Genomic DNA, 72,089 nt, shown 5'->3' with positions numbered 1-72,089 from the left:
ATCTAGAATTCTACAGCATGGAAGGACTATTCTAGTATCATTACCTGAGAACATCTACATTTGCTTCTCTGAGAAAGTCATTCTTTTGGCCCGGATCGCCGCCTTGTTTCACTTGGTACTGGTGGTAACTGACTAACTGCGCTCTGGGCTCTGCTTAACAGAACCAGTGTCAGTGCTCTGTTGTACAGGTATATGGGGGTTAGGCATAATTCTACATTGGCAATGACGGACTTCTCTAAGGGCCTAGCATATTATAAGGTAAGGGGGATTCAAACTACCTGTACATTTTCTTTTTTACAGAGTTTTATATAGCGCAAACATGACCCGGTATCGGAGTGCTTTACATCGCACCCGTTGCGTTACATGAGGACACATTCATAATTTTGGGGAGATTAAGTGATTTGCCCAGAATCACAGGATGTTCAGCGTCATTGCCAAGACTCGAACCCGGTTCCCCAGATTCGAGGTCGACCGCCCTAGCCGTTAGGCCAACTCCTCTTCCAAGTCCCTAGTATATAATAGAGCAGGGAGGTTTAAAGGCCTAGTATATTTCCTGCACTGGAGTTTGCACTGTTGTCTTGCCTGCTGTCATTTCAAAGGCAGCCCTGCTTTGCAGACTGCCTTTAAAATTCAATCATGTGCAAATTCAGCTTTGGCACTAAAGTTACTTCCAAAGTAGTAATGTACCTTATTTCTTACACATAAGTCATCCCTAAGGTCTCCTCTTGGTGCCCCAGGGGTAGGATGCCATGGTACTATAAGCAAGGACAATAATAACATATATTTTTTAATCCCTGGTGAGGGACAAACTGCCAATTAAAATTTTCCCCATTATAGATAATAAGCTCCATAGGCTAACATCAGAATATTTTATTTAAGTAAAAATATCTACAGGAGCGAAATAAAATATAATGCAAGGTATCAAGATGTTAGTTATGATATACCCAACAACTTGCCACTGTATTTTCTGTCAGCCAAAGCCCAGCCTTTCAGCTGCCCTCTCCTGATTGGCTAGTCTCTGCCAGGCTGAGTCAAGCTGTCTTAATGAGGTGTGAATTATCCTGCTAGAGAGACAATGGATTTTCTGTAGGAGGAGAACTGCAGCTGCAGAAGCTACAGGCAGGGAGGAGTGTGGAGTGGCATAACTGGTCTTCAAAGGGAGAAGGACACTTTAGGTCAGCACAGGCTCACCCCCACATTTTGCAACCCCAGTCACACAGGAGGCCCTGTATTTACATTATTGAGAGGGCTGGAAGGGGAATGTTAGGGAATCCTACCCACACCAGTGGGTTGGCTTAACCTGATCTAATCTCCAGAGGCTTTCTCCATCTTAGATTTTGAGAGAATAGTGCTTTGTGAGTCAAAAATAGGCTACACTGTGGAGGAAGTGGTCAGACCTGAGAGTGGCACTATGCTTCCTATTGGTCAGGGGTGCCCCCTTGCTTGATGCCCAGGAACACTGCATAAATATGGAAGAATTGCCAAGCGACTCAGCTACACATACTGGGACTACAACCCTAAAGACTTTGCCTGTCTTCAAAAAGGATTAAGGTGTGGTATCCCTGCAAGCTACAGGTTAACTAAGCCCACCTGCATCATCTCCACCAGGAAGCCTCCGTCCTGAAGTGTGTCCAGTTGACTTTTAAGTATTTGGCCACGTGCATTGTGGGAAAAAGAGTACCGACATCCCAAAGCCCTTCTCAGATATTCTAGTCCCCTGGATTGGTGTTGCCAACACTTTGAATCCTCAAGGAGACTTTCTGAAAGAAGATCAAGAAGTTTGGTGAAGATTGGGAACTTTTTGGTAAAAAGCTCCATAAGGCGAACAACTGACATCGAGAGTCAAGCTGCCAACTTTCAATTGTGACCTGTCCTTGATTTCATAATTGTCCTGCTGAAAGCTCCAGGGCTACAGACTTATAGGATTTGATCGGGGCCTCGCAGAAAACCAAGCCGACAAGGTTGACGTGAATCCTGCCTGAAGAGGAGCCTTGCTTGATGTCGAAAGAAAAAGCTCCAGAAAAACAATTTAGGGGGAAATTTACTAAAAATTCATGCAAGGCAGTGCGGCACCCCACGAGGCTGCGCTGCATTAGCACGACAGGGAGGGAGCAGGATAGAGCCATATTTTTAAAGATACAGATCTCTCTTCCCCTTCCCCTTGCGCCGGTATTGATTTTAGCTGCTGTGCACCATGCACACACCTTAGCGCCATCACGCTAGGGTGTGTTCATGAGTATAGCATAGGTTTTGTATAGGAAGGGTACCCTTCCCGCACACAATACTATGCTTGGCACGATGCAAAACTTTTCCCACTTTGCATACGTGCTGCACAGTGCAGCACACATGCAAAGTCAGAAAAGGACGGAGAAATGAAAGCATTTACCCTTCCTTGCGCCTAGTTGAAAAGAGCGCAGTTTTCTCACACTAAACCCAATCTACTGTTTTTAGTCAATTGTGTTTAGCCTGAGAATCTTTGGGTGGCTGCATGGTAATGCCCATGCACCATCCCTGCTACGCCCCCATGGCGCAAAGTAATGCAAAGCAGTGCAATGCGCTGCTTCACATTACTTTTACGTTATTTCCTAGCACTGGAAAGTTAATTATGAAAAAAAGATTTTGCATCGTTTTGCATCACTTTTGTGAAGCAAACACAGCACCAAATCTTAGTAAATCTACCCCTAAGTGCGAAGGTAACATTTTGACCAAGGCCTCCAGCTTAGTGTATCCGACCAGAGATTCATTGCTGTCAGCCTCAAACTTTGACTTTGTCCTAGTCAAGCACAACCAGATGTCTCACTTTGGCACTATATGCTGTAAAGCACTGGAAAGTGTTTATTCTTTAAAAATTATTCGGTTCCCTACATTGGATTTTTGTCATTTTGGTGTCTATGTGTTGATAAAAAAATAGCCTATTTTTATAAATTGTAGTTGGATTTTTATTTTGTGTTGGTTTTCACTTATTTAATGTCTTGGTGTTTTTAAGTGCTTTACACACCTAAGTTATGCCTGCCTGCACGTTTCCAGCTACCAAGGGTTGAGTAAGGGAATCATTTATTGAGACCTTGACTGACCCTTTTATTATGATTGCGGTCCTATTACTAGTGGTAAGTCACTACTTAATATTACTAATAAACTACTTTCCAACAGCCTCATTGAAGGAGTATTGAAGTCCTCTAAGACCTAAGCAAGAGTGACATTGTGAGTTTGGGCCTGGTTCACAAAGGTATTTGGGAATGTAGGTGTAGCCCTTTTTAAGAATGTAAAACCACTTCTGTAATTCATAAGCGTTACTCTTACATTTCAACAGGATGTGCTTAAGGGGGAGAGCAAGAACGGGTATTCCATGGCTGCAATGCAGGGAAACCTGTGGACACTACCAATTAATCTTTTTTTAGTAATTAGAATATTGGAATATTGACAGCTCCATTGAAGACAGTGGAGTGTCTCAGGGCCAATATTAGCTTGTGTAGACCTTCTGCTCCGACATTCTATTGTTTGCCTTTCTCTTTCTCCCTTTTTATTTTATAGCAGTAGACCCTCAGTGGGTGAAATGTTCTAATAGTATTAAATGCCCTCTGCCTTCATCTATACTGGTTTTAAATGAACTTCACCTTTATTATATGCCCTTGGCCGTAACTCACACCTATAACTCAGGTTCAGTGCCGTTAATGACTGGTATCGCCTTTTTTTAGCAGGCTATCATGATATACGTGAAGGTTCTCTCGATCCTATTCCAACCAGTGCTAAATTTGTAAAAATATAAGTGCCAGTCGACCATTGGATCGTGCACCAGCACTTCCAAAGACAGCACCAATACAACTTCTACTAACACACCCCTACAATTGTGTCAATTCAAAACATTCCAGGCCTCCAAACCTATAAGAATGGCTTGGGCGGCAGGCATTAGTCATTTTTAATATTTGTTGAATTAAAAAAACAACTGTTTTTCTGCTTATCTCTAATCAGACTAACAGCGCCGCAATGTGGCAGACTGTCATAAGTGCAGGTGTAATCAATTAACTGCTGGTGCTGAGCACAGGAAACCACCGGCTCAAATTAAGCATTGATTCCTACACTCAACAGGTTGGAGACTTACTTCTGTCAAGGGGCAAGAAGAAAGTGCACCTCCAGTACTGATGTGGTGAGGAGAAGGGCTTACTCCATAGGAAAAACGTTTTTACTCACTGAAGGATGTCTTTAAACAAAATGGCATGGCCTGTCCACATGCACATTTCTATACCATGGCCTATAGTTCCTATCATTCACACTAGGGAGCACTGTGTAAAAAAGTTCTGATCTTTACAATGGATTAACAATTGTGCAGTGCCAAATTTACAAAGGTTGGCACATCGATAAGATCGTCTTTGGGGCTAGCACAAAAAGCCTGTCTGCGTGATGCCCAGCTTTGCATACTGGTGCAAAGGCGAGCTAGTGGTCTCCTTGGCAATTTGTTACCAACGTACACCCTCCAGTACAAATGATGCTGATTGACTGACATCCACACAAGTTTAAAATATGTAGAATGTATGAATCACATTTTATTTGTATATCAGGTGATACACCATTTGCCTCGTTGTTTGAGCTTGGCTCAGCTTGGCATAGGGATCTGAGGCAAAACCAGGTAACGCTATTTTAGTTGATCTGGCTTTTCATCAAATCCAAGTGCTCTTTGTCTTTGTGAACAAAGATCTGCCGCACATCCATACATTTATGTGATGTTGGTTCTTTGTGGAGCAATGAGAGTTTGTAGTTTCTTGACAGGTAGAATTTCATAACTAAAAACATTTAGCACAGGAAGCCGATCACGGCCGGACTGGCCAGACGGGCAAGTGCGCAAACCCCCGGGAGGCTGGACCCTTGTAGGCCGGTTTCGGTCCCCAGGAGGCCGGTTTCACTCCACAGAAGTTGTGGTGCAGTTACTCAGCCCTGCAGCAACTTGCTATGTTGCCAGTTTGACATTTTTTAGAGCTCGTTTTAAGGTGAATGCACACATCATGCACACATCTGTACTTCCGACCAAATAACAGCCACATTGGCGCCTGCCAACATTAACATATTGCGCACATCAGACATCAACAAAGAGGTCGGAGAAGCACATGCAAGGCAGTTAACCCCTTGGCTGCGGCAGGAATTCCGCCGCAGCGCTGGGGGGTGTTTGGGGGCACTACGGTGGCGCCGTGCTCATGACGGAACCACTCCGTTATGAGTCACGGTTGAGCTGTGCTCATGACGGAGTGGTTCTGTCATGACTCCGCCCACTGCAAAAACAACAATTGATGGACAGAATGCAGAACAATGTCATACATTCACCCCAGTACAGAGATCTGGGCCCAAATCCATCGTTTTTTTGCTCACCATGCCATTCCAGTTTGAACCCAGCCATATGCAAATCAGTCTTGACCCTGTGCCCCATGGGAACAGTCCAGCCCGAACTGCCAAGCTAGGTCCTCCCTGGACTGGAAACAAGCATCCTAGGACCGGTTTCGGGCTTTCAGCTCTCGTCAGCCAGGATAGCTTGATTCCAGTGGCATGGAGAGCAAGGGACTCACGTCTGAGCATACCCTTCCCACTCGGGGTGACAAATGCAAAAACAACAATTGATGGACAGAATGCAGAACAATGTCATACATTCACCCCAGTACAGAGATCTGGGCCCAAATCCATCGTTTTTTTGCTCACCATGCCATTCCAGTTTGAACCCAGCCATATGCAAATCAGTCTTGACCCTGTGCCCCATGGGAACAGTCCAGCCCGAACTGCCAAGCTAGGTCCTCCTTGGACTGGAAACAAGCATCCTAGGACCGGTTTCGGGCTTTCAGCTCTCGTCAGCCAGGATAGCTTGATTCCAGTGGCATGGAGAGCAAGGGACTCACGTCTGAGCATACCCTTCCCACTCGGGGTGACAAATGCAAAAACAACAATTGATGGACAGAATGCAGAACAATGTCATACATTCACCCCAGTACAGAGATCTGGGCCCAAATCCATCGTTTTTTTGCTCACCATGCCATTCCAGTTTGAACCCAGCCATATGCAAATCAGTCTTGACCCTGTGCCCCATGGGAACAGTCCAGCCCGAACTGCCAAGCTAGGTCCTCCCTGGACTGGAAACAAGCATCCTAGGACCGGTTTCGGGCTTTCAGCTCTCGTCAGCCAGGATAGCTTGATTCCAGTGGCATGGAGAGCAAGGGACTCACGTCTGAGCATACCCTTCCCACTCGGGGTGACAAATGCAAAAACAACAATTGATGGACAGAATGCAGAACAATGTCATACATTCACCCCAGTACAGAGATCTGGGCCAAAATCCATCGTTTTTTTGCTCACCATGCCATTCCAGTTTGAACCCAGCCATATGCAAATCAGTCTTGACCCTGTGCCCCATGGGAACAGTCCAGCCCGAACTGCCAAGCTAGGTCCTCCCTGGACTGGAAACAAGCATCCTAGGACCGGTTTCGGGCTTTCAGCTCTCGTCAGCCAGGATAGCTTGATTCCAGTGGCATGGAGAGCAAGGGACTCACGTCTGAGCATACCCTTCCCACTCGGGGTGACAAATGCAAAAACAACAATTGATGGACAGAATGCAGAACAATGTCATACATTCACCCCAGTACAGAGATCTGGGCCCAAATCCATCGTTTTTTTGCTCACCATGCCATTCCAGTTTGAACCCAGCCATATGCAAATCAGTCTTGACCCTGTGCCCCATGGGAACAGTCCTGCCCGAACTGCCAAGCTAGGTCCTCCCTGGACTGGAAACAAGCATCCTAGGACCGGTTTCGGGCTTTCAGCTCTCGTCAGCCAGGATAGCTTGATTCCAGTGGCATGGAGAGCAAGGGACTCACGTCTGAGCATACCCTTCCCACTCGGGGTGACAAATGCAAAAACAACAATTGATGGACAGAATGCAGAACAATGTCATACATTCACCCCAGTACAGAGATCTGGGCCCAAATCCATCGTTTTTTTGCTCACCATGCCATTCCAGTTTGAACCCAGCCATATGCAAATCAGTCTTGACCCTGTGCCCCATGGGAACAGTCCAGCCCGAACTGCCAAGCTAGGTCCTCCCTGGACTGGAAACAAGCATCCTAGGACCGGTTTCGGGCTTTCAGCTCTCGTCAGCCAGGATAGCTTGATTCCAGTGGCATGGAGAGCAAGGGACTCACGTCTGAGCATACCCTTCCCACTCGGGGTGACAAATGCAAAAACAACAATTGATGGACAGAATGCAGAACAATGTCATACATTCACCCCAGTACAGAGATCTGGGCCCAAATCCATCGTTTTTTTGCTCACCATGCCATTCCAGTTTGAACCCAGCCATATGCAAATCAGTCTTGACCCTGTGCCCCATGGGAACAGTCCAGCCCGAACTGCCAAGCTAGGTCCTCCCTGGACTGGAAACAAGCATCCTAGGACCGGTTTCGGGCTTTCAGCTCTCGTCAGCCAGGATAGCTTGATTCCAGTGGCATGGAGAGCAAGGGACTCACGTCTGAGCATACCCTTCCCACTCGGGGTGACAAATGCAAAAACAACAATTGATGGACAGAATGCAGAACAATGTCATACATTCACCCCAGTACAGAGATCTGGGCCCAAATCCATCGTTTTTTTGCTCACCATGCCATTCCAGTTTGAACCCAGCCATATGCAAATCAGTCTTGACCCTGTGCCCCATGGGAACAGTCCAGCCCGAACTGCCAAGCTAGGTCCTCCCTGGACTGGAAACAAGCATCCTAGGACCGGTTTCGGGCTTTCAGCTCTCGTCAGCCAGGATAGCTTGATTCCAGTGGCATGGAGAGCAAGGGACTCACGTCTGAGCATACCCTTCCCACTCGGGGTGACAAATGCAAAAACAACAATTGATGGACAGAATGCAGAACAATGTCATACATTCACCCCAGTACAGAGATCTGGGCCCAAATCCATCGTTTTTTTGCTCGCCATTCCAGTTTGAACCCAGCCATATGCAAATCAGTCTTGACCCTGTGCCCCATGGGAACAGTCCAGCCCGAACTGCCAAGCTAGGTCCTCCCTGGACTGGAAACAAGCATCCTAGGACCGGTTTCGGGCTTTCAGCTCTCGTCAGCCAGGATAGCTTGATTCCAGTGGCATGGAGAGCAAGGGACTCACGTCTGAGCATACCCTTCCCACTCGGGGTGACAAATGCAAAAACAACAATTGATGGACAGAATGCAGAACAATGTCATACATTCACCCCAGTACAGAGATCTGGGCCCAAATCCATCGTTTTTTTGCTCACCATGCCATTCCAGTTTGAACCCAGCCATATGCAAATCAGTCTTGACCCTGTGCCCCATGGGAACAGTCCAGCCCGAACTGCCAAGCTAGGTCCTCCCTGGACTGGAAACAAGCATCCTAGGACCGGTTTCGGGCTTTCAGCTCTCGTCAGCCAGAATAGCTTGATTCCAGTGGCATGGAGAGCAAGGGACTCACGTCTGAGCATACCCTTCCCACTCGGGGTGACAAATGCAAAAACAACAATTGATGGACAGAATGCAGAACAATGTCATACATTCACCCCAGTACAGAGATCTGGGCCCAAATCCATCGTTTTTTTGCTCACCATGCCATTCCAGTTTGAACCCAGCCATATGCAAATCAGTCTTGACCCTGTGCCCCATGGGAACAGTCCAGCCCGAACTGCCAAGCTAGGTCCTCCCTGGACTGGAAACAAGCATCCTAGGACCGGTTTCGGGCTTTCAGCTCTCATCAGCCAGGATAGCTTGATTCCAGTGGCATGGAGAGCAAGGGACTCACGTCTGAGCATACCCTTCCCACTCGGGGTGACAAATGCAAAAACAACAATTGATAGACAGAATGCAGAACAATGTCATACATTCACCCCAGTACAGAGATCTGGGCCCAAATCCATCGTTTTTTTGCTCACCATGCCATTCCACTTTGAACCCAGCCATATGCAAATCAGTCTTGACCCTGTGCCCCATGGGAACAGTCCAGCCCGAACTGCCAAGCTAGGTCCTCCCTGGACTGGAAACAAGCATCCTAGGACCGGTTTCGGGCTTTTAGCTCTCGTCAGCCAGGATAGCTTGATTCCAGTGGCATGGAGAGCAAGGGACTCACGTCTGAGCATACCCTTCCCACTCGGGGTGACAAATGCAAAAACAACAATTGATGGACAGAATGCAGAACAATGTCATACATTCACCCCAGTACAGAGATCTGGGCCCAAATCCATCGTTTTTTTGCTCACCATGCCATTCCAGTTTGAACCCAGCCATATGCAAATCAGTCTTGACCCTGTGCCCCATGGGAACAGTCCAGCCCGAACTGCCAAGCTAGGTCCTCCCTGGACTGGAAACAAGCATCCTAGGACCGGTTTCGGGCTTTCAGCTCTCGTCAGCCAGGATAGCTTGATTCCAGTGGCATGGAGAGCAAGGGACTCACGTCTGAGCATACCCTTCCCACTCGGGGTGACAAATGCAAAAACAACAATTGATGGACAGAATGCAGAACAATGTCATACATTCACCCCAGTACAGGGATCTGGGCCCAAATCCATCGTTTTTTTGCTCACCATGCCATTCCAGTTTGAACCCAGCCATATGCAAATCAGTCTTGACCCTGTGCCCCATGGGAACAGTCCAGCCCGAACTGCCAAGCTAGGTCCTCCCTGGACTGGAAACAAGCATCCTAGGACCGGTTTCGGGCTTTCAGCTCTCGTCAGCCAGGATAGCTTGATTCCAGTGGCATGGAGAGCAAGGGACTCACGTCTGAGCATACCCTTCCCACTCGGGGTGACAAATGCAAAAACAACAATTGATGGACAGAATGCAGAACAATGTCATACATTCACCCCAGTACAGAGATCTGGGCCCAAATCCATCGTTTTTTTGCTCACCATGCCATTCCAGTTTGAACCCAGCCATATGCAAATCAGTCTTGACCCTGTGCCCCATGGGAACAGTCCAGCCCGAACTGCCAAGCTAGGTCCTCCCTGGACTGGAAACAAGCATCCTAGGACCGGTTTCGGGCTTTCAGCTCTCGTCAGCCAGGATAGCTTGATTCCAGTGGCATGGAGAGCAAGGGACTCACGTCTGAGCATACCCTTCCCACTCGGGGTGACAAATGCAAAAACAACAATTGATGGACAGAATGCAGAACAATGTCATACATTCACCCCAGTACAGAGATCTGGGCCCAAATCCATCGTTTTTTTGCTCACCATGCCATTCCAGTTTGAACCCAGCCATATGCAAATCAGTCTTGACCCTGTGCCCCATGGGAACAGTCCAGCCCGAACTGCCAAGCTAGGTCCTCCCTGGACTGGAAACAAGCATCCTAGGACCGGTTTCGGGCTTTCAGCTCTCGTCAGCCAGGATGTACCGCTTTGTCCGCCATAAGTTGGCAGGGTATGCTCAGACGTGAGTCCCTTGCTCACTTTGCCACTGGATTCAAGCAAGCCTGGCTGAAGACGGCTGAAATGCCAGAAACCGGTCCTAGGAAGCTTGTTTCCGGTCCAGGGAAGGCATGGCTTGACAGTTTGGGCTGGACTGTTCCCATGAGGCACAGGGTCAGACTGATTTGCATATGGCCATGTCTGAACTGGGGTGGCAAAGTGGGCTAAAGAACGGTGATGGATCAAACCCAGATCTGTTGACTGGGTGTGAGTGTTTGATTGGTTCTGATGCTCCGTCCATCACCACCCCCTTTTGTACCGCTTTGTCCGCCATAAGTTGGCAGGGTATGCTCAGACGTGAGTCCCTTGCTCACTTTGCCACTGGATTCAAGCAAGCCTGGCTGAAGACGGCTGAAATGCCAGAAACCGGTCCTAGGAAGCTTGTTTCCGGTCCAGGGAAGGCATGGCTTGGCAGTTTGGGCTGGACTGTTCCCATGAGGCACAGGGCCAGACTGATTTGCATATGGCCATGCCTGAACTGGGGTGGCAGAGTGGGCTAAAGAACGGTGATGGATCAAACCCAGATCTGTTGACTGGGTGTGAGTGTTTGATTGGTTCTGATGCTCCGTCCATCACCACCCCCTTTTGTAACGCTTTGTCCGCCATAAGTTGGCAGGGTATGCTCAGACGTGAGTCCCTTGCTCACTTTGCCACTGGATTCAAGCAAGCCTGGCTGAAGACGGCTGAAATGCCAGAAACCGGTCCTAGGAAGCTTGTTTCCGGTCCAGGGAAGGCATGGCTTGGCAGTTTGGGCTGGACTGTTCCCATGAGGCACAGGGTCAGACTGATTTGCATATGGCCATGTCAGAACTGGGGTGGCAGAGTGGGCTAAAGAACGGTGATGGATCAAACCCAGATCTGTTGACTGGGTGTGAGTGTTTGATTGGTTCTGATGCTCCGTCCATCACCACCCCCTTTTGTACCGCTTTGTCCGCCATAAGTTGGCAGGGTATGCTCAGACGTGAGTCCCTTGCTCACTTTGCCACTGGATTCAAGCAAGCCTGGCTGAAGACGGCTGAAATGCCAGAAACCGGTCCTAGGAAGCTTGTTTCCGGTCCAGGGAAGGCATGGCTTGGCAGTTTGGGCTGGACTGTTCCCATGAGGCACAGGGTCAGACTGATTTGCATATGGCCATGTCTGAACTGGGGTGGCAGAGTGGGCTAAAGAACGGTGATGGATCAAACCCAGATCTGTTGACTGGGTGTGAGTGTTTGATTGGTTCTGATGCTCCGTCCATCACCACCCCCTTTTGTACCGCTTTGTCCGCCATAAGTTGGCAGGGTATGCTCAGACGTGAGTCCCTTGCTCACTTTGCCACTGGATTCAAGCAAGCCTGGCTGAAGACGGCTGAAATGCCAGAAACCGGTCCTAGGAAGCTTGTTTCCGGTCCAGGGAAGGCATGGCTTGGCAGTTTGGGCTGGACTGTTCCCATGAGGCACAGGGTCAGACTGATTTGCATATGGCCATGTCTGAACTGGGGTGGCAGAGTGGGCTAAAGAACGGTGATGGATCAAACCCAGATCTGTTGACTGGGTGTGAGTGTTTGATTGGTTCTGATGCTCCGTCCATCACCACCCCCTTTTGTACCGCTTTGTCCGCCATAAGTTGGCAGGGTATGCTCAGACGTGAGTCCCTTGCTCACTTTGCCACTGGATTCAAGCAAGCCTGGCTGAAGACGGCTGAAATGCCAGAAACCGGTCCTAGGAAGCTTGTTTCCGGTCCAGGGAAGGCATGGCTTGGCAGTTTGGGCTGGACTGTTCCCATGAGGCACAGGGTCAGACTGATTTGCATATGGCCATGTCTGAACTGGGGTGGCAGAGTGGGCTAAAGAACGGTGATGGATCAAACCCAGATCTGTTGACTGGGTGTGAGTGTTTGATTGGTTCTGATGCTCCGTCCATCACCACCCCCTTTTGTACCGCTTTGTCCGCCATAAGTTGGCAGGGTATGCTCAGACGTGAGTCCCTTGCTCACTTTGCCACTGGATTCAAGCAAGCCTGGCTGAAGACGGCTGAAATGCCAGAAACTGGTCCTAGGAAGCTTGTTTCCGGTCCAGGGAAGGCATGGCTTGGCAGTTTGGGCTGGACTGTTCCCATGAGGCACAGGGTCAGACTGATTTGCATATGGCCATGTCTGAACTGGGGTGGCAGAGTGGGCTAAAGAACGGTGATGGATCAAACCCAGATCTGTTGACTGGGTGTGAGTGTTTGATTGGTTCTGATGCTCCGTCCATCACCACCCCCTTTTGTACCGCTTTGTCCGCCATAAGTTGGCAGGGTATGCTCAGACGTGAGTCCCTTGCTCACTTTGCCACTGGATTCAAGCAAGCCTGGCTGAAGACGGCTGAAATGCCAGAAACCGGTCCTAGGAAGCTTGTTTCCGGTCCAGGGAAGGCATGGCTTGGCAGTTTGGGCTGGACTGTTCCCATGAGGCACAGGGTCAGACTGATTTGCATATGGCCATGTCTGAACTGGGGTGGCAGAGTGGGCTAAAGAACGGTGATGGATCAAACCCAGATCTGTTGACTGGGTGTGAGTGTTTGATTGGTTCTGATGCTCCGTCCATCACCACCCCCTTTTGTACTGCTTTGTCCGCCATAAGTTGGCAGGGTATGCTCAGACGTGAGTCCCTTGCTCACTTTGCCACTGGATTCAAGCAAGCCTGGCTGAAGACGGCTGAAATGCCAGAAACCGGTCCTAGGAAGCTTGTTTCCGGTCCAGGGAAGGCATGGCTTGGCAGTTTGGGCTGGACTGTTCCCATGAGGCACAGGGTCAGACTGATTTGCATATGGCCATGTCTGAACTGGGGTGGCAGAGTGGGCTAAAGAACGGTGATGGATCAAACCCAGATCTGTTGACTGGGTGTGAGTGTTTGATTGGTTCTGATGCTCCGTCCATCACCACCCCCTTTTGTACCGCTTTGTCCGCCATAAGTTGGCAGGGTATGCTCAGACGTGAGTCCCTTGCTCACTTTGCCACTGGATTCAAGCAAGCCTGGCTGAAGACGGCTGAAATGCCAGAAACCGGTCCTTGGAAGCTTGTTTCCGGTCCAGGGAAGGCATGGCTTGGCAGTTTGGGCTGGACTGTTCCCATGAGGCACAGGGTCAGACTGATTTGCATATGGCCATGTCTGAACTGGGGTGGCAGAGTGGGCTAAAGAACGGTGATGGATCAAACCCAGATCTGTTGACTGGGTGTGAGTGTTTGATTGGTTCTGATGCTCCGTCCATCACCACCCCCTTTTGTACCGCTTTGTCCGCCATAAGTTGGCAGGGTATGCTCAGACGTGAGTCCCTTGCTCACTTTGCCACTGGATTCAAGCAAGCCTGGCTGAAGACGGCTGAAATGCCAGAAACCGGTCCTAGGAAGCTTGTTTCCGGTCCAGGGAAGGCATGGCTTGGCAGTTTGGGCTGGACTGTTCCCATGAGGCACAGGGTCAGACTGATTTGCATATGGCCATGTCTGAACTGGGGTGGCAGAGTGGGCTAAAGAACGGTGATGGATCAAACCCAGATCTGTTGACTGGGTGTGAGTGTTTGATTGGTTCTGATGCTCCGTCTATCACCACCCCCTTTTGTACCGCTTTGTCCGCCATAAGTTGGCAGGGTATGCTCAGACGTGAGTCCCTTGCTCACTTTGCCACTGGATTCAAGCAAGCCTGGCTGAAGACGGCTGAAATGCCAGAAACCGGTCCTAGGAAGCTTGTTTCCGGTCCAGGGAAGGCATGGCTTGGCAGTTTGGGCTGGACTGTTCCCATGAGGCACAGGGTCAGACTGATTTGCATATGGCCATGTCTGAACTGGGGTGGCAGAGTGGGCTAAAGAACGGTGATGGATCAAACCCAGATCTGTTGACTGGGTGTGAGTGTTTGATTGGTTCTGATGCTCCGTCCATCACCACCCCCTTTTGTACCGCTATGACTCCGCCCACGGCGCTAATCGCCCGCACAGGCGGGGAATTAGCGCCGCGTGGGCGGAGCGGCCGCAAACGGCCGCAGCATGACGGAACCACTCCGTCATGAGCACACGGCACCCGTGGCTCATGACGGAGTGGTTCCGTCATGAGCAGTGAAGGGGTTAAAACTGCCCAAGTCATGCATTTCCAGAGCATGCTATTACTGTCATGCGCTTGGCTACTGAAACAGACACTTGGGGTAGGCTGCATGGCTACCTACATACACCTTGTCCTCACAGTTATTGCAATGGCAGCACCCGTGACACTTTGAGCGGGGCCCACATAACGTATCTGTGAGTGTTTTTCTTGACAGAAGTAGCAGGCATTATATTGGGTTGAAGTGCAATTCCCTTTATTTTTGGAGAGAAGCATTTCTCTTCTCTGCGTCTTTCAGGTGCAGGCAGCTTTGTTTAATTTACCAGCGTGTGTGAACGTCGACAGCAACTGTAAAGGGAAACAATTTGCTTAGATTGAGAAGGACGGGCTTTAATGAGAAAAGTTTGCAGGTGTTGTAAAATTTTGGTACTGCATCAGTCTCTTCATTCTGGAACCTGTAACCGGTAAAACAACCATACTTCAAGTCCCAGAATGCAATGTTAAATTCTGGACTGAAGCAAATCATTATGCAAGTCTGTGGAAAACTAACATTGCAGCTATATGCAATATGTGTACCTGACGCTTGGTTGTTTATTCTGGAGGAATCAATTGTAGATAATAATCGTCCTGCTTGGGGAGTAGAAGGATTTAGAGGTGTACTGTATGGGGAGGACTCACTTGGTGTACATGGGGGCTGAATTTATCATTTTTGCCAGGGCTGCTTGAAGTTCCCAGTCCGGCCCTGAAGCCGATCGAAGCTGTTGTTTGTGCTGGATTGTACACAACCGTCCATTTACCATTGCCTGAGCAGTCATTTAGAAAATCTGGGCCCAAATACATTTCCACTTGTGAAGTCTCCTAATAGTTGCAATTACAAATTCACAAATATTTTCAAAGGGTATGCCACTAAACTTGCCTCTTTCACAGGTTTTTAAGGGCAACCTATGAAATCTTTGTGAATTCCCAAAAATATATATATTATACCAAACAGAGTGTGCAAATCTCTGTGAGTAGATTGCTTATGATTTTCCTAATTGGGCCATCTGATCTTAGCAGCATATCTCACAGAGGCACATCATTTATCCTTACTTGGGAGAAATGGGGACAGAGCCCTAAAATATAATTCTTAGATGCAGTGAGTACCTCTACCATAGAAGTGATTTTAATTGTTTTAATTGTTTTATTAGGTTGCCTATTTGCACAGCTTGTAGTCATACAAGACTCTCATGGACAAAATGTTGGGGTTAGACACTTTCTGTCACAAATCACTTTTATTGTCATGCAGAATGTTTTGCGGTTTTATTGAACTGAAATAAAATATGTACCCCCATAAAGAAACCAGTACACAAGACCACTAGTTTGTCTGAGGCATATTTTTACTATGGGTTGGCGGAACTCGCTGATTTTTACTATGCGGAATTCTGCTGAGTTACATAAAAGCTCAGCGAGATTCACAGAGTTCCTTCCACCCATCCCTAACACGGTGTACGTTGGTGTCTTGAGGTAATAGCATGACGCATTTTCACAGCCTTGACTTCAGTTGGACAAGCCCAACTATTCTGAGCTGGCAGGCTTGCCGAGAAGTGCTTGCCGGGAAGTAGTGGTCATTTGAAATAGATCTTCATTAAAACAGCCATTGAGTGAGTGGTTTATTGGCTGGCCACGCTAATTAGACATCGCACCCAATGGACTTAGATCTGCTTAATGGGCTCCCATGCATGCGTGGGCCCTATTGTTTTCAAAGGCTTACTAAATATGTAGGCCGATCAACCAACTGCCATTTTCTGCAACCCAACGCAGACCCAATCTGAGTCTGTCTCTAGTATTGTTTTTGTTTTGATAAGAAATTCCATTCAAGGCTCCTCACCTGTGCAAATTGCCTGAAATGGATTCTTGTAAACAGCTCTGTCTCTTCTCACGGTTCAGCAGGCCATGACAGCAGCCGACTTGTCTTCATTCCCTTTCCCTGGCACAGCAGCCATCAGCTCAGCAGAGCCCCATGAGCTAGAAACATCCAAGCAGGGGAGGTGCCAGAGACTGCAGCACCTGTTGCAGAGCAAGAGCGAGCGCCCGTGAAAAATCCGACACAATCCCTGCCCAAAACAATGTTATGGGTAAACAATGTCAAAAAAGTAGCGCTGCCTACACAAGCAGTCAAAGGGTCAAGAAATGTGAGTAACTACTTCAGCTGTAACACTCTACAAAACTTTAAAGCACCAGGGGCTACGCAATATTTGAAGACACAGATATTTTCCGTCATTGAGGCGCTAGAAGAAGGTCAAATGCGCTAGCTAGCCCATGTTTACTAATTGAAATCAACACTGTCACAGCGTGGAGATAAAACCGATTGTATTGGCTTATTTAAAAAAAGTAAATTCCAAGTGTTGATTTGTTTCTTAGATATAGCGGTGTTTGCTGACAAGAAGCCTCAGCTTGGATGAGTCAAAGACGGCACAAAAAGGCCCTTTTACCTCTTCACCTCAGGTGCAGGGCTGGGCTGGGAGGCTTACAGAGGGTACATCCTGTATAGACACCACTCAGCTGAGAGCTGGGAGCACTTTGAGGAGTCCAGATGATTTAGACTTGTTCTCCTGTCAAACACCTGACGCGACACTTGCCAGGTACAGACTGCTCTCGCTGCACGCCTGAAATAGTCTGTCTGCGAGCCGGATTTTAAGTAATTTCAGTATTGGGTGGCCAACCTGGGAGGCAGACCCAGTCTCTGCCAGGAGCAGAGAGCTATTCACTTCGTCCAGAGCCTCTCCTAAGGGTGAATCTATCGCTATGACCTTTGCTGCCAATGCAATATCTCCCCGTCCTCCGCAGAGCATGCTCTTCTGAGGTGGCGCCATGATTAGGCCTGGGCTAAAATTCCGTTCCGGTCGCGGAAATTGCGATAATTTGACATTTTCGCGCTCCGCGGAGAGCGCGAAAATGTCAAAATTTCCGCAATCCGCATTTTACCGGAAATTTTTTGCTTGCTCGCGCTGTAAAATAATATATTCTTGCGTGCGCGCGATCGCCTTACCTGAATCGCCGCGTTCGCCGACAAGTTTTCCCGATCCGGTCGCGTTCTCCATGAGATGTTGGATTGTTAGTATCCATTTGCACTGTCTCGCGACAGTTCGCGCCCGCAGTGACGTCATTCGTTGCGCGATCACGTCTTTCTTCTCGCGATCATGCACCGCGAGACAAGTGAAAACAAGATGGCCGTGCCTGCGAGCGCCCACATGGGTAAGTTGGCGAGCCGCGACCATGCAGAAAATACCGCGAACGGGCGGGAAAAAACTTCCGCATCTTCGCGATATTTCCGCGTGTTTGCGGAGATTTTTAACATTTTCGCGATAATTAGCGAAAGTGAATTTCGCAAAATCCGCCCACCCCTAACCATGATGCCCGTGCAGTTTCCTGAGCAGAGACTGGCTGTAGGTGGTCGTTAACCTCAGAGTTCACCGGAGGAATGCAGGGATGCCTTATAGCCCCCAGCCACAAAGCAGCCACATTCAGGGTTTTATCCTATTCCCGTGACTCGGGACGCTGCTTCCAGCCGCTGAAATACACCGTGCTCAGTGAGCAACTGGGCAGTGATTAGGTGAGCGCCTCAGAGTGCGCGAGCTCAAAGCTGCGGTGTCGACCCACCATCTTCCCTGCCACAGAAATAGGGTACTAGATACATACAGTCGCAAAATAAATAGCCAGAATTATTATTTTGCCACTAACTGATGACAGGCATCAACTGTTCCGAAGACACAACACACCTTTCCTTCAATAGTCTCAGTTCATCCAAAAAATGAATTTGCCAAGATCCTCTAATTTACTCCCAAGTCACTTTTTTTAATAAAAACATGTTTTAACATTTCAGTCACTGTATTTTGTTATTATTGCGCAAGGGTTATTTACCCCGAACAAACTCAGGGAATAAATAGGCTGTCAGCTAAATTTGCTTATATTTTGGGGTCTGCTATCTGGGAGAGCCCACATTTTACCAAAAAAATTGCGACATACCACTATCAGAAATGCATTGAAATGTTTGTCATGCATTTCTTTAAAAGGAAATGCACCGCATGCAATAATTAAATAGCAGTGAATGAATATCATGTTCTAGCAACAAAGTAGGGCCGGGTAATATACTAGGTGAAGCCCAGTGCTAAAATAAACCTTGAAATGTATGCACAATGGGACTCATTTCCTACCTCTCCAAGTATGCTAGTTAGATGTGAACATTGCTTTTGCTCGCGCCAGAGGTATTCCTGTGCAAGCATTGAAGACAGGAAATCAATCCTATTTGAAGTGCTAAAGTTGTCCTGCCTATTACCTAACCCACTATTTAGCAAGAAGTCTCAAATTTCTTAGTCATTAAAGGTAATTCAAAATATTGCAGAGAGGGGACTTGCATGCTTGTTCTACCTATATGCAATACACAAACGCAGGCCGTGAAATTAATATTGGTTGGCACGGTTTTAATTGCATGCACAATACTCACAGTCAAAGTATCAGTTTATTGACTGATTGAGAACCCAACAGGGACAAACAATATAAAACAGTGTTACCACAATCATGCTATAAGTACGGTAATGCACGTACATAAAATACTTAAAACAGTTTAAAGAAGGATTTAAACAATTTAAATACATTATGATATGCGTATTCACTAGGTGGAGATATTATAAAATGAATTGTTTCATCTGTACTCGTTATTTTATTTTTTAAAAATAAAGGCATTGTATATATCCATGATGTGCTACTGAAACTGCAGGGCAAATTTCAAGTGCTTGTCGTAAATCGCGAATCCCTCCCAGACACAATCCACACAAGCCTGCAGAATTATACCAGTGCTTTTGCAGGCATTACATTGTAACGTCTCTAACCTGAGTAGCAGTATTCCCTGCCTAAAACAGTGATCTAAAATGAGGGGAAATACTATTTTACGTGTATATCCTCTAGAAAAACCAGCAATGATTTATATAATTGTAAATTCATGCAATGACTAATGTCACTTTCTGGATTCCTCCCAGAATGGTTTCCGTGCTGGTCACAGCACTGAGACAGCCTTGCTTTCAATGACGGAACATCTCCGCTCCGTTCTTGACTCTGGTCAGACTGCGGCACTGATATTACTCGATCTCAGTGCCGCGTTCGATACCGTTTCGCATGGGATCCTTCTTCAACATCTTGGGGAGGCGGGTGTCACGGACATTGCCCTCGACTGGTTCCGCTCTTTTCTTACTGAGCGGACGTTTAAGGTCTCGATCCCGCCGCTTGAGTCCAAGTCCTATCCGCTGGAGCTGGGTGTCCCTCAGGGTTCGTCGTTGAGTCCCACATTATTTAACCTTTATGTGAGACCGCTAGCTGCTGTCGTCAAACAATGGGGCATTACCATGGTCTCCTATGCTGACGACACGCAGCTGGCGGTTGCACTGAGTGGAGATGCCGACCTTGACGCCCCCAGATTCCGGGATGGTCTCTTGTCGGTAGCTAGCTGGATGAATGCCAACTGCCTCCAGTTAAATGCTAAAAAAACGGAGGTCATGATTGTCGGTAAGCAGACGGATCTTTGGGGTGACATGTGGTGGCCTTCTGAACTGGGTATTACTCCTATTCCAGTTTCAGAGGTAAAAAACTTGGGGGTGTGGCTAGATCCAGCACTAAGTTTTAGTACTCACACTAAAAAAGTGGCGGCTACCTGCTTCGGTATCTTACGAGGGCTGAATCCCATCCTGCGGTTTTTTGATGCTCCTACTAGGCAGCTGGTCATACAGGTTTCCATTCTATCTCGGCTTGATTACGCCAATTCGCTCCTGTTGGGGGCCAACCAGGCTGAAATCGCCCGGATGCAACGTATCCAGAACGCCGCTGCTAGAGCCCTGGTAGGTCTACCGAGGTTCTGTTCTGCGGAAAGTACCATCCGTTCGCTACACTGGCTGCCTATGGCGCAGAGGATTTCTTTTAAGACCCTGTGTCTTTCTTTCAAGATCCTCAAATGGGCTTCTCCCCAGATTCTTGCTAACCTTTTGGTGCCTTATGTACCCTCTCGCTCTCTGAGATCCGCAGGGCAAAACCTGGTGGTGGTCCCACGGTTTAGGCTTTGTAGAGCCGGAGGCCGGTCTTTCTGGGTCCTGGCGGCAAAGTTATGGAACTCTCTCCCGTCTGATATTCGTGAAATTGATGAACTCTTGAAGTTCAGGAGGGCTATTAAAACACATCTGTTTCCCTCCGCAGCCTAGCTTTCCTTTCGCAGGCTAGCTTTTGGACTACGTGCTTCTTACCTTATACAGTGTTGTGGTGTTGGGATCTTTTTAAGCGCCGGGACGCCCCTTGGCTGGGGCAGCTGTGCGCTATAGAAGTGATTGTAACATAACATAACATAACTTTAGTGACTTAATCTTGTAATGGAGTTTTTAATAAAAGAGTCTTATTTGTGGAGGGGTTGAAATGGATAAATATTCCAACTGTTAGATCTGGGGGTCTCTAGTTGGCAGGGTAGGTACCACTGTCCAAGTAGGGACCCTTGCTTCTAGTCAGGGAAAGGGGGATACACTGTTAAGATAACCCCTGCTCACCCTCTAGGTAGCTTGGCCTGAGCAGTCTAGGCTATCAAAGGCAATGTGTAAAGTATTTGTACCAACACTCAGAGTAACACAGGGAAAACACCACAGATTTACTCCACACCAGTTTTAGAAAAATAATGTATCTTTACTAAAAACTTCACAAGACCAAATATTACAGACAAACCAACATATAATTCAAAAAGGTTACTTTAAGGATAGTTCAAGAGTTTGCAGAAAGTACTCCAGGATGTCAAAGTCAGTGTCCTGCACAATGCGACTCTCAATGCACAAAATGCGACACTTTCGTGCCCAACAGTACCTGTAGTTGCGATAAGGTTCCCAAAAGCTATAACAAGGAAGATGGCAAAGGCGATGCGATGCTCCTGAGATCCTGGGGAGGCTTTGCAGCAGCCCTGCTTCACGCAGCAGAGGTGGATGCGCCGGCTCCGATCTGTAGGGGGAGGATGCGATACCTTTGGCTTTCGTTGCGTAGGTTTCTTAGGGGGAAGCTTCACGCACAGGTTCGATGCGACACTCTTCGATGTGGTGCGATGCGTGGCGCAGCGTTGCCTTCCGGCGCCGCAACTCTCGATGCGCCACGGAACGGGACTCTGCGTCGACGCACGCAGCGATTGGAGACTTTTCACGCACCGGCAGTGGTGCGGCCCGCAAACTGGTTCTGCGACAACCCTCGCAATGGCAGGAAGCTTCACGCTTCGGGACGATGCTCGACGCACTCGGCGATGCGGAGACCCTGCGTGTTGCGATGGTGCCGCGATGAAATTTTCCACGCACTCTCGTCTTGCGACACGCAATCGGATGATGCGCTGGGTACCAGTCACTCTTGTTCACGCTTCTGCTTCCCAGCTCCCTCAACACAGCAAAACGACCTCCTGAAGCCCCAAGACTGGGCAAGCACTCCAAGGCAGGTCAGAACTCTCTCAGCAGAGTTCCAGGGGAGCTGGTGGTGAAGTCCTTTTGTTCCTGGGACTTCTTAACAGGGAGCCAGCTCTTCTCAGGCCCTTGGAGATCAGAATCAAAAGAAGGGGACACAGCAAAGTCCTTCCCCTCTCCTTGGCAGCAAAGCAAAACAGCAAGCAGGCAGTCTTCTCCTCTTCAGTTTCTTCCAGCTTTCTCCTTGGCAGAGGTTTCTTCTTAGTTCCAAAGTGATCTAAAGTTTTAGGTGTCTGGGGTCCTCTTCTTATACCCCTCCAAGTCTTTGTCTCTTGTGTTTCAGTGGGGGGATTCCCCTGCTCAAACCGGTTCCTGGGTGTGCTCTGCTCTGGAGCACCTGGTTCCTTTCAGAGTGAGGGGCAGGGTCGTTAGACGCTCAGCAGGAGGTGGAGCCTTCTTTGTGCCAGCAGAGGCAGAGTCCTCAGCCTGGCCAGCAGGGGGTGGAGCCAGCTTTGTGTTTGTCAGGGGCAGCCCTATTCAGACCCAGGGACTACTCCTCCCACCCATCTACAGCAGATCTCCCTATTCACCCTGCTGCTGACTCATCCAGGCTCCTGGAGCCACCTAGCACATCACCTGACACCAGTCAGCCAACCAGCACACAGGCACACAGGAAGGTTAAACAGGAGAATAGCTACTTTCTAAAAAGTGCTATTCTCACACAGTGAATTTAAAAACCATCTTGCTAAAAAGATGTATAATTAAATTCTGAACACAGAGATACCAAACTTGGATTTTCTATCTTGCCCTTATGGGAAGATAGGCATGTAAACAGCCTTCCCCATTCTATCCTATGGGCAAGATAGCCTCTCAGCAGTGAAAAACAAAAATGGCTGTAATTCACTACCAGGGCATGTTACACACCTCAGTACATGCCCTACCTTTCAGATACACTGCACCCAGCCCAGGGGGGTACCTAGGGCCACCATAGGGATGCCTGACATGTACAGAAAGGGAAGGATAAGGCCTGGTCAGTGGGTGCACTGGCCAGGTCGACATGGCAGTCCTAGACTGCACATAGGCACTGCAAGCAGGCCTAAGACATCATTTTAGCGCTACTCCTGTGGGTGGCACAATCAGTGCTGCAGCCCACTAGCAGCATTTGAATCACCAGCCCTGGCACACGCAGTGCACTTTACTAGGGGCTAACAGGTGAAACAAATATCCCAATCATGGATAACCAATCAACACAATAATTTACCAGGGGAGCACTTGCACTTTGACACTGATCAGCAGTGGCAAAGTGCCCAAAGCATCTAAACCAGCAAAAACGAAATCCAGCATAGCATCAAAAATACAGGAGGTAGAGGCAAAAAGTCAGGGGTAACCACGCCAAAGATGCCAGGTCTAACACCAACTCACATGCTAATTTACTTAAAATCAATTTTAAATTTGTAATAAAAGTATAATCTTTTCTTAATGTTACAAGGGTTTCTTGCCTCAGAATATCTTTGAGTGTACATTCTGTTGAATGATATACACTGAAGGCCCAGCGCACTATATTTGCCATTGCAATGGCAAATGAGTTTGTAAGATCGACTTCTAATCACTGTGCCTGCACAGGGACTGCTTGGTTTATTGAGGCCAATTTGCAGAGAATCTTTCCTTCATTTTGATTAAAAAATTACGATTGCCTTATAGGTGTATATTCTAGAACATATGTGAGAGTCAGAGGGATTTTTATTCTGCATATTTCTAATAAATGTCTAAAATGTCTTTTCCCTGAAAATTTAGAAAACTGATTTAAGACAATTGAATGTAAGCTTGGAATTGTACAAAGACTGCACAAAAAGGCCCTTTCACTTCTTCAACTCACAGGCTGCCTCATCTTGAAGTGCAACGTGTGAACCAGTCCTTCTTCTGTTCCCATGAACAGAGGTGCAGGTCTGGGCTGAGAGGCTTACAGAAGTTGCATCCTGTAGAGACACCAGCTCAGCTGAGAGCAGTGAGCACTTTTGTGGGGTCCAGAGGATTTAGACCTGATCTCCCGTCAAGTGCCTGACCCAAAACTGCTTCTAAGTAGAGTGTTCACTAAACAAGAATCGGATGTAATTGTCAAGGTATGTTTTTGTTAAACAATATGTGGCATGTTCATCAGGGCAAAGAAACTGAGTAAGTGATCAGTGACATCTTCAGGATTTGTCAGGCCTCCAGTACGATGTATTTTGAGTAGGTGGGTGCCAGTAAACTCCACCACATGGCATTTGGCAGAGTTTTTGCTAAACTCCGTGCTCCAAGTGGAACACGGGTGGCAAAACTATGCGAACTCCATTGGCAGATTGGAGTTTACCGCCCACCCCTAATTGTTACTGACACTGATGCCAGCAGTCTCAACTCACTACCAGCTGTCAGCATGCGCCTCCTGACTCTACCCAAGACCTGGTCACCAGAGCGGGAGGTAGTGGTCCACAGTGCTCCTAGGGTTTTTGCCCTTCCCAAGAGCATTAGCTTATGGAGCATGTAAGTGCTCAGGACACTGGGGGCCACTCGGGAGAATGAACCAAATAAGCGAGGATGCCAAGTGAGCCCTGAGCTAACCTGTTTCCCCTGGAAGACAACAGTCCTCCACACTCCACAGTGTCACTGATGTGTAAGCTTTCTTCTGCCAATTTCATAGGATCTATTTGGCAAGCTCTTACTGTAGAGCCACATCTAATGCAGGCTTCTCTGTTGCTGTTGGGCCTATCTTGATAATGTTTGGCTTGTTTTGCACCTGCTGGCAATTTCCAGCCACCTGCAATGTGTGTGGTGTTTTTGGGATTTGATTTGTTTTTGCCAATACTCTCCCTCCTTTGAGTTTGAGTTCACAGCCTGCCTCCTAACACTTAGCTCCTCACCCCAATAATGTCCTCTGTATGGGCATTAGGTTCTCTTTTCAGCTAGTGTCTCCTCAAGAAGCGCTCTACAGCTATTCAGCCATTCAGGAGCATGCCCTTCATGCTTTCACTCTACAAGCCCCATGGCCTCCTGGCCATTTGAAGGACACCTGTGTGCCAGCAAGAGTCAGCTGGTCCTTCCCTTTAGCGAATGCTCGCACACAGGACCAGTCTGCAAAAGTTGCATGGGACATTTCTCCTCCAGGGTCTCCAGCAAGTCCATCCCTCTACTGTTCCCAGAGAGTGTGGGGCCAGCTCCACTGGACCTGGAGAAGTGGCTCCAGAGAGTCTCAAATAGTTCAAGTCCAGAGTGCCCCACCTCTTAATAAATTAACTGTCAGGAGTTTGGTCTTCCTTGGTGTCCTACAGAATCCATGCTTCTATTTCTCACACTTCTGTAGAAGCTTTCAAGTAGGAGTGGAATATTCCAGACAGTGGGCACCTCTGTCCAATCCACAGATGAAACATCGCCACTCCACCCCTGCCCTAACTCTCCTGTGCAGCATTTATGGACTATCACAGATGACGATTTTAAGTAGCCTTTTTCCAGAACTCATTAAGAGTCATGAGCCATGCCCTTAACTTTCACAGCAGCCTGGTCCCTTTCTTCCAAAATATCAAAGGCGAGACCCTCTTGTGATTAACTCCAGAGGCCTTCCTTTCTCCCTTTGTTTCCCTGGGTTTAAGTCCTTTCAGGCCTCTGGTAGTATGAAATGTCATTAGCACATGCAGATTCTGCCTTCACTCATTTCATCTCTCAAGAATCATGCCTAATTTCTGCCAGATGGCCTTACTGTGCGGGGAATGTTTGATCTTCCTGCTAACTAACAGAGTAGTTATCTTAGTAAAGAAGGGTGATACAAATCCAGATTGTGATGAAGAGCTGTCTGAGAGAAAAATAATAGATCTTGAAGTGCCTGAAGGAGTGCAAATATGATAAAATTAATGTTTGTACTCAGGTGTATGTCTATCTAAAATACAGTGCAACAAGCTCCTCTCTCAACCCAACTAATGTGAAACTGTACTTTAGGATAACTTTCAGTGATAGTGTATCATACACTCAAGCACTAAATACCTCAGTGAAGTACTATAGTTTTACAATATGGCTGTCTAGTTGATCATAAAGTCAGCAGAGACTATAACCAATGTATTTGTAGTGCCGTCTGCAAAGGACTGCCTGTGCACAGATACCAGACCATCATGTGCAACCAGCCCAGAGCCTTATATCCCAGCTGTGTAGAAGTGAACTAGCATTCACAATGCATTTTTTTAGAACTTACTGTGAGTGAGACTCAGGTAGTGAGATTTGCTCACAGGAGATGGCCAAAGACCTGGTGGCTCAAAAAGTGAAAAAAATGGGGAAGTAAATGGATCAGAGCCCCCTGCCTCACACCAGTCATATATTATATTAAATCACTGAAATCTGGAATGGTAAAATGAACTTTCAGATCCCAACCTTAATTTGGATCTAACTCTTCTACAACATTCATATTTTATTTTATTCACTGTCAATCATGTATCCTCAAATCCAATTGCCTCTTTCATTTTCTTTTGTCAGCGTGGGCTAACTATAACATCCATTAAGTTTCATAATCAATACTTCAAATGAGCTTTTTCATAGGGGATACACAAACGGAAGTAGGTGTTGTTGTGTACATGTACTTATTCTAACTGCCTTGTTGCCAAACACTTTCTATTTTGCTTGAAGAAACAAGATATTTAACATTTGTTTGGAAACACTAAAATCAATTATCATTGGTATGTAAGTCTGAAACAGAAAAAGAAAGTACTGGACATGAAATAACTCAGTTAATATAGTGAGTGAATTAGAATGGGTCAAAATACTATAGATTAGCATCTTCTTACTTATTATGGCACGTATACTGCATAGTAGGGCATAATGGTTAAAATAAAATGTTTAAACCTTTCTTGTGCCTCTGTCAGATCTTATTGCGGACTAGTACAAGTGTGAGAGTAAAAGGGTGTGTCCTGCAACCGCGATTCCTGAAAGTCTGGAGTGTTGTGTTGTGGAGCGTCTAATCACTTGTTCCTCTGTGACTGAGTCGGAGGGCAAGTGAGACACTATAGCTAGTTGGTCTCAGGCTCATGGGTAGTCAGGTGGTAGGATGACTCAGTCCCTACCTTCTAAGGTTCTATGATCCCAAGTGCAATTCTGTGACTCCGCAGAATCCCTGCAACATGGCACCACCAATGTTTTACTTATTAACAGGACCCCCAAGTAGCGCTTGTGTTTGTCCACACTCAAGAATTAACATAATATCATCGCCATATAACTTTATCTTCCCCATTAATGGCAGAGTGGGGCGAATATCAACATTTTCTCTAATTGTTATTCCCACTTGTTCAATAAATAAGGCAAATAGAATAGGGAAAAGCAGGCAGCCCTGTCGGGTTCCAAGCAGCACCTTTATTATACCCACGTCTATTGAGTTGACAATAATACTAGCTTTTGCATTACGTTACATCCTTTGTATGAGCCCCTTGATCTGGGAAGGTATCCAGAATCTGGTCAAAATACGAAATAATGCTGGTGATAGGTAGGGATGCGGAAAATACAAAAAAGACAAGCTACAAAAGCATCAGACTCTTTTAACCGTAGAAAAGTGCAATTTACCTTTTGGAACAGAATCTGTTGGTCAAAGCTCTACTTGTTGTATTTGTTTCAAGTTTCAATATCTTTTAGCAGTACATTTGCTGCAGTAATATGAGTTGAAAAAAGAATGACTCCTATGTCTTTCAAATACATGTTAGTTTTTTGGTTCATTATGAAGCAGCTTTCATTTTGAAAATGCTTGACCCTTATTTTACCTGTTGCCTTCCATCTTATTTTCCACTTCTCTCATCCAAGTTTTTTTTTTTTAACAAACAGCACCCTCCATTGTATTTGCTCACCACCAACAGTAGTGTGTTCCTTTATCCTCCAGTTACTATCATCCTACAATTTTTACCTCCCCTCAGACATTACCCTACTCTACCACTGTTTTAACAGTGTTGGGGTGGAATGGTCCTCTACATAGTAATGGACGTGTACCCCTGCCCTGAATGCCAAACTGTACTCATGTTTGAATCCCTAATACTGATTTTTTTTGACATAGGCAGACATGGACCATGTGTGTGCGTCATGATATAGGCCGGTCTTACAGACTGCAGTCTTGTTGGACCATGATGGTACCCAAAGTGCTACCCTAATAGTGGTGGAAGTCTACCGCCTTCAGCATGAGTTAAGCAGCACAAGTGCCGTGGTGACAGCAGTCCATGTAGTAGCCAGTAGGCATGAACAGATCCTTTTTAACCTGTGATTCGGTAGATAAGCCAATGTAATTGGCTTATCTACCGAATCACAGTTTGTGATATTAAAAAGGATCTACAAGAAAACCGATAAGAACAAGTCTCGCATCAAAAATTCTTTCAGAACTGATGCTGCTATAATCCTGATATAAAGAATATCATGTTATTACTTTTGTTGTGTGCTAAGGGTTTTGTATCAGTAGAGAGACCTGTTGAGGGGACTCCCTGTGCGATGTGTGAGGAAATGTTTGCTTTACCAACCATTGTGTTGCCCATGTGAAGCCGTGAACCTAGCCATGTAAAAATCTGTTGTGCCGTAAGGGCAGAATCCTTGAGTAGTAAGGTTGCAACGGCCCCTCTATGCCTAGAGGGGCCACCATGGTAAAAGATTTCTGTGTGGTAAAGGTTGAAGCCTTATGTGGTAGCAATGCAGTAACCCTGTATGCCAGGAGGTGCCGCCATGGATAACTTTGCCATATTAACCAGAGCCCATGGACTGTCCGTGGTGGTGACTCCATGTGTCAGAGAAGGACACCATAAGCACCAAGGGCTGCGACTGGTTCTACCCCGTTGGAGAAGTGAGGAGACCGTGGGGGCAACATCAACGCAGTGTGGAACTCAGAACAGGGAGCTACTGTATTTTTTGTATTCATTTGCATATTTGCTTCTAGATTTTTGCGTCTTATTTCTTCTCCCTGATCATCTTCCTCATTCACTGTCGTCAGCCGTTATTACTTCAAACATACACAAAATTCTGGTCAGCACTCTCTAAGTTCACATGAGTTGTCTGACATTTTGTTCATTTCAGACAAAGGTACAACTACTAGCAGCATCTGTGGCACTCACGTCAGCTTTCTATGACCCTCATTTTATAATTTCTTCTCCAAAATATGCACTATGACTCATCTGGCTAGAGAAAGTTTATTATTCATGCAATAATCCAGTGAACATACTCCCTTGTTTTGATTGATCCAATAAGGCCAGTTGCGAAATTAATAAAGAGACCATCAGCATGGTCGTGTTTATCATTAAGTAACACTTATTTTTAAAGGCGAGCCAGGCAAAAGCAGTTGGTAACCATAGAAACAGCACAAGTCCAGACAAATTAACATATGTATCTGGAAAATTAATGGCTTAGCAAGTAAATGTGAGGATCCGGAGTGTTTGCAATATTTAAAATCATTCGATTTTCTATTGCTGCAAGAGACCTGGGAGGAAAACACCTTTGAACGCCAAGAATACACAACTCGTTGTATCCCGGCAAAAAAAATTCTCAGATTTTGGTCGCCGATGGGGGGGCTTAATGATTATGGCCTCCACAGTAGCAATAGGAGAGACCATTACAATAGAATCTCATAATAACACCTCCAAGCGCCAAGCAGGCGGTAAAGATCGCAATTTGGTTAAACAGTATACAACAAGAAGTCATAGTAATCAACGTTTACATCCATCCCAAACAGAAACGGAAAGCTGTCAAGGAATTGATCAATGCCACGAAAAAGATAATGGATGCAGAATATTCGGATCATATAATCCTGGCAGGCGACTTCAACATGTATCTTATAGGCTCCGAGGCAGGTGATGACCTTAATCAAGAACTTAGCATTGCATGGGAAGTGCCAAGACAGGGATCCCCAAACATTAAGAAACCCACAAATTGCTCAAATCACCTATTGCGGCAGCTATAACATCTTAACCTAAGAGCCTTAAACAGGCGCTTCATCGAGGATGACCCACCAATAGCAACGTTTCATTCAAAACAGCAATCTTCTCATTTGTGTTATACATTCACATCTTCAAATACGCTTGCTTCAGTAATGGCGTTTAGGATAGGGACCGGCGAAAATAGTGACCACTTGGCTCAAGAAGTAACAATAAAAGTCAACTCACTCCCCAAGACAGAACTATCTACAGATATTAACATCAAAACGGCCGCAAATCTTAAGCGGCTTCGATGCAATCCCAGCAACATCAGTATCATATGTCTCAAGGCAAAAACTCTGTATGCTCAAGCTGAAAGTCTCACGACAACACCGGTAGAAGCAGGGCAAAGCTTCATCCTATTTGTTGCCGAGAAACTATTAAAAGGACCATCAAACAGAGAAAACCATCTACAGGGAGCATCGACTAAACTACGACTCACCCCAGTAATGAAAATGCAAAAGCAGATCATAAATCGAACATTGATACAGATGCGGAAAGATCCATTAAATCATGATCTACAAAATGTTCTACGGGAAGCAAAACAGCTACTAAAAAGGAAGAAATGGGCAAAAATAATAATAAATGAAGAACTATGGGCCAAGCTCCTCTATGAAGTCAAATGAAAAAACAGCTCAAGGTTTTGGCAAATGATCAAAAGAATAAAGAATCCAGACCACCTTAGCATTCGACACCGAAAATCCTCAGACAAAGATTATTTATTTAATTCCAAATCTTGGGATTGTCACAAGTATGGAGCACCCCTACTGATCACATTTCTTTTTAAAAAGTCGCAAACAAATCAGCAAGAATCATTTCCTCCATTGAGAATAAGGAGACATTATCCAAAAGAGCGCACGGCTGGATCACACTTGGTGATTATGTTACACTGCAACCCCAACCATATCTTAACATTGGAATGAAAATAAAAACGAAAGAAAAGTTCTTAAAATTACGCCTTGGGGTAATTCCAGCTGCCCCACACTTGCCGCCTTGGGGAAAAGAAAATGGCCCGCACCAGTGTAGCCTGTGCAAAGCCGGCAAAGAAGATATCATTCATGTTATTTGTATCTGCTCTAAACTAAAGGACCTGAGGTTCAATTTATTACATCCATCTTTTAAACTATATGGTGTTCGAACATGCAAGCAAGCGGTCAAACTGTGTTTTAACCCTACCAAAACAAAATTGAACTGCCGGGTCACAAAGTTCTTTGAACTAGTTGCAGGAAAACAAAAGAGCACGCTGAATGCGGATTAACAAAAGCCAGACCGAATAGGTACGTAATGGCTCTCTGAAGTATTTGAACTTTTTATTACAATGACGATTAAAATAAAGATTTAGTTAAAAAAATTAAAAGTTTTAGGACGATGTACAAAATGAATTTTTAGTACCTTTCAGCAACGCTTTAATTGTTTTGTAAAGGTTTTAATTAATCATGTACAAATAAATATACCATACCAGTCTGCATAGAACCAGCATGAACACCCTTGTGCTCTTTGACCATGTGTCATTAACCTTGGTCAGCAGTGTAAAGTAGTCAAAAGAGTATGAAAACCCCACATCTCTGCACTGCAAGTAGCAAACTGTGTGCATGCCATTTCAATGTAACAAAAGAAAAGAGTTCCCTGGAAGCCACCAGCGCGAGCTTCTCCAGTCCTTCAGAGAAACCTCCTCTGGGTCATCCCAATGACTTTCAGCAAAGCAAATTTATTATCATTTCAAAATACCCATTGAGGCATAGTGGATGAAGTGTGATTACTCCTTCATATCCCATTTACAGTGTGAGGTTCATTCAAATGAATGCTATTTAATTTCAATACATGGGAGAATGTCATCTCCATAACTCGTGTTCATTATCATCTTATGTGCACGCTGTGACAAACAGAGCAAGTTTAATAATATGAAAGTGACATCACTAGTTACATGTAATCCTCTATTACATTCGAGAGCGCACGGCGTCCTTTATGTCAGGATAAAACGACCTCTGACATTGGTAGAGAATGTGATGCTTGGGTGTTCAAACACTGTATGTCCACAAGAAGTGTGAACATCATTTTCTATTTCCGGTGCAGAAGTGACACTGTTTGGGCATCATCAGACCGCCCTTCTTCACTAATTCAGTGAGAAAGTGCACGTCTACTTAGCTCCCTACGTAGGAGCTCTACAACCAGTCATTCGGTGTCTGCACAGCAAGTTACAACTAAACATTATTGGGAACATAGGGGAAATGTTCAGCTACATAAGGGAATATTCATAGATCTCATTATTGGTGCTTTAATTATGTATTTATTTTATGGCTATTTGAAGCGCTGTTCACCACTTGTTATGTGTCGAAACAGAGTGGCAGGTGGAGGAAGGGCCATCATGATAAAAGCCAGGCAACCATTTCCAATGCTTTTATCTCCATTTGGAAATCATAAAAACATGCCTTTTTCCAATGACATGCTAGGTCGCAAAACCTTAGAATGATTCCAGTAGCGCTTGAACTTGTCTTTGGCATCTGACTGACGAAGGCCAGAAGTGAAAGTGACCCTACAGCTGCTGAGCGGAGGTTTTTTGAAGTCTAGATCACATTTCACTGCCCGTACACTGAGCCGAAGAGATAGGGTTTCAGATTTCCCCTGAATCTTAGGAATGTTGTTAGAATATCAAGGAGAGCGCTCCTTAAGTTCCAGAGGTTTGTGCACTGCACATATGGTTCTTCCACCAAATCATTTGAGTTTATAGGGATGAACCAAATGTAGATTAATGTAAAGGGATATCATGGGCCTGGCAGACGTATACAAATGAAGATTCCGTTTATGGGATGAAGGCAAGACATACCGGTCAGCAAAGCCTGCATGATATCTGCTATCATATGGATTTCATAAGTGATGCACATTTTCCAATTTATTTATTTCTTTTTTCCGGAGTTTTATGTAGCAAGCACTCGACTCGAAGGTATCAGGTATCAGGTATCAGAGCGCTTTACATGAGCACCAGTTTCGTTACAGATGGACACGTTCATTGTTTTGTTAGGCACAGTGAGATAAGTGATTTGCCAAGAATCACAGGATGTTGAGCGTCGTTTCCGAGACTCGCGCCCAGTTCGCCAGTTTCGACGTCGACCGCCCTAGCCATTAGACCACAACCTCCCCCCAAATGAAATATTTATTTTATCCATGCTTTCCTTTATGATGTTCCTTTTTTGTGTTGTGTTTTTTGGTATGACCTGCCGTAGACAACCACACACTTTTTGGCTCTAAGTAGGTGTACTTAATTTGATATGTATGGAAGATAAGCAGGCTAAGATAGTTGCAGCAAAAAGATTTTTATACTTAGTTATGCATTTTGCTGATGGGACTTGCCATCCTTTTAAGTAAAACCTCATATTTTGGCCTATTTCTCTTGGTGCCACTGACAAAAGTTGATTTCAGTGGTGCTGATGTGGGGATAAGTAGTATGCGGTCGCAATTTGCAATTTATAACGTGTAGAAATCGCAAATTGTTACCGGTTTTTGGCCTTTGTACATATGAAAAGGCTGTTTTGCATTTCTTAATGGAAAGAAGTTGCGATTCGGCCCATTAAGAAATGCAAAAAGCTTTTGTACATCTGGCCCACAGGGCTACAGTATGAAATAAGCATTTTGCGATTACCAAATAGCAATTTTTACTGAATCGTTATTTGGTAATAGCGAAATGCTATGTATGTAGGAATTGTCAAAGATTTGTGATTCTTTAATATTACCTAAAAGCGATTTGGTAAATAGCGAATTGCTATTAGGTAAAATTACTCAATTTGTTCCTATGGGCCTAAAGACCCATAGGTGCAAATGGTTTTGCATTAGCTCATTTGCGATTACCTAATTGGTAATCGCAAATTAGCTAATGCAAAGCCAAGGGTGCCTGGGGGCCTAAAGCCCCCCTGAAGCACCCCCCAAAAAAAGAAAATATGCATATGTGAAGCACACATATGCCCTAGAGGCATGTGTGCGCTAAATGGAACTTTGAAAAATGCAGTTTTGTGCAGTTTTCAAAGTTTGCACATGGTTACCATCAACTTGAATTTTATGGTAATAGCGTTTCCTAAATACACAGTTCTCATTTAGGAAAGGTTTCTTACATGCGTGTTGAAATTCTCAAATTGCGATTCCTTGTTTGCATTTGCAAATAGATGATCGCAAAAAATGTTGTTTACCAAGATTATGAATCCCAAAGCCTTTCATACATTCAAAAAGGCCATTTGCCTTCGCAACTGGGCGAATTTTGTGATTCGCACCGTTTGCGAATGCAAAATACTTTGATACATGTGGCCAATAGTCTCTTGTAAGTCATAGCTCCTCCCTACTCACAAGATGGGTAATAATAGCCTATTACAGTCTGTGTAGCTGCATATATGCGATATGTTATGAGGTTACATTGTTCTATTTAACATTGAGTAATGGTTTAAAAACCCTTAATTCACAGGTTCAGCATTATCTTGAAGCCGAAACGGTTGTTTTGTTCATGTTTTTCCATGCTGCAGCCGGCTCAAATTTACCTTTAATCAGTGTCATGCTCTAGCTCGATATCAGAATCCCTTAATGACCAAAATGCATCAACAGAAATATAGAACCACAATGCACAGGAATTCGTTGAGTTTCGTTGCAAAAAACAGGACACCCTATGAGATTTCTGCTACTTGAAAAAAATAGAGGCGCAGAGGGACAAGAGTAATAAACAACTTAAGACTTAGACTGCTCCAGGGTCAGAACGATACTTCATAAACTGAGACAAAAAAAAAATAAAGATTTTATTGGTTTGTTTGCCTGCTTCGGTTCACAGAAAATAGATATGTGAGGCTCAAGGCAGCTGCAGTTAATGGTGATCTGGAGTTGAAAGTGGACCCTGAGGAAGTATGTTTCAGGATCATGGTACCGAGAAGGCAGAAAATGCTGATTCTTCCACACATGAATCAGACACACAAGAACCAAAAGCGAGACTATAGTGAAAGCTATCTTTCCCTCACTCTTTCGTCAAATAAACACATGAAGCAAGATAGTTGACAAAAAAAGGGTTTTGTTTTACAAAGATGTGATTGCTAGTGTGGTATTTTTCCCAATCGTCTACAAGGTGCATAGGCTTCACGCGACATAATTACATAATGAAAGAGTTTGCATTTGCAAATTTGCATTTATATTATTTGTACGTCTGGGGCTCGATAGTCCAACATTATAGTTGCAAGCTTTATTGCTAATACCTTTTACAATTGTTTCGTGAAATTTAGGGGCATATGTACAACAGCATGATGGGATGAAAACACAGGGATGCACCTTATTTACTTAGGTACGGTGCACTCCTGCATTTTCCCTAGCACTGGCGCTAAATTAAGCTGACTAGCACCAACACAGGCACCCTTGCACCATAGTGCAAGGGTGCCTGTTTTTGGGGGAATGATTGTTTATGTGCAGGAAATTGTCCCTCCTGCACATAAACAATCAAAAACGGTGATTTGTAACTGCTATGTGTGCTGCATTGTGCAGCCCATATAGAATTTGCAAAACATCATTTTTTTAATGATTGTTAATGCACAGGAAGGGGCACCTTCCTGTACATACGCAATAATTCATGGCGTTTTGCTGTTTAGAAACAGCAAAAACGAGGAGAAATAAAGCATTTCTCATCATTTCCCCATGTTAAGACCAGGTTTTCACTGGTCTTAATTTTGGTGCTGCCCCATATTTATGCCACCCTTGTAAATATGGGGCAGCATCAAATTCAATGGGTGTTGTGGGGAAACGCCCACTGCAACACCCATTGTCCACCCCTTTCACGCTAAGTAGCTTTATAAATAGTAATGTTCCTGTGGTGATAGGGGCTTATAAACATGCCCTTTAGTTTGCTACAGGTTTATGCTGTGAAAAGAGTGTTTCTAAATGCACAGCTGGTGCAGATTGGGGTGTACAAATTCTCCCTACTTCCACGGATAGAGTCAATTCACAGATACACGCACATACACTCATCATACACTTGGGCCCATTTCACCAGCATACACTCAGATTACTCTATCAGCACTGAGCCTGTGGAAAGAAAACCTTCTAAACACCCTGCATCTACACTACGGTCGATAAGACCTAATTGACACTGTCTTGAGTCATGATTTAACCAATAATAATCAACAATAATCAAATAGAGTACTCAATAATTGACAAGAAATAACCACCAACACAGTATTTCAAATAATGGTAATTTATCAAAAATTAGTTCAAAGAAAATCAATTCAAAAGCAAAATCATTATTCTCATAATTACCTATTCTAGCTAAATGTCATAAACGGGTCAGGACAGGTCTCTCGATAGAAGTCTCTCAAGTCACCGTCCTCACAGCATCGATCCTCACCAACGCAAGTTCGGAAAGAAGTGGCCTCAGAATCCAAAATGCAATGACCACAGACCCTCTCTAGTCTAGTATATTTATAATAAATGTAACAAAAGAAGGCAACATAAAATATTTTAGATATCCGCTGAACCGCTGAGCAGAGCGAGCAGGAAAGGATGTAGCATCGCTACATTTGGAAAAATTTCCGCTCAGAAAAATCACAAAAATAAAAAGACGGAAGACGGAACTAAAACTTGCAAATGTTTCTTTTTCATGTTCATATTTCCTCGGAACCAGCATTGTGATCACAAAGTTCATTGTGGCTCCTTTGTCTTCCAAGGACACTTGGATGTCCGCCCAGAGCTGCTGTCCTCACGGAAAACTTTTTAACCAGGCGAAGACTGTGGTCAGATGACTCTCGACCATGTTCAGCAAGGCCTTCTCATCACAAATCGACTACCCAAATACAGGCTTTAAACGGCAGCCATCTTACACTAGGCCAAAACGTACCATCTTAATTAAAAGAGACAAAAACAACGTTACCACAGCATAGTGATTAAACAGTGTTAACCCCACTAATACCCTTATGTGTATGTAATTATCTAGCCTTTGCAACACAAGAAAAGCATTAGTACACGACATTTTAAAAGCGTTTTTGTGCTTTAAAATAAACAGCACTCAGCAACATTGATTTAATTAAACATGCACATTATTAGTAAGTAACATGAATGCATTCCCACGTGTAGTTTTCTCTTGTTAATTCGTATTGATTAATCAGAACATTTACACAAAACAAATAATTAGTAATTATAAATTAATAATTTTAATTTCTTTCGACAATAGACAAACCAGAGCTTAAAAACCCAATAGATTTTCAACAGAAAACTCTGCTCCAGCAATCCCCCCTTTGGTGATATTATCACCAAATAAACAACCCAAAAAAAATTAAAAAAAAATTAGTAACATTTTTGTCCCATTTTAGGAGAAATTGGAAATGTCTTTTTCTCCTTACACAACACAACACTACACACCAGACTCCCTTTCATCATCCCTCTTTGTTTCCAAATAAACACTCTCCCTCAATTCTTCTAATTCTATTTCTTGTGGATCTCTTTTCCTTTTATTTCCCTTTTCAATATTTCTTTTGATTAATTTCTTTTTCCCTCCCCTGTTTTTACAACACAAACACACCAATCTTAGTATCAATAAAGCAACAATTATACAAGTCAAAGGAAACAATATTTTACCTATAATAGTACTACCTATTTTTGCAATAAAACTCTTAACAGCAACTATTTTATTAGCTATTTTAGTCCAAATACTCTCAGCTTCCAGTGGTACTAATTCTTCATGCAAATCAGTAATATTTTTGATATAGACCTTCAGGTCTTTGCTTTCGTCTGGAATGTAAGTGCAACAATGTTGAACTTTCAGCATTCCACAGACCCCACCCTCCTTGGCTAATAGAATATCAAGGGCAAGTCGATTTTGCATAGACATGGCACGTACGGCAATCAATTCCGTATTCACCAAAACAAACCCTCCAGCGGTATTTGTCGATAAGCGATCCACCACTGTTGACAGTTTCCGAATTCCATATGCATTCAAAGAAATTCCCACTGCTGGAATTAAAGCTCCAAAAATGTCACCCACTATTTCTGACCAAGTTTCTCTCTTAAAACGTGTTAATAAATTAATATGTTCTACATCTTCTATTCTATCTATATGAAAAATCTTTGGAAAAACCAGGCCCACATAACACGTGCCATACCAATGGTCAGGCAACTTGTAATAAGCCTTGTTCCCACACACATAATACACTCCTGGGAAAACTGGATCCTCTCCTCCTCTAAAACCCCATCCTGTTGCAATGAAGTATGTATCATGACACTCACTAGTCCCAACAAAGTATGTATCATATTGGGATTTCCCTCTTGTAATGCACAGCTTACCCTTCTGTGGTGCATCTAAAGCTAAAGTTGGACTAGGTCCATTTCTCAATTCTTTTCCCATCTCAATGTCCCAAATTGTCTCACTCACTTTGTATTTCCCTGCCTTTTCATGCATGCTCATTCTCCTTTCCTCCACCATGTTTAGGAAAGCTTTCTCCTCTTCTTTCAAACTGCAAGTTAAATTATTCTTAAAAATGTAATCTAATGTTAATTCTTCTTTTTCAATAAAAATCTCACCAAAAATGTTAGCTTCTTTAGCTGGATTCAGCTTTTTATTCATAGGCAATTGCCCAAAAATACTATCTTTGTTAGACATCTCATAATCTATTTTCCCTAGCAAATAAAAAACACTACTTAACACACTACAAGAAATTCCATACGTAGCTGGTAAATGGTGATAAGTAACACCCTCTGAAACGGATGCAGGTAATTGCATACAAACGTAACAATCCCTCACTTCCATTGTCTTCACATATTCATATAACAATTTCGAAAAAAACATTGCTAGAAAAATCATTAATTGACCTATCTTTATGTATGTAATTATTACTAATTCTAGTTGGAACTACTTTTTGTGAATTCTTCTCTACATTAGTCTCATTCTCAGTATGTATTTCAAATGTACCTATTGTAACCCTAAAAGTAACTAATAAAGCTAAAACACCCCATAGTAGCATTAATAATCCAGTACAGCAACAGCACATTCTACACCATCTTTTCAAGAAGGCACATTTACTTTGGTTATTCTCCATATTAGCCATTTTACTACTGTGACCGTGTCTTTTGACTTAGCCTCTACTACTCCACTACTGCTATTCTTTATTTCTGGATCACTTCAGACAACTGAATTCTCCTTTTCACTTTTCTCCAAGTGATTTCTTCAGTTCACTTAATTTGGATATTCATCACTTTTCACTCCTTCTTCAGCAACATCGAATTGTATCAGATCATCAACAACATCCTGTGCATCCGACTCTTCTCCAATGTCAGTCAGGATAACTTTTAAGATTCCAACAGACTTTTCCTCTTCCTCAACCACTTTTCTCAAGATCCCCTCCGGATTGTCTCGATTCACTGTTTCTTCTTCTTCTCCTTCAGACAGTGCCACATAAGACCATTCCGGTGATCTGTACTTTTGGTTGGGTCTTCTAATTCTCTTTATCTCCTCCGGTTCTTTTGATTTCTTTTGCTCCTTTTCCTTCACTTCATTTTGACTCGACACCTCATTCACTTGTTCAGCTTTCGATGTATTTGCTCTTATCAGTCTGTATCTCAGCCTCTTCACTCTGTTGTTAGGCCAAAAATCTCCTCTTACAACCTTTTTCGGTCTTGTTTCTGTATTATTTCTTTCTCCAATCCAAGTTCTCTTTCTCAGAACTCGACCTTCTGATTTTTCATTCTCACTTTCATCCGATTCTGTTTCAAATGCCTCTTGTTCTTCAGCAGTTTTCTTTCGCTCCACAGTCTTTTTCACCACTGTTTGAGACTTCCCTACTTCTTTCCCTCCTCGAGTCTCCGACACGCAATCTTCTTGCTGTCTACTTGTCCCTTCACCTAGCTTATCAGGAATGATCCCTACACCTCCTCGGGGGTCTTCCGCAATCTTTCCCTCTCTATCTTCTTCTGACCCTACTTCTTCAGGTATAATCTCAAGTGGTTCTTCAATCTCCTCTTCTGATTCAGGAGTAGTCTCTGTGGAATTACTCTTTTCTCTTCTTTTTCCTCCACTGCTTATTGGAACTTCAGGCTCTCTTACAGAATCTGATCTCCCTTCTGAGACTCTCAATGGTTCTCTCTCTGAACTTTGATTTTTTCTCACTGGTTCTGGGTCTTCATCATCACTGGAATCTGACTCTTTAAAATACTCTTTGCCAGTCCCATCCTTTGGGTTTGGAACTCTCAGAGTATGACTTGCATGTACCCAGTTTTTCACACCAGCACACTTCACTGCAGTTGTCGTAGTCAAAATAACTTGTCTTGGCCTTACCCACCTTGGAACCAAGCAATTTCTTCTTCTGTGTACTTTAATCCTCACCCAGTCCCCTGGACTCAGATCATGAGCTTGCTTCTTCTCAAGTGTGGTAGCTTCTTCTCCAACCTAGTGAAACACAGAATGAACTGCGTCAGCCAGGCCTTTACAGTAATCCAAAATCATGTCATTAGTTATTGTCATCAACTTATTGACAGGTACAAATGCATGACGCATTGCACGTCCCATCAAAATCTCGTGCGGACTCAACCCAGTAGTTCTATCTGGAGTAGATCTAATAGTCATTAGCACTAGAGGCAAGACATCAGGCCATTTCATTCCAGTGGCTAAACACATCTTACCAATCCTGTTCTTTATTGTGCCATTTATCTGTTCAACCACACCAGAAGCCTCTGGCCTGTATGCACAATGTAGCTTCTGCTGTATGCCCAATGCTTCACAAATCAAACTCATGAGCTCATTATAGAAGTGTCCACCTCTATCAGACTCAATCGTTACTGGAAACCCGTACCTAGGAATCAACTCTCTTAACAGTAACTTTGCCACTGGTATTCCATCATTTCTCCTAGTCGGATAGGCCTCCACCCATCTTGAGAACAAACAGACTACCACTAGAACATACCTCAGTCTGTTCACTTGGGGCATTTCAATGAAATCTATCTGCATTCTCGTGAAAGGACCACCTTCTCTGCCTATCGTTCCCAAACTCACCACTGTCTTTTTCCCAGTGTTAAATTGCTGGCAAATCAAACATCTCTGACAGATGCTCTCTGCAATTGTCCTGAACTTTGCATTGTACCAAGTCTGTTTAAAAGACCTTATCATCGCATCCCTTCCCAAATGTCCCTGGCCATGATACATCCTTGCCATTGTCGACAGCATAGAGTTAGGCATGACTGGTCTGCCATCTCTATAGACCCAAACATGGTCTGTTTCTCTTGGGGCACAACCTGCCTTGATCCAGTCTTTCTTTTCTTCCTTTCCTGCCTCATCCTGCAACTGTTTCACTTCATCCCACGTTTCTAGGACATTAGTAAACATCACAGAACAAAAAGACATTTCTCCTTCTCGTTCCCTATTAATTGAGTGATTGTTCTTAGCACAATATTGTGCAATGTCGTTGGCAAATCTGTTTCCAACTGTCACAAAATCATCTCCTTGTCCATGAGCAGCACATTTCACAACTGCTAATTCTTTAGGCAGCTGTATCGCCTCAAGCAATTTCCCAATCACTTCAGCATTCTTTATTGGAGTCCCACTCGACGTCAAGAAACCTCTCTGTAGCCAAAGTTGGCCAAAATCATGCACAAATCCAAATCCATACTGACTATCAGTCATCACAGTCACTCTCAAATCTTTCCCAATTTCACAAGCTTTCGTCAATGCCACCAATTCTGCACTTGTGCAGATTTCACTCCTTTCAATGGTGATGCTTCCATAACTTCTGAAACCTTGCACACTGCATATGCTGCACTCAGCACACCCTCATCATTCCTCAGACATGATCCATCTACAAACAGCACATGATCACTCTCAAGTAAGGGAAGATCCCTTATGTCTGGTCTCGGTTTTGTACAGTAATCCAGCACATCCAAACAATTGTGATCATCTTCTGTCTTCACACCCACATTTTCAATATCCGGCAACAATGTCGCTGGATTCACATTCACACATCTCTCCAGAGTCACATTTGATGCTCCCAGAATGACTTTCTCATATTTAGTCAGCCGACTATGTGACATGTACTGAGTTCTGCTTCTTGTCAAAAGAATTGCCACATTATGAGGTATGAATACCCTTACAGGATATCCCATTATGATTCCCTCACTCTGTTCCAGACTTCTGCATGTTGCAGCCACAGATTTCAGACAACCTGGTAAACCCACAGCTACAGGGTCAAGTGTCGATGAGAAGTACGCAATAGGCCTTCTCAGTAATCCATGCTTCTGGATTAACACTGAAAGTGCACATCCATTTCTCTCACTACAGTACAATTCAAACTCTTTCTCATAGTCTGGCATACCCAAAGCAGGGGCTTCACACATTCTGCTCTTCAGCTCCTCAAATGCTGCCATTTGTTCTCCATCTAGTTCCAATGGATCTGTCATCTCACTTTTTGTTAGCTTAATCAGTGGCTTTGCTATCAGGGAGAAATTAATTATCCACTGACGACAATAACCCACCATTCCCAGGAACATTCTCACTTCCCTCTGGGTCTTTGGGGCTTTCATTTCTCTGATAATTCTGATCCTGCCATCAGTCACTTTTCTTAGACCTTTTTCAATATTGTGTCCAAGATAATGCACCTCTTTCTTGCAAAATTGCAATTTAGCTGGAGATACCTTTAACCCTCCATCTGCCAGATGATTCAGTAAAGCTATGGTATCTACTTCACAAGCTTCACGTGTCTTTGATGCCACAAGTAGGTCATCAATATACTGCACTAGTACTGAATTTTCAGGCATAATCAAGTTCTCCAATGATTTTTTCAATAACTGATTAAATATCGAAGGACTCTCTGTATACCCCTGTGGGATACGACACCATGCTAAAATACGCTGGCCAAACCTAAATGCAAAAATCGGCTGGCTGTCATGATGCAATGGAATTGAAAAGAAAGCATGACACAAATCAATCACTGTGTACCACTCAGCATCATGTGGAATCTGATACAAAATCACTGACGGATTTGGCACAATAGGACAACATGCCACCACAATTTTGTTAACTGTTCTCAAATCCTGTACAATCCTGAACTTCCCATTAGGTTTCTTTAGCCCCATTATCGGTGAGTTACACGGACTACTCAGTAGTTCTCTCAAAACTCCTTGCTGAATCATTTTCTCAATAATAGGAGTTATTCCCTCAATTATTTCTGGTGTCATCTTGTACTGAGGAATGTTAGGATAAGTAATTCCTTCTTTCACTGCAATTTTCACAGGATCTACATTATTCATCAATCCCACATCCTCTCCAGTAAAATCCCATACTGTCCTTTTCACTGTGTCTCTCAGCTCTTGAGGCAAATCCTCCGGATCAAACACAGCATATGTGCCAATTAACTCACTCTCTCTATTTTCTAGAGTCATTCGGTACAAAACATCATCTGGTGTTTCAAAAGCTATTCCATCCGGTGTACAAAAAATTGTACAGTTCATCTTACAAAGCAGATCCCTGCCTAACAGGTTCACTGGACTAGTGTCACAAACAATAAATCTGTGCATGTCTGAAAATTTCCCTATTTGTACCCTTACTGGTTCAGTAAGACGTGTCTTGATTTGTGTATTGGCTACACCAACTACTTGGATTACTTCATCCGAGAGAGGAAGATTTCTAATATCTACTGACCTGACAGTTGATCTTGTCGCACCTGTGTCTACTAAAAAAGTAACACTTTCTTCATTTATTTTCCCATCTACAAATGGTCCTGCCTGGTCTATTTCTAGAGTTGCACCAAGTATGCACTCTTCCTCCTCCATTCGGCACCGTCAATAATCACTTTCAGACTCACTCCCTTCATTCTTTAACAAGTACTGCTGTACCTAGTTAGAACGCCTTGGTTTGTTTACCTGCTCATCATTGTAGAATCCTGAATCCTGATTGTACTTTTGTGATCCTCTATTCTGCGGCAAGGGCGGTTTTGGCTCTTGACTCTGCTGTTTCACAACAGAAGGTTGTTGCTGCTGTCGATTATTCCCTTCGTTCTGCACCTGTTGATTTAAGGTTTTACCCTCATTATTCGCTAATGGTGGATTGGTACATTCAGATCTCCAATGTCCCAGTTGGCCACAGTTGTGACACGGGAACTTCTTTTTGGCTTCCTCAAGATTCCCCTTTCCTTTCCCTGCATACCTGGGCCTATTCCCTGGATTATTTCCTGCATTATTCGCCTGTTCCACCAACTGCGCTTCCTGTCTTTCCGCAACTTTCACTTGTGCCCACATTGCTTTTTCTTTCAGCTTTCTCTGTTTTGCTTCAATTTCATCACTGAAATATTTTGCATGTCTCAAAATCTCATCTATTTTCTTACTCTGCCAATCCACTGTATGCTCACAAATTCTCTCACTAATCTCAGGTCTCAGGCCATATACAAATCTGTATACAAAATGACTCAAATCCTTGTCACCCAGGTGTCCATCCCCACTGAATTGTTTAAAAGCCAGTATCAGCCTCTCATAAAAAGCATGAACTGATTCTTTTGCTTCCTGGTGTGTTTGATCTATTTTAACCCAGTCTGTCTCTTTTGGAGGTACTTTACTTTTCAGGTACACCATCACCTGATCATACTTTCTCATTACTTCTGGATCTGGTGCTCCTGTTCTCTGGTCTCTTGGATATTCCTCAGTAGGCCAACTTACAACTATTTTACACTCAGCCCACAAGTCTGCTGGAACAATTATATCAAACAAACTATTCAGGTCAATCCACAGCACTTTTGACAATTTCACAAACCTGTCTACCTGCCTATACCACTCGACGGGCTTTTCTCTCAGTCGAGGGAAATCATTCGTAAATGATAAAATATCCTGTCTGGTCCATGGAACATGTACATATCCTCCTCCAGGTATTTCTCTCATGGGATAAGCATCCACTGTTTTCTCTTTTTCTCTCACAGGAAATGCTGAATAAGTCCTATCCACTGATTCTTCCCTTTTCTTGTACCACCTATCCTTCCATTTCTCAACATCACCCCATTTTCGCAATAAAGCGATCATCTCTTTAATCTGTCCTGTTCTACCAGCACCATTCAGATTTTCAATGTCTTTGTCCGTGAAATCCATCCTGTAAGACTTCTGCAAAGCTTTTACCTTATCAATGTCAACTCCCTGCTCATTCGCTATTGCTCTTAACCTGTCATGTGTATTTTTAGCTCTCCAGGTGATGTTTTTACACATAAATAACAGTTCACCATCATGATGATTTTTCAGAATTTCTGTAGGAACTGTCCCTGCAACAAGCTCTTCTAATTCTACACGTAACCTAGCCACATCAATTGCCTGTGAATCTTTATCCCTCTTTTGAAGAACTTTCATCCATTCATTCAAATCTTCAGCTGTTATTTCAGTAGATTTTCTCACTGGAACCACTTTCTTCTGCGGTTCTAAAATCGGCATCCCTGAACAACTAGCTTCACTAGCATCCAATCTTGAATTAGACTGTATCTCTAATCCTTCACTACATGTCTCATGTCTGGATTGTCTCAAATCATCATTTTCTGTCCTTTTTCCTGAATCTCCTGAGGGACCAGCCAAACTTGTCAATCTATTCCCAACATATGGAATCACCAAACTATTTTCACCCGTCCTCTGCTTATCAAAAACAGGCATAACCGGACCTATGGTTACAGGCACCGTAACAGCTTCCAGATTCTTCGTCAGCTCTCTAATCTTTTCAGTCAACTCCGATGTAGTTCTGGCTAATTCTCTCGTATTCTAGTCACCACTTCTATTCTCTCTCTCTTTTTCCCTAAAAGGATTACCACTTCTTAACTCAGGTGTCACATTTTCTGTCTCAATGATACGCAATGTATCTCTTATCGGAGAAACCACTGGTGTGCTCTCTTCTGGTTCTGGTCTATATGGAGGTGGTCTTTTGTAAATCATGTCATTCAAGACCTCATCCTCATACTCATTAATTCCATATCTTTTCACTTCTGCCTCAGGAACCCTTTCTGTACCCTTCTCTTCAACTGTTCTCATAGGGTATAATCCCTCTGACATACTAGCATCTCGCCATCTCTTCATTCGATCATGATGAGTTTCACGATCATGTCTCCTCCCAAACATATATCTATAGTTTCCTCCAGACCTCTGTTTTTCTCGCTCATGTACTTCCTCTTCCCATTCCACTAAAGCCTCAAACTGTGTCGGCCTTGGTCTTGGGTCAAGACACAACATCTTTTCCCGCAAATTTTTCAACACGGCCAGATTAAATGAACCATGTTCTGGGAATGCTAGGACACCATCTTCTTTAGTATACCTAACCCAATTCTCCAACCATATACAGGTATGATACCCATATCTCGCAGCCATAAAGGATGCAGGCGTTTTCGATGGAGGTAACAATTCACCTTCTCTCGTTTTAACATCTTTATCCTTGTCAAACCAATTTTTAATCTTTCTGAACAAAGATTTTTTCTTTTTCTCTTCTTGGTAATACATTTTAGCTTTTACCAAACTTTCTAATCCCTTCCGTAATACAACTGAATAGTACGATGTTTTATCCAATAACAGCGCGACTCACACTAACACACCAATCCTGGAGCGTCTACGTCACCAGAGTACCCCTTCCAATCCTTGCGCGGCTCACACTATCGCACCAATCCTAGCGCGAGCAATGTTCTGATTCAATATCCAATCATAGCGCGGTCTATTTTACGTCAGCAGTCGCTGCAGTCGTTCCTGCTCATGTCTCCTGTCACTCGTCTACCCCTCCTTTACAAAATCTTCTCAGTAGACTTCGTGTCAGATTCTACAAAATCTATTAGTTACAACATATAAACATCTCCATTGTCTGCTTCGCTAACCAAAGAATAGTAAAGAAAATCTATTTCACAAGATTCCCGTCTTTCACTCACTTCTGTTTCAGTACGGAATTAATACTCTCGTTGACACAGTAGCACATCCCTCTACTCTGCCCTTCTAACATGCATCCATTAACTGTTTCCTCTAGGACTGCTCAGAAGAGTCTTACAATCAACTAAATGTATGAGCATTCACGCACATTCATACAAGAAAATGTAGTACATACATACAGAATCCTGCCTTCCCGAGAACAGCGAACAATCTGCCCTACTACAGAATTATAACATACGTTAACCAAGCAGTGTTTTCCTCTGCCCAGTCCTTCAAACAAGCTCAGAGAATACCTATTACTCCTCCCGCGATAAGCTTTAACGGCAAACCTTACGGATCCCTGGGACTTAAGACCAGAGTTTCACAGATAACCTTCGCTACCATACACACTCCTTTTATACCAGAAATATTTCTAATAGTAACACACAACGATGTCACTAATTCCGAACACAGACAATGTGACGCGCAACTTCAATTGTCACACGTTTTTCCTGCATACGTACAGGACCAACAATCCCGTCTTTCCCGAGAGCAGCATATACTTCCCTCTGCCCTACTACGGAACTGCTACCAGCTCCCAAATTCCAGAAGCACTACATAAAACTCAACACGACAACTCCAACATATAGTATTAGTACATATACCAACATCAATCAATAATCAATAAATCAAAAGCCAATGTACAAGCAATCTAATCAGATCAAGACAATCATCAAAACCATCCTCTGCTACCAGGAAATTGGTGCAGATTGGGGTGTACAAATTCTCCCTACTTCCACGGATAGAGTAAATTCACAGATACACGCACATACACTCATCATACACTTGGGCCCATTTCACTAGCATACACTCAGATTACTCTATCAGCACTGAACCTGTGGAAAGAAAACCTTCTAAACACCCTGCATCTACACTACGGTCGATAAGACCTAATTGACACTGTCTTGAGTCATGATTTAACCAATAATAATCAACAATAATCAAATAGAGTACTCAATAATTGACAAGAAATAACCACCAACACAGTATTTCAAATAATGGTAATTTATCTAAAATTAGTTCAAAGAAAATCAATTCAAAAGCAAAATCATTATTCTCATAATTACCTATTCTAGCTAAATGTCATAAACGGGTCAGGACAGGTCTCTCGATAGAAGTCTCTCAAGTCACCGTCCTCACAGCATCGATCCTCACCAACGCAAGTTCGGAAAGAAGTGGCCTCAGAAACCAAAATGCAATGACCACAGACCCTCTCTAGTCTAGTATATTTATAATAAATTTAATAAAAGAAGGCAACATAAAATATTTTAGATATCCGCTGAACCGCTGAGCAGAGCGAGCAGGAAAGGATGTAGCATCGCTACATTTGGAAAAATCTCCGCTCAGAAAAATCACAAAAATAAAAAGACGGAAGACGGAACTAAAACTTGCAAATGTTTCTTTTTCATGTTCATATTTCCTCGGAACCAGCATTGTGATCACAAAGTTCATTGTGGCTCCTTTGTCTTCCAAGGACACTTGGATGTCCGCCCAGAGCTGCTGTCCTCACGGAAAACTTTTTAACCAGGCGAAGACTGTGGTCAGATGACTCTCGACCATGTTCAGCAAGGCCTTCTCATCACAAATCGACTACCCAAATACAGGCTTTAAACGGCAGCCATCTTTCACTAGGCCAAAACGTACCATCTTAATTAAAAGAGACAAAAACAACGTTACCACAGCATAGTGATTAAACAGTGTTAACCCCACTAATACCCTTACGTGTATGTAATTATCTAGCCTTTGCAACACAAGAAAAGCATTAGTACACGACATTTTAAAAGCGTTTTTGTGCTTTAAAATAAACAGCACTCAGCAACATTTATTTAATTAAACATGCACATTATTAGTAAGTAACATGAATGCATTCCCACGTGTAGTTTTCTCTTGTTAATTCGTATTGATTAATCAGAACATTTACACAAAACAAATAATTAGTAATTATAAATTAATAATTTTAATTTCTTTCGACAATAGACAAACCAGAGCTTAAAAACCCAATAGATTTTCAACAGAAAACTCTGCTCCAGCACAGCAACATAGAAACTAAATAAAACAATGTATAAGAACTACACAAGAGAACAGCAGAATGCGAAAATCAACACAGCATGCAAACATCTAGCAAAATAAAAACACAAAACAGCAACAATAAACTCAAACACACCACAAAGTGACAGTAGTGGCACAAAACAAATTAAAAAAAGTTAAATAAAAAACTACACAATATCGCAACATTAAACAACAAAACCACATAAAAACAAAATGACAACACAACGCATAGAGAAAGAAAGATGAATACTTTACTACCATACTTCCTCCTAACATACAATATAAACACATAAAAGTTACTGTGGACTCCCTAGACAGGATAAATAGATTTTCCTGCAGGGGGTCAGAAAAAAAACTATTATTTTTGGGTAATGAGGTCTCACCCTCTTAATGTGGCATGCTTCATCACTGGCCACCTCGACTTCACCTGTGAGAGAGTTCTTAGATATAATCAAATCCTGGTTATTATAGTGATCCAGATCAAAAAGATAATAAAACCTGGGAATAACTTGGGAATCATCAGAAACATTATTGTGTCACAATATTATCAAAACGATTTCTCATTGCAAAATGTAAGACACTGTAATTCCGTACTGCGTTTGGATGGGACTTCCAAGATGGCGGTGGAAATGCGGTGGACCGAGGATACGTCCGACGCTCTAGTGGCAGCAGAGGAAGTGACGCAGGGAGCGGAGGAGAAGAAGAGGAGGTCGGAAGAGGACGAGGAGGCCCAACGCAATGAAGTGGAGGAAGACGCGGAGAGCCATGAAGGACCGGCAGTTGCTCTGAGGAGCCGCAGGGAAACGCTGACTTCGAGTGAGAGGTCCACAGGTGCCAGAGAAACCTCCCAGAGCGCGGAGGAAACGAGACCGGCAGAGCCGCAAGAACCAGCATATAAAGAACCTGCCAGCCAGTCAAGCCGTCCCAGAGGAGAAAACGACGGTGTGACTCCTTCAGCCATGACCCCGGAGGGCCCTGGTCTCAGGCAAGTACTTTTCCTCAACTTTTTTACTAGGGGCCGGTGGAGGAAGGGTCACCCATAGGATTTTGGTTAAGAAACGCTCACTGAAGTTCTTGTTGCATGCAGCACAAAGTTTGTGTATGGTCCCACACTGGGTTAAAAACTACAGAGTATTGTAAAAGGACAGTCCGCTTATAGTCTCTCCCCTTTGCTTGTTCCAAAGGATGTGTCCAGCCTTTCAGCTGATGGGACGTGAAGATGCAGGAAGAAGCTAACCTGGACTTGGGGGAGAACAGAGACATTCGGGCGCAGTGAGGGAACTGACACCGAATAGGATTGAGTGAAATACACCCATTGCAGAATAGACTTCCGACCCTTTTGTTATAATAATAAACCACCAAATATTATAACTACTTGTGTGCTTGTTATGTCTGGCCAAAGTGACCATAGACACAAACACCATTAACAACAATCGTGGGCAGGAGGTGAATGTAGACATGACACAGAAAACATGCAAAATTTGTGGAAAAAGAGGCCATAGTTTTGCAATCCCACACATACTAGGTTGCTTACCCAGGATAGGGTTGTAAAGTGTTTTGTGGACTGCACGGTGTGGCAACTCCTGGAGTCACAAACTAGTTTATATGAAAGAAACATAAAAGCAATGCGCTCATTACGTGTTAATCACAACATTCATTATTATCCTACTTCTCATAATTTTCTGTTTTATGGGTCTTATATATGACATGTGTTGGTGCATGGCAGTTTAAAGTGCATCAACACTGTGAGAGAGAAGAACAGTGTCACATCTTAATAGATATGGCACTCTTCTCCTCTTCCTGTTTCACAGAACGCAGTACAGCAACTTTACTTGCTGCGCTGCATTGTGTGAAGTGTATGTAAAGCAGTGACTTGGTTTACATGATCACAAAGACCACTGATATATGTCCCTCATCACAACTAGTCATTGCAGGAGGGTTTAGTCATTTAACTGTACATATAAAAGCAATCTTCAATACACACTTCCATGGAATGTGATAATGCTACTGCCATTCAACCTGTTTAAGTGCCTTTTTGCATTTGTATTCTAAAGTATCTCTCATGTCAAAATATGTGCTTGTGGAGTTTCATGTTGTCATGCAACAATCTATCAGGTAGAAGGCTCAACTGAATGCAGGATCATTGAATGGCATCACCCTTTTTATATTTAGTAGCACTTTCCCTCTACGTTTTGAATCCTCTTTGATTCATTACATTGTCTGAAAACTCTTACCACCATCATAATAACTTTATTTAAATCTCCAGGTTCATAAAAGTATAACATATAAAAAAGACACATAAAAACATACTCACAAAGGCATACAAAGTGTCATCAGAGATCAAAAAGAAATTGTTCACTGGTAAAATGCATTGACAAGTAGCCGGTCTATATATGCATATCATTCTGAAATTAAAAACATATTGGGTCATATTTACAAGGGCATTGTGCCACTGTAGAGTCACCTTTTAGGATGCTCCGATGGCGCAATGCCCTGCTCCATATTTACAAAGCGGCATTAAGCCACTTTGTGTGGCTTAACGATGCTTTGTAAATATCGTACCCTCTCACACATGTATCTGCCTGAAAGGGACATGCAATGGGTGTAGCTGTGGGAGTTCCACCACAACACACATTGCTTTTTGGCACTACCACAGATTTACATAGTAGTGACTACTGCCAATAACACTTGGTGGGATGGGGGAGAGGGGAATAACAAAAAAGTATAAAAGAGTTGGACGCTCCCTCTCTGTTCCTCTGCTCCCGCGGCCTGAATACTTCTCTGCTCCCATCCCCACCTAATCACGACGCTGCTCTCACATGAGAGCAGCGCCGTGATTTGTCTGGATGGGCTGACATGCCGCTCAGTTAGGGCCTGGTAACTTGCCCTGTAACTCTACCTGGCTGTGCAACACAGCCAGTTGGAGAAATGACAAGTGCGCCTGATGGTTTGGCCTACATAAAATGGCCAGCCAAATTATCATGCACACTTAAAGAGCGCCTACCAGTCCTCCTCCCTAGCTGACGATGCTGGATAGAGAGGATGGCCCTGCTCTGCTCCACTCAGCAGACATGGAGAAAGTAAAAAATACAATTAATAACATTAGTTTATTATCAATTTTATTTTAATCTGCTGCTTTTCGGCAGTGGGGTGATGCTCCTACGCCATAGCAAAGGAGCCTCCTCTGGATTTACAAGGATGTGTAAATCTGAGGCAGCACCAAAAACTAATGTCACTGAGCAGCAGTTATTAGATTAGCGCAATGAGGAGAAAAACTTTTATTTCTCCTCATTTTTGCTTTTTCTATGTGTGCTGCATTCTGCAGCACACAAAGAAGGATCAATTTGCCTTTAAAGAATGTTTATGTGAGGGGCGTGGCCAAGATGGCGCCGAGGTAAGATGTGCCTCGCCGTCTCTCCTGCCCGCCGCCGACCTAGATAGTGCCCCAGGGTTCATCCAGCGGCACCCTCATCTACAGACCCCCGGGACCACGCAAACAATTCAGCGAAGACATCGCCGACTTCATCAGCCCGCATGCCCTCCCCTCTGCTGACTACATCCTCCTCGGCGACCTCAACTTCCACCTGGAGAACAACAACGACCGCAACACCACCACCCTGCTGGACAACCTCACCAACCTCGGTCTCAAGCAACTGGTGACCACCCCCACCCACTACGCCGGACACACACTCGACCCCGTCTTCTCATCCAGCAAAGACATCACCTTCAGCCACGCCACCGGACTCCACTGGACGGACCACAGCTGCGTCCACTTCAGCTTCAGAAGAACCACGATCCACCACCACCAGCAACAGGTTGCACGCAGAAGCTGGAACAAGATCACAGCCGACCAGCTCGCGACCTCCCTGAGCATGAACCCACCCACCAGCGCAACGAACCCAAGCCAGGCGGCCACCAACCTCGCGAAGTGGATCAGCAACTGCGCAGACGACCTCGCCCCTCTAAAGACCCCGCCTAGCAGACCCGGCAGCAAGAAAGCCCCATGGTTCACCGACGAACTCAAGAGCTCCAAGAAGAACTGCCGAGCCCTCGAGAAAGCCTGGCGCAGAGACCCAACACCGAACAACATGAATGCCCTCAAGCTCGCCACCCGAAAACACCACCAACTGATCCACGCCACCAAGAAAACTGCATTCAAGGAACGGCTGGACAACAACGCACACAACAGCAAGGAACTCTTCAACATCGTTAAAGAGCTCTCCAACCCCAATGCCGGAAACAACGACATCACCCCTTCGCAAGACCTCTGCAACTCCCTTGCCTCCTACTTCCACAACAAGATCGCGGACATACACAACAGCTTCAACCCTCAACCGACGCACGACACGACTGAACCACCGCCCCCCACCACCTCCCTCCGCGCCTGGACCCCGATCAGCACCGAAGACACCATCCGCACGATGAACTCCATCCACTCCGGATCTCCGACCGACCCCTGCCCTCACCACGTCTTCAACAAGGCCGACGCTGTCATCGCACCCCACCTGCGGGACATCATCAACACCTCCTTCGACACCGCTACCTTCCCAGAGAGCTGGAAGCTCGCCGAACTCAGCGCTCTACTAAAGAAGCCATCAGCCGACCCCACCGACCTCAAGAACTACCGCCCCATCTCGCTGCTCCCGTTTCCTGCCAAAGTCATCGAGAAGACCGTCAACAAGCAGCTGGCCACCTTCCTCGAGACGAACGGATCCCTCGACCTCTCGCAGTCTGGCTTTCGGGCCAACCACAGCACCGAGACCGCCCTGTTTGCAGCTACCGATGACATCCGAGCCCTGCTCGACAACGGAGAAACGGCGGCCCTCATCCTTCTAGACCTCTCCGCGGCCTTCGACACTGTCTGCCACCGTACCCTAGTACAGCGCCTCAGCAACGTCGGAATCCAGGAGAAGGCACTGGAATGGATCACCTCGTTCCTCGCGGGAAGGACACAGAGAGTCCGCCTCCCCCCGTTCAGATCAGAAGCCACCGAAGTCATCTGCGGCGTTCCTCAAGGCTCCTCGCTCAGCCCAACCCTCTTCAACGTCTACATGAGCCCCCTCGGAGACATCGCACGCCAACACAACCTCAACACCATCTCCTACGCCGACGACACCCAGATGATCCTCTCCCTCACCAACGACCCCGCCACCGCCAGAGCCAACCTACACGAAGGGATGACAGTCATAGCCAAGTGGATGATGAGCAGCCGCCTGAAACTGAACTCGGACAAGACATAAGTCCTCATCCTGGGATCTTCACCCTCCGCCTGGGACGACTCCTGGTGGCCCCCCGCCCTGGGCAGCGCACCCAAACCAACAGACCACACACGCAACCTAGGCTTCATCCTGGACTCCTCCCTCACCATGACCAGACAAGTCAACGCCGTCTCCTCGTCGTGCTTCAACATCCTGCGCATGCTACGTAAGATCTTCCGGTGGATCCCCACCCATAACCAGGAAGACGGTCACCCAGGCCCTCGTCACCAGCCGTCTGTACTACGGCAACTCCCTCTACGCCGGAACCACCGCCAAACTTCAGAAGAGACTCCAGCGGATCCAGAACGCCTCAGCACGACTCATCCTGGACATCCCCCATCGCAGCCACATCTCCGGACACCTGAGAGATCTGCACTGGCTCCCGGTCAACAAGAGAGTCACCTTCTGTCTCCTCACCCACGCACACAAAGCCCTTCACAACCAAGGACCAGCATACCTCAACAGCCGCCTCAACTTCTACGCTCCCACATGCCAGCTTCGATCGACCAGCCACACCCTCGCCGCCGTCCCCCGGATCCATAGAACCACCGCAGGAGGAAGGTCCTTCTCCTACCTGGCCGCCAAGACTTGGAACTCCCTCCCGACCCACCTCCGCCTGACCCAGGACCACCTCGCCTTCAGGAAGCAACTCAAGACCTGGCTGTTCGAGCAGTAGCGGACCACCCTCCCACCCACCCCTCCCTCCCCCAGCGCCTTGAGACCCTCCGGGTGAGTAGTGCGCTATATAAATGCTGTGATTGATTGATTGACCTGAGATAGCCAGAATCCTCGGGGGAGACGCTGCTCAGCCCTGGGACATGGAGGGTCCACGAGAGGACTGAGGAAGTGGGTGGTGCTGGCCCCTACCGGGCCTTCAGGGTCGGCACCAGAGTGGAGGCCTGCTGTGCCTGCCTGGACGGAGCTGGAGAAGCCCGGGAGCCCTGCGGCAGCTGGACAGACTCTGCAGCTACCTGATCGGGGCTTCCGGACGGAGTGCAGAAGTCGGACAGCAGTGGACAGTGTGCCCGAGCTGCCCATGCGGAGCAGACACATTTGGCCCCCAGGTGAGGCGTAGCAGCGGTGGGAAGTGGGAGGCCTGGGAAAAGCAGTGGCCTCCTGCGAGCTCAGTATCAAGCCTGGGTAGAAGCAGAGAGCCCCCATCGTTGAATGGGGTCAGGGCCCTCCTCCTCCCTCAACTTACTGGTGATCAGCAGACTGACCCGCCCACCTACTGGAGGTAACACGAGAACTTGGGTGGGGAGAGGCCCATGATGATGGCAGCAGGCAAGGCGGGAGGCCTTGTGAGGAGAGGAAGCCACCCATTAAGAGCAGCGACATACCCAAAAGGGAACACCGGGTAGAGGGCCCAGCACATTCACTGCCCCCCCCCCTCTGAGCAACTCCCCAAGAGATCCCGGCCCCCCTTCAGAGGGATCTAGATTGACCCGAAGGGCCAGACTGCTGAAGCAAGCAGGACCTTGATGGGGGGACTGACGCTCCCCACAGCACAAGACGGGGCAAATTGAACAAACAGGAGTGCGAAACAGAAGCTGCGACTGAGCGGGGGCACAGAGCTGGCTGCATCGTGACACGAGTGAGAGGGAACAGGCACCGACTTCACCTTCAAGCAGGTAGTGTGGGCAGCAGCGCTCCCGTGACTATCGGACTGGTGTGGAACCTGCAAGAAGATAGCCCACAGGAACACGAGTTGGAGGAGGCTCCCCCAGTCATCGCCTAGTGCTTTACGGTTAGTGGGTAGATTGCACATCTGCCAGGGCATGCACGAGAATGGCTTCCGCCTACACTAAAAAGGATCGCACTCCTAAGGACATGCTCTTTCGTCCCTCCATGGGTATGACGGGAGATCCCAGCCCACAAACAGATCAGGTTAAGGACCCCCGACCAGACTGCTGTGGAGTCGCACTTTTCTAGAAGCACTCTTCACCACTCTTAGAGAAGATCTCCAATTACTTAAGCTAGAGATCTCACAGGACATTAAAGAAATCACTAAAGAGACGTTGATGATCTTGGGGAATGAGAAAGGGACCCAGAGAACAAGGAGGGATGCCCGTAGGAAAAGATAGAGGCACTCCAACAGGAGGTCCTGAGACTTCAAGACCAACACATAGACCTACAGTCCCACCTTCCAGGCGAAACATCATCTGGATCAGGGGACTACAGCCCAAAGTGGAAGGCAGCAACATCTTTGAATATATCAGGGAACTATTTCACCATGTCCTCGGTGGGCCTCCGGACAATGCCATCCAGATTGATCAGGCCCACCGAGTGGGCCTACCTAGGACGAACTCAGCAACTCCCTCGGACATTGTGGTTTCTGTGCACGACTTCCAAGTCAAGGAAACGATTTTGCGCAAAGCCCACACCAGGCACCCTATCACCTTCCAGGGCCAAAGTGCCAAACCCCCACTTTCTTTCAAGACTTGGCAGCCCACATGTTGCAGAAATGGAGGGAGTTTCGCCCAGCTACCATCCATCTCCGCAGCCAGGGGATAGCTTACTAATGGGGCCACCCCTTTCGCTTAATCTTCCGAAAATAAGGGAGACTTTACCAATTATTCTAACTGACAGAGACCTGTCGAGTGATAGGACTGGGCCCACCAGGGGAGCAACGGGACCGAAAGCCTCCCTTTCTCCCACATAAGGAGCTGTCTTGGGGCTTGCAGAGAACCAGGGGCGCTGGGGGATGACCCGGGCCAAACCCGGAAGAAATTGCAAAAGGCCGCCAAGCATCTTTGGAGGCGGTGCCGTCGCCCTCTGCGAAACAAGAAGACTCTTGAATCCTTAGGCACTCTACACCACTTCATAGAGACTATGGGCAGGTGGTGGCTGGGGAAAGATGGGACCAACGGGCACAAGAAGGTCCCCATTGAACTGACCATGCTTCCCCAATTGACTGTGGGACTATACATAAACAACTGTTCTAAGTTTCATGTTATTTTTATTTATCTTGTTCTCTCAATGTACTGTTTGGGGTTGGTACTCACCTCCACATGGGACACAGCGATTAATACACAGAGGGGCAGCGGTAGCTACAATAGTACACTTTGAGGGCGTGATGCTCAAGGAGCAACAACGAGGCAGGACTTACTGAACCTCACACTACTCCTATGCCAGACACAACTCTTAGAGTCCTCATACTGAATGTGAGAGTTCTTAACAATCCGATTAATCGCAGGGCAGTCCTCTTATATCCAGATGACTCAGAGGCGGGTGTTTGTCTACTGCGAGAGACCCACCTGCTAGCGGGGCACTGTTTCTGTCTTAGGTGCCGCGCCTTTTCCCAACAATTTTTCTCGTCATTTCCCTCCAAGACAGCAGGAGTGGCCATATTGGTGGCAAAAACATTCCGAGGATGGGTGGAACCCAGGGTGGCCTAAATCAGAGGCAGACTTCTCATATACTGCTTCACTGTGGCAGGTAGGCCACTGGTGATAGGCACTCTGTACGTTTCGAACGAAGGACAGGAGGTGTTTTTACATACAGCACTAGAGAGGGCAATGAAGACTTAAGACAAACTAATACTTATGGAGGGGATCTTAACTTAGTGTTCAACAACAACCTAGACAGATCAGCCCAGAGGCATGTGCAAGCAGGAGCACTGTTGGGGGAGGGGCATGAATCGTTTAGGGACCTGGAATGGGAAGATATCTGGAGATCTAATCACCCACACTCCAGGGAATATTCTTTTTACTCCAACCCATATAAGACCTACGCCAGACTAGACTACTTCCTGGATATGAGGGAAATACAGACACTCAAAAGGTCACCGAAATACACACAGAGGCGCTTTTGGACAATTGGGCTGGTACAATTTCATTATCCCTCTCCCTGGTGAATCCCCCCCACCAGGCATTGGCGCCTATGCTACACCCTGCTACACCACCAGGAGGTTAAGACACGGATCCAGCAGGCAATTCAAGACTATCTAACACATTATGACACTCAGGGGTATCACCGGCCATTCTATGGGAGGCGCTCAAGGCAGTAATTCGAGGAGGACCAATAGTGATCTCAGTGGCAGAAAACAAAGGGAGAAGAGGGATGACCTTACGAGGCAAATCAGGGAGCTGGAACTAATCCATCAGCACACAGGCGCTCTTAGAGTATGTCGCCAGCCATCTACCGCCCGCTCCCAACTAGCGGCCATAGATCTAGACAGAGCGGAGTATGCCACTCTCCGCCTGCAGCACTCCTTCTATGTAAGCAGGGACATATGCGGTCGACTCCTGGCCAAGAAGCAACACGCCAAAAGACAGAAACAGGGGGTGCACTCAATCCACATGGCAGCAGGCGACCTTGTATCAGATAATAAGGCAATAGCCAACGCTTTTAAAGAGTTTTACTCACACCTACATAGAAACCAACCTCTAGATTTCTAAGCCAGAGTCTTGTACCTACACTCAGCAGAAATGACACCCCTCACCCCATACCAGGCGGCTTCCTTCGATGAGGAGATCTGCATAGAAGAAGTCATATTGGTCATTTCTAGGCTGCAGCTTGTAAAGTCTACGGGCCCAGATAGATACTCCGCAGCTTTCTACAAATCCTTCTGTTTCATTCTAGTGCCCATACTAGTGAATCTATTCAACTCCTTTGCGGACCCAGAGGCGATTCCAGCCTCCATGTTAACTGCCTCGATAATAGTTCTTCCCAAACCGGGTAAAGACAAAACTCATTGCAGCTCATACAGACCTATCTCCCTCTTAAACATAGACCTGAAATGATTAACCAGCATAATAGAATATAGACTCAACATATATATGCCCTCTTTGGTAGACCCTGACCGGGCAGTTTTTATCCCTCGAAGAAAAACCAGCGACAACACTAAACGCATCCTGCATATTATCAAAAAAGCTTCTTGTGTCCAAGGGGAATAAATGTTACTATCGATTGATGCAGAGAACACCTTTGATAGGGTCCACTGGCCTTACCTCAAACAAATCCTTGCACATTTTGGCTTCGGGGACAAGTGTAAAACCTGAATCCTCAACTGTTAGCACGCACCTACGGCAATGGTCAGGCTTAATGGCTGCACCTCCCTGCCCTTCCTGATCCAGAGGGGCACGCGCCAGGGTTGCCCTCTGTCGCCCTTACTTTTTGCCTTATACATGGAGCCCGTGGCCCAGCGAATACGGGACCACCCTGTAATTTCCAGGGTGAAATTCGGAAGCGACTGCCATACTATCAACTTATATGCAGATGACAACACTATACAAACCGGCCACCGCCCTGCCAGCCCTCCTGGCCGAGCTCGAGTCCTTCGGGGCTTCTGCAGGCTTCCGGATCAACGTCGGGAAGTCACAGGCACTTACCCTTTCCCTGTCACCTCAACTGGTGGAGCAATTGGCAGGCAAATACCCCATTCAATGGGCTAGAGAGCAGATCCCGTATCTGGGAATCAACATTGCCACGACCATAGAAGCAACGGCAATTAATAATTATCAAACCATACAAAAGCAGATCCTAAAGGACCTTCCTAAGTGGAGGCGTCTTCAGATTTCCTGGTTGGGTAGGATAGCTGCAACCAAGATGACCATCCTTCCCAAGATACTCTATCTCTTTCAAACGGTTCCTTTGCCTCCACCCCCAAGCATGATAGCCAAACTCCAGATGAAACTTTCACAGTTCATCTGGCAGAGCATGAAACTGCGCATGAAGACCTTGAGCTACCTACCCCGGGAATTGGGCGGCTTGGGCATCTCCGATCTCCATCTCTATTAACAGGTAGCGCAAATACGTTGACTTATCAAGTGAAGTCGAGCCAAGTCCGAGACACACTGGTTGTTCCTGGACAGGGTGGTGGTCGGGACATCACTTTGGAAGGTCCCCTTATTGAGGAAGGTGCACAGACCAAAGAATCTCTACCTATCGCCGATTGCACGGGTGACCATGCTGGTCTGGGATCGGACCTCCATGAAGCACGAGCTGACCACTTTCCCATCCCTGTTGACCCCAATATTCGACAACATAGACTTTATTCTGGGGACTGTTGATGGGGAGTTTGTAGAGTGGAAACAGTCATCGCGCCTCGATAGGCCACTTTTTTGACAAGTGAGGGAGTGCTCCCCTTTCCCCAAAGGTGCAAGGAATTTGGGGTCCAGGAGTCCGAAAGACTCCACTATCTACAAATACGCCACTGGATTGTGGATCCACACAACAAATCCAATGCACTACGGTGACTCACCCCTTGCGAAAGATGGCTTTTCTTTGTAGAGTTTTATATAGCGTGAACTTGACCCGAATCCAATCAGGTATCAGAGCGCTTTACATAGCACCAGCTACGTTACATTAGGACACACATTAAATTCTTTGTTAGGCACAGGGATATTAAGTGATTTGCCCCAAATCACGGGATGTTCAGCGTCATTTCCGAGAGTCGAACCCAGTTCCACAGGTCCGAGGTCGAGTGCCCTAGCCGTTAGGCCAACTCCTCTCCCCAAAACTGTCGCCAAAACTCAGACAAAGGGTTAATATATGAATTATATGCATTTTTAATGCAATATAATTAGCATGCACACAATGCAGGATAAGCTAGGTGGGAGGAGGAACTGGGGAGGTCATTGAGTGCTAAAGAATGTGGGATAGATATCCTAAAGAGCCAGACACACAGCTAGCAGCAGTGCTCTTACCGAAACCCTCACAAAAGTAGCCACATATTGGTATTACACCCCGGATATATTTGTGTGGGTCAAGCCCACTCAAAGCACGAGCTGCTGGTGGGGATGCGGGCAGCAGGGGACACTGACACATATCCTGTGGGAGTGCCTCCAAATCCAACAGTATTGGGTGCAGGTACTCAATGTTCTTGAAAAACACCTAGACACCCATCTGCCGCGCTTCCCTTCATACATACTCCTAGGCCCTCCAAACCAATTGACCTACCCCCCTAAAATCCAGAAGCAGACGGCAAATAGGCATGGCACTAGGAGCTGCTACCCAAAATATTCTCAGCCACTGGGGTTCATCACAGACTCCTAAAAACACCAACTGGCTTCAGAGGCTCTAGTATATTCTGGGGATGGAAAAGATCACAATGACCCAGGCTGGGGGGGGGGGAAGCATTTGGGGATCTCTGGCACCCGTACATGTCCCTGCTTTCACAAGAGTTCAGGGAGTTGACATGCCCTAGATATCTCCGACTAGTACGCCTGTCGGAGACTAATCAACCGCCACCAACCTAAATTCACTGAACAAACTCACTGACTGAAAATTTCAAGAGTCCCAATATGGGGGTACAGGAGGGAGGAGAGGGGGTAGTTTGGGGAGGGGGGGGGGTTACTGCCAGCATGACACAAGCGATAACTTTCCAGGCCCTTGGGGTGAAAGTTTATGGGAAACCGTGAACCTTGCTGTTGGCATTGTTTGATTTGTTGAAATGCTAATATAAATAATTGAACCAAAAAGATTGTTTAAGTGCAGGAAGGTGTCCCTTCCTGCACATAAACAATCATCCTTGCAACACAGACACCCTTGACCTTGGTCAAAGGGTGCCTGTCTTGCAGGGAATCATCCCTGCAATGCAGGCACCCTTGCACCATGGAGAAAGGGTGTCTGTGTTGGCACCAGCGCAGGGGAGCACACAGGGATGCGCCAAATTCTTGTAAATACGGGGCTTTTTTTCAATGACGCAGTGCAGTGCAGCTAAATTGCTTGCGCTGTGGTGCACCATATCTTTTTAAGTATACCCCATTGACTCCAGATTTTAGCGCAAAAAGACTATGTGGGGGCACCAAAATTGCACGTGCTTTTAAAGTGCATTGGACTTTTAAAAAAAAGGTTAAGGACGAGAGGATGAAAAATGTTGGTAGGGAGGGGACTCATTGAAGAAAAGATTGTATTCCCGAAAAGCAAACTTATCAGTCTGAAGAGAGATCATAATTGGTACTGGGGACAGGAACAAATGGGTGCCTACTATAATTATCCCCTACATCAGATATACAAATTTGCAATAAGGTACTAAAACAAAGAAGTGAACTTGTCGGTCTTAAGGGTGTCTTGCTAGCGTACAGAAACAGAACCAATTACATACTACAAATTATTTTTTCCTCTATGCCAAGATGTACAAAATTGCAATAAAGTGTTAGGCCATAAATTGATTAGCACCCTTCTACAAAGAAACCACTCTCTTTTCTATCAGCTAAAAAGACTCTATCCTTTCCTGAGCTGCTTGAATAAGCTTTTTGCGACAGACATTAAGGGGCTCGTTAAGATATCCGGCGGATCGCCACCGCCCGTATGGCGGTGGCGATCTGCCCACAGAAAACCACCGCCCGCATGTGAATTCCCCCGCCACATTACCATGGCGGTGGGGACCCCGGCAGACGGGAAGACCGTCCGCCAGTTTTCCGCTGGTAGGCAATCTGCCTGATTGCCTACCGGATGGAAAAGCAGTTAATATGGTGGCGGTGTCTGATAGGCACCGCCATCCATATTAGTATGCAGGCGTGGTGTTGCCTTGAAAGGCAGGCGGTTTTCACCATTGGGGGCCCGTAGCGGGCCCCCAGGGATTCTGGGGGGTGCGGGGTGCACATGGGGGGTACCTATGGTACCCCCCTGTAGTTCCATGCACAACATGGCAGGCACCGCGCGGTGCCTGCCAAGTTGTGCATGGAAGTGCACAACATGCCTTCTTGGCATTGCGGTGGGCGGGGCTGAGAGCACCGCCCGCTGCAATGTCAGGAATGCAGGATGCGCCCACCAGTGAGGCGAGCGCATCCTAATTTCACCTATGGGACCCCCGCACCAATGGCGGGCAGTCCCATTCCACGACAGGATGGGGGGCGGACTTTGTCCGCCCGCCATCCTAATGACCCTCCTAATATCTAGACATTGAAAAGACCATCAGTCTGCATGAGTCAGTAGAAAGGATTCTATTTTTCTCCATATAGTGGCCTGTACACAAATTCCTAAACAGGGGGCTACCCACTTTCTTATTTGAAGCCATTACACAGGACAAAAGAACAGTATGTGTGGTAATGAGTTTGAATCCTCTCCATAGACTAGACATATATTGTCCCCTGTTACATCTCTAGATAATTTACTACAAAACTGTTTGGTCGGGAGTGTCCTGATCCTAAACTGAATGTACAGTTTGCGATCCAGTAGGGGAGTAATTTCATCTATGGTTGGCTCATAGCATGTTGATTGTTTTACATCTAAGAAATCCCTTACCAGGGAATCACTACTGGTTACAATTGTTTGAGTGGATGAAAACTCCCAGTAGATTTCTTTTAGTATAGCTTTCGCAACTATACATAACTCATCAGGAGAAACACAAAAATCTTCCAGCCCCAATTTTCCCAAGAGCAATCTAATGGAATACAGCCATCGGATTTTGAGTACACAATTTGGAGACACAAGGTTTTTCAGACCTACTCAATAGAAGCTTAGCACTACTGTTGACCATAATTGATGCCAGTGGACAAGAATTCCACACTTAACTTTCTGAATAATTTGTCTATGAGCTAAATCAAAACATAGTGGCATCATTGGGGTACTTGCTGGTAATCCAAAAAAGCGATCTTATAAACTTATTTTCAGCTGTAATAAGAATCTCAGTCTTCCTCATCTTGTGCAATTTTTATTTGGTAGGAATAAACTAATCCTTCATTACTTAAAATAAACCACCAGGTAGCTATTGTCTGCTGTGCATATGTTAGTGGCTCTTGTTTAAATATTAACATTATTTGTTTCTCATATATAGCACTATATAAAGTGCTTCAAAGCCTGGTCAAAGGAAGTAAGCGCTATATAAATGTCATTTCATTTCATTCATATTTTTATATATGGGCCTACCAAGATTTCTCCACTTTTTGCAATTAGGTATGGTACCTTCATCAGACCTAGGAAACATGCCTATTCCAATCCACTGTGCCCCAACTCAGTGATACCTAGTCTAATGAAGAAAGTAAAATGCATCTGGTATACGTGTCAGGATTTGTCACAATATTCTGAGCTTGTGCAGTAAAACTTCAGTATTTCTTGTGAACAGGAAATTAACTTCTTTTTTTGCAAGGCATTAACTCTTGTAATATGATGTGTAAGGTAATTTGGAATTTTTCAGTTCTTATGCAACATTGCCCTTGTGCGTCCTTATATATGACTTTTAATAATTGAGAGCCTTTCACTTTTAATAATTGAGGGCCTGATTCAGACTTTGGTGGATGGGATACTCCACCACGTTAAAGGATAACCTTGTCAGTCGCATTACAAGTCCATTATACCCTATGGCACGTGTAATATGGTGGTCGGGATATCCGTCACGTTTAGGTAATGTCTAGAATTTCTATTGCGCTTGTGCAAATTAAATAAATGCACTTCGCAATGTCGATTGCAGTTGTAGTAACATCTCTAGTCCTGAAACCCATATTTACCAGAATGATTTTGCCAAGTCACACTCTTCTGGGCTAGAGGATTGATACACACCTGGACCAGTTAAAGGGGCAGTGCAAGCCCTCCACCATATGCAGTATTGTGATGTTTATGACACATCCTCTGTCCTCTTATCATACAGGTAATGTAGGTATAGTACAATTTCAGTCTAGTTCAGCTGGACTATTTCTCTTTGTGCTTCCTCAAAGGATTTTCTTCAGTGGGCTCTCCATTCAGGTCTCCGTCTGCAAGTCCTTGTCTCTGCCCCCTTCTTGATCAGGGCATCTTTTTTAACACAGGGCCCTGCAGCTCATCCTCCTAGCAAGGCAGCAACTTCAACTGTTTGCTCTGGCTTACTTGAGTATCCTAATCACTTGAAAAGTAGCAACAGAATGTCCTGCGTGTGGCATGGCATTCCGCTCATCTGAAGCTTCAACACTTCCTTTCAATGTGCACATGAGCACAAACTACATAGTACTAGGGAACAACATTTATAAAGATCTAAATGGAGTTAAGGAAGCTTGATTCCAGTCAAATGGTATGTAACCTTATAATGTACACTTTCCTGCCACACACAGCAAGAAACTAACAACAGGAAGTTTGGCCCTTAAACAGTAAGGCTGGGCCCAATATTCATACACATCACCAGAATGCCAATACTGTTATCTTTTTAATCTATTATTTGTTAGGAATTGATTTTTCATGTTGTGTTAAGGTCATGTACATTTTGACTTTTATGTGTAAATTGTAAATTGTAAAAATGGCGGGTGTGGTTTGTGAATTTGATGTGTGTAGATTGTTCAAACTTGTTTGGATATATGAATGAAATAATTAATTTCAAAAAATCAAAAATTAAAGAAAATCAAGTGAATTTTGGTGTCACATTAAGTTGGTCTATGTGTCCCTTCCACAAATAATGGATTAAAAAAGATAACAATATTGGCATTCTGGTGGTGTGTACACACAGCAAGAAGCTTTAGTTTGAGAATCTTCCTGGGCTCTCTGCAATAGAGGGAAGGAAGAGTAGTTGGATGTGGATTGGTGAGGCGTTTCCAGATATCTGAAATAGAGTCAAGTTTGTGCTAAATGGAACAGGACCTTGCTTTCCATTGGGAGCCAATGTGGTTTCATTGTGGTGGTGGTCATATATAAAATATTACAATGTTGCTGAAAAGCAAGCCCTAAGAACTGCCCCAAGGTCTGTAATCCTGAATGGTTTTAATCGTAACCCTTGAAACCTACACTTTGTGCTAAGTGTGTTTTATGGTCGAAGAGATCACAATAAACATAAGACTCAGTTTTGATACATACAAAATGTAATACAACCTCAACACATGCCCTGAGTGGGAAGTGATTAGAATAGTCATAGTTATTAAGAAGAGGTTTAATTGGCACCTGTTGGACCTGACATCCTTGGAATGGGTTTCCCCCAACCTTTTGCCTTCCAGAACTCTGTATGCTTTACCACTGCTGACCAGTGCTAAAGGGCTTGTGCTCTTGCCTTCAAACATAGCAACATAGTCTTACACCCAATGGGCATATTTAATTTGCTTGTAAGACCCTAGTAAAGTGTACTACATGTGCCCAGGGCCTGTAACTTAAATACTACTACTGGACATTTTGCCACCCACTTAAGTAGCTCTTTAAACATGTCTCAGGCCTGCCATTGCACCCTGTGTGTGCAGTTTTACACTATAATTTCTACCTTTCAAGATAAACCTCTTCCGAGGCCCATACCTCCCTTTTCAATACACCTAAGTAATCCATTGTGTTGGCTCTATACACCCCAGAGTGCAGGGTGTGGTGTATTTAAAACATTGGACATTGTTTTTTTTTATTACATTGTACATGTCCTTGTAGTGAAATTCATTTTTTTCCCTACTGTGAGGCCTACCACTCCCATAGGATAACATTGGGTTAACTTATAATATTTAATAAGTGATAGGTTTCCATTGGGAGAAGATAGGAATATCAAGTTTGGTGTCTGAGAAATTGTAGTTAAAAATCCTCTTTAATCGTAATGTCAGATTCAAGTTACAATTTAGAAAATGCCACTTTCAGAAATTTGGCATTTTCCTGCCCTTTTTAGTTGGTACCTGCAGACTGTTCCTGGGTCACATGATTGGGTGTAGCTGGCAGTTGCACTTTGTTTATTCCTCTCAGATAGCCACACAATAGAAGGATTAGGTGTGCCCTTGATTGGGTCACAGCCCCTTTTGCTACTGAATGCGCTATGCCCTGCCTTCACACAAAGGACTTTTAACAACTGTATTATTCATGTAGCCAGCTTGGAATCAGGGCAGAGGAGGCAGGAATCTTCAAGGAAGTCAAAGATAACTTTCTAGAAGCTTCTCCTAATTCAAAGTGGGCACCAGATATGAATATTGGACCTTCAGACCTAATTCTTATGTACCCTCCCAGACCTGTGCGTACCACAGATGGACGACTGCTTTGCTGCCAGAAGGACTGCCACTCTAATGCATTCTACTCTGCTGCTCTGTTGCCTGCTGGCCTGCCTGCTAGGAAGGTAGAAATCCCTGAGAAGGATTGTGGGGCTAGTCTCTGGAGGCACAAACCTAGTAAATGAAGGAATGCCCTACTGGCACTAGAGAAGAAGGACAGGATGAGGTACCACCCTCCCGCCCCCATACAGGACACCATTGTCAGGAAGTATGGCCTCACCCAGAAAAGTACAGGCAGATGTTTAGGGACAGTCAGCTGCTGCCCTATCAGTCCTGGGCGGATTATGTGGATTCCTTTTGCAAGGAAGTGGATGGTTGGGTGAAGGATCATCAAGGGCTGTACAATTTGATGGCAAAGGAGCACATGCTCAGTCTTTTTTTTGCAGACCTGCGCTAACACCTGATAGATAGCAAGCTTATTGACCCCAGAGATCTTGCCAAGAAGGCGGTCCCCTGGCTCAGCACCAGGGTCCATAAGAAGATATCTGGATGGATCAACACAAGAGTGGTCAGGGTCACTACCAGAAGAAGGAGTAGGACATAAATATAAAAACAAGTAGTAGTCTAGAGGTCTCCAAGTTATTCCCTTTTTCAGGATTCACAATTCCCAACTGAATAGAAAAAGAGTGAGTTCCCTGACCACATGGGAAGTTCATCCCTATGTACTGTGAGTGCCAACAGTATGGATACTTCAAAGGTAATGTGAAGTGTCTCAAGCAGGCACAGCCCCCCACTGGTGGGCAGACAGCAGGGGCGTCTAGTGTAGCACTTGGAGAGGAGATTGCCCCAGTAAGTTGAAGGTAGTGCAGAGGTTACTGTAGTGCCCTTGGGTGACAAAGAGATGGTACCAAAGGCCCATATGCCAGGTAACACTAAAAAGTACAGGCAATGTGTTACCATCAAAGGGCAGAGAATGGAGGTTCTGAGAAACACAGGAGCCAGCATGGCAACCAACAGGTGTCAGCTGATGTCCTCAGAGCAGAAAGTTCCTAATGTAGTCCATCAGGTTGTTGTGGCTGACAACCATGAGAGTCACAATCCAGTGGCACTGATTCCCTTTGAATTAATAATCTCAGGTAGCTTGAGTGCAGCTGTGAGTCCATCCATGCCTATGGATTGTCTGCTTAGTAGTAACATAAAGCAAAAGACACACAATTGTGTGTTTTTTGCTTTCTCACCCGTAATGACATAGAGCACACCATCTGGAAAGAGGTGGAGCTTCGGTCCCACCTGGAGATGTTAGGGTTGCCTGAGTGGGTGTGCCTGACCACAAGGCCAATGACTACTCCAGTCACGAAGACCTGGAGTCTGGTAGGCTGGCCCAAGGGCCTGCCAAGAACATGTGATGGTCATATTCATTGTGGCTACTCATACTAGTTGCACCAATAGTCACATTTAACATAATGTAGCCCTGCTAATGTGTTCTTGAATCAACAGCGCAATGGAGGTCCATTATATCTGTTCAGCTACAAGGCATTGTAGGTTTTGAGGTGAGTACTTGAAGTAAGTCAAAAGGACCCTACAGAGCAATGGTAGGAGTGTGGGTGGAATGGGAAGAACAGAGGATTTGAGGGTTGGCAGAGGTCATTTTTTAAAATGCAGATGGGTTAGGGTGGGGAAAGTAATGGAGGAGCTGCAGAGCAACAACAAGGGAGAAGGTGGGGATGGATTTGAAAGAAATAGCAGCATACATTAGAGGGAGTTAGAAAGCACATGGGCTCTCTTGCAGTGCTTAAGAAACATTAAGACGTAGTACACTAAATGTAAGCAGTAATCCATTCAAAAGGATGTTAGAAAAGCTATGCTCGAGGGAGGAAATAAAGCCAGCAAAAGATGAAGCAAGCAAATGAGAGTGGAAACTAAGACAACAAAAGGCAAGTAATGAGTGTGCTCTGAGCCCAGTATAGGTTTTTGATATGGTGTACAAATGGTTTCAGCTGTCTGGTAGGTGAGACCTAAAACATGGTGAGTCTGCTGCATTAAGGTCCAAGCTATATATTGATTTTACCATGTGCCCTCCTAACAAAAAATAATGTGCAAATTAGTTTAAAAAACTGAAATCCAGTCAGTACATATGGTAACTGAAATCGATAATTGTTAGACACTGATCAAATTCTATATTCTTCCCTTACATTTATGTTCTCTGATCAACACAGTAAGGAGCCCACGGCCAATATAATGAAAAAGTAGATAGTGTGTCAGAAAAACCTGTAATAATTTTAATCCAAAATGGGTGGTTTCCAAATGGTTGAAATAGGTTACTAAAATCAGCTTTTAAAGACAAGCCATGCTCACAATCCAGTTAATCTTTTTTCATAATATCCAGTAATGCTTTAAAAAAGAAATCATATTTATTATTAAAAAAATGTATGTTAAGTAAGATTTTTCGAGTTGTATGAATGTTTAATCAATCCATCCATCCATCCATTGTATGAAAAACTATCATCTGACATAAATGGCATGTCCTAAATATCCTTTACAAAAATATTGTGTTTAGATTTTCTATTATTAAAGCGAAAAGGGTGAATATTTTAGAAAACGTATTTATGTCAGGCGATATTCATGTATGGTAATATTCTGACAATATCTATCTATCTATCTATCTATCTATCTGTCTATCTGTCTGTCTGTCTGTCTGTCTGTCTGTCCGTCCGTCTGTCTGTCTGTCTGTCTGTCTGTCTGTCTGTCTGTCTGTCTGTCTGCCTGCCTGCCTGCCTGCCTGCCTGCCTGCCTGCCTGCCTGTCTGTCTGTCTGTCTGTCTGTCTGTCTGTCTGTCTGTCTGTCCTTCTTTCCTGTTTGGTCCACCATCTCTGACATGAATCCTAATAAAACTATGGTTACATTGTCTGGCCTGTCTCTTTTGATCACCCCATCATCTTTACCTCGTGTCATCTCTACCTCCTCACATCGCTATTATGAACTTGAACCTAAGCTGGAACATTAATTCAACCCCTCATTTACCTCTATCTTTTTGAGATTTTTCGATTAGCATTTAAGATACCTGCTGCTCCTAACTTTTTTATATAAACATAATTTTTAACAGCTCTCTTTCTCAGCTGGTTAGCAGATGATTATAATTCTCGCCCTCATCCAGCTTAACTTCTGGTCCTTCCTCTATGATGTTTTCTCATGGATGCTCTCTCCCCTTTCCAAAGGGTCACAGCCTTCTAATACTCACATTGTCTTAAAACTTCCATGTTTCTCATCTTACCCTTTTATCCAACTTCACAAGTTACCTGTTTAATTCTTGTTTTGAAAGAGATGCAAGAATGTATCTGCGATAGTGCATGCAAGAGTGTGTAGAGTTCAATATCGCTTTGCTGTCTCTTTTACCCAAAACAAACAAAAGGTAAGGGAAGGAATGATTGCACATAGGCAATCACTCTGGGTATCACTACCATACATTTATTTGCCCCCATTGACCTCTAGGAAGAAGCCCAATGTATGTAACCAGTACTTTTTTTAATAGACCTCCTATTACCTTAGATGTCATATCTGAGGCAGAGTAGATTCCACATCCTTACATGCATCTATTACAATTTTACCAGTTTACGCTTTGATACGTCAAAACATTGCCAGCCTTACCCATGGGTCTGTCCGCTGAAAACCTCAGCATGGTATAATCATTGGACTTTCATGAAGGTTATTGTCTATCCACCTTGTGAATGGAACCCACATCAGGGAATTCTTCTGATTCGGATAACGTGAGTCTAACACACCCACATGTTTCATATAGCTCAACCAATCTGTGTACATTGGGGGTGTTGGCTGGACCCAGTGTTTGCATATTTCTCTTCTTAGTAATAGTATGATATAGAATAGTAGTTTACGTGCATTGGAAGTGATTCTTGCTCTTATTCTTGGTCTTCCTTTATGATAACCAAAAAAGATGAGATTATATCTTAACCCAATGGTATTTTGAAGAATTTCGGACTTTGTCTCACCCACATTTTGCCAGAATGGTTGCAGTAGCCTACATGTTACTAACATATGGGTGTCATCTGCCAGGTTGTCACCACACTTTGGGCAACTGTCCGACTCCCCCTTATCCCATGTTGCCAGTCTATCAGGACTCCAATAAACCCTGTGGAGAGTAAACAGGTGATTTTTCCTAATTGCTGCAGATTTTACTGTTGTAGATAATGTAGGAAAAGATACTTGCCATAAATCTTCTTGCTCCGTCCTTGGCAAGTATGCATCTCATATCGTCGTTGGCGGTTCTAGTGTTGTATCTGTGCCCTCTTCTAATCTCCAGTACCATCTCACTACCTCTGCTTTTTTCGGTGTTGTTTTGCCAGTCCTGTTCAATTGATGTAGACTCCTGCAGCACCTCTTGATGTGCATCCACCCTGTTTTAAGCGGATGATATTTGAAGCAGGACAGCTTGCCATTCGTCTTTTCTAACAAGCTATCCCATGACAGAAGCCCTTTGCTATCCTTCAAATGTCCCCAACTCCAAACACCCGCTTCCTTTATCGGTCCCACTAACTGGTCTTTCATATTCTCCAGTGCACCTGGGGAGTCCCAAATAAGAGAAAATCTGCTGTAGTGTGGTATTTCCAATTTGTGTATTATCTGATATCAGAGTCTAGAAGCTGCTCGTAGCACCTTCAAGCACACCTTCTTTAAGAAAATATATTGGGGATAAAGATTTGCAACATACGATAAAGCTGAAATCTATATAGTAAACAACTATAATAGACCAAGTCCATCCAGTAAGGAATCCCCAGTAATAGAGCTGTTAGACAAGAGTTTAAGCACAATTGACCCAAGGGCAATAGTAATTGTGGGGGGAGACTTTAACCGCAAATTTGAACCGGTAGTGGGATTGGAAAATATCTTTGAAGAGGAGGACCTTGCAAATAATATCCCTCCTCTGGATAGCAGCCCCGCAGTTGCCTACACAGTTGCAGTATCGCAACTTACTCGACTAGTCTCAGGGCAGGGACAGTCGTCCCATGACAGAAGCCCTTTGCTATCCTTCAAATGTCCCCAACTCTAAACACCCGCTTCCTTTATCGGTCCCACTAACTGGTCTTTCATATTCTCCAGTGCACCTGGGGAGTCCCAAATAAGAGAAAATCTGCTGTAGTGTGGTATTTCCAATTTGTGTATTATCTGATATCAGAGTCTAGAAGCTGCTCGTAGCAC

This window comes from Triturus cristatus, chromosome 7 (assembly GCF_964204655.1).
Source record: "Triturus cristatus chromosome 7, aTriCri1.1, whole genome shotgun sequence".
In the NCBI taxonomy this organism is placed as follows: domain Eukaryota; kingdom Metazoa; phylum Chordata; class Amphibia; order Caudata; family Salamandridae; genus Triturus; species Triturus cristatus.
This window is presented reverse-complemented; position numbering follows the sequence as displayed.